Source organism: Pistacia vera, unplaced genomic scaffold (assembly GCF_008641045.1).
Source record: "Pistacia vera cultivar Batoury unplaced genomic scaffold, PisVer_v2 Contig23, whole genome shotgun sequence".
Classification (NCBI taxonomy): domain Eukaryota; kingdom Viridiplantae; phylum Streptophyta; class Magnoliopsida; order Sapindales; family Anacardiaceae; genus Pistacia; species Pistacia vera.
Genome location: NW_022196035.1, coordinates 444705 through 516793, shown reverse-complemented (window position 1 = coordinate 516793; position 72089 = coordinate 444705). Strand labels below are relative to the sequence as shown.

The 72089-nt window shown below is 35.9% G+C and overlaps 2 pseudogenes; one reads left to right on the top strand and one right to left on the bottom strand.

Moving 5' to 3' along the window:
* The first annotated feature begins 29602 nt into the window (after nucleotides 1-29602).
* On the top strand, nucleotides 29603-35573 carry LOC116131122 (annotated as a pseudogene).
* Nucleotides 35574-38217: 2644 nt separating this feature from the next.
* Nucleotides 38218-41283, bottom strand: LOC116131164 (annotated as a pseudogene).
* Between the last annotated feature and the right edge of the window lie 30806 nt (nucleotides 41284-72089).

The window sequence follows — 72089 nt, the reverse complement described above, 5'->3', positions numbered from 1 at the left end:
CTTGGCTCGGCTCGAGTACTACTCGTTAACGACTCGCCTCATCTGGAATCGAGCAGGCTCAGCTCAACTCGTTAGGCTCGCGAACCAAGCCAGGCTCGAATTATTAGTGGTGTTTTAGGGGTTTTATTAAGTATAGGGGATTAAACTAAAATTTTTAAAACAAAAAGTTTGCAAAAATGACAAAGAACACCCCCGATGTTAAAATCCCTAAAAATAGGCGACTAAAATCCTTTCCCCTAAAACCAAACCAAATCAAACCATTTTAGGCAAGTTGTCGATGTCAGATTTGGTGGAGAGTGTAGTGAAACAAGGAGAAAGAATGAAAGAAATAAAGAGAAAATAGGAGAAAGAAGGAAAGAAAGAGAAAATAGGAAAAACAGGCATCTTTAGAGAGAGAGAGTAAAGAAGAGAAAGCAAAGAATAATAATTAACAAAAGAGAAGAGGAAGAGAATTTAGAGTTGGTGGAGACTGGAGAGAGCAAGGGAAACAGGGAGAAAGAAAGAAAGAAAGAAAGAAAGGGCAAAAAAAAAATGTAAGCCATTGGAGTCTGGAGAAAGAGAAAAAAAGAGAAAGCAAATCAATAATAAATTAGCGGGGAAAAGAAGTGAAAGAGAAACAGTAATAAATGAGAGAGAGAGAAAAGAAAGAGTAATAAATGAGAGAGAGAAAATCTGCACCGAATTTTTAAAAAAAAAAATTGCATACTTTTTACTGGCTCGCGAACCAGGCTCGAAATTTTTTTCTCTCTTTACGAGTCAAGCCGAGTCAGAAAATTAAAGGCTCTACTTGACTCAGACTCGGCTCGAATTCTTCTTCCTTTTCATGAGTCAAGCTCATTAAACCAAAAACTTGGCTCGGCTCGGCTCATTAACAACCCAGTCCCTATCTTGTGGGATCTAGGTGCTCTTGAGGAACTCAGGATTCCGAGAGGAGGGTAATTATTTAGAAAACATTTTACCAAATTCATTTTTATAAAATATAAATAAAGTATGTTACAAACTAGAATGCTCATAAATAAAGTTCTGAAAGCGGAAATACATAAATCCAAGTTCAAAGATTGTATCAGAGTGAATGCACTAGAGCTTTATAAAACATGCAGATGAACACACCTCAGTGGATCAACCTAAAGCGTAGATTAAGCTCCGCACGAACCTTGTATACAATCCTTTTTTTACCCCCCGGGGGGGGTGGGGGGTGGTTATGTTATATTTAAAACAGTTAGTTGGCGAGAGATTTAAAACAGTGAGTTGAGGAGCCCAGTGAGCAAATAATACATTTATATGCAAAAATAATATTTTTGTTTTAAACATGTTACAATATTTTTTGTCATTAAACAAGGAACAAAAATGAAAGATATTAAAGGAAAATCTCTATGGTATAGAGCTATTTATTGGAATTAGCAACATGTATATTGAGCTATATATAATATTAATGTCATATATTATGAGATTAATTAGTATTACTATTATTTAGAATCCAGGAAACAAATTTGGGTTCAGTTGTACATGTTAAATTGTATGAAGTTTCTGTTCGTTTAGCTTTGCTCTAAATAGTATACATTCCAATGTGTTTCTGTTCGTTTAGCTTTGCTCTAAATAGTATACATTCCAATGTGATGCATATGACGTGAAAAAGAACCTAGCCTAATCTTGTTAATGTCAAAATACATTGAATATAACCTTAACAGGTATGCTAGTCCAAACTCATAATGTTTAACTCGAAGAATAGGAAATTTTATCTTTTCTGCGGTTGTGGTCTAATTACCTAACGTTTTAATCATGTATCTATTGACCTGGAAATTTACCATTAATTTCTTCAGTTTCATTTGTAACAACTGCTGTAAACTAGTACAATGCATGCATAATAAAATAGAAATGGCCCCAAACTTTTCTTTTTATTATAAGTATAAGTCTTTTATACAGAAGAGCATCATTTACAAAAAGCCATTTAAAAGACAAAAACAGGGGAAACAGTGTAGCTATTGCCCTCCTTGCCAACGCCCCTCCAACTGCATCATCACCTAGATCCTGCATCCACAAAGGAAATAACGGGGTGAGCACAAAATAATCTCAGTAAGTAAACTCTCTATCTGTTTATCCCGTATGTATTTCTCTTAATTCTTTCCTCACACTTTCTGTTGTTTCCTACTAAACGTCATGGCCTCATCTTACCGGAGGTACGGCTGGATGGCATTCACACAGCACCATCTCACTCTTCATGACTGTCGGGTGGAGTTCACACAGCACCAACCCGTTTTATGTGACTACCGAGTGGGGATCACGAAGCACCTACTCGTTTTCGTAACTATCAGGTGGAGACCACAAAGCATCTACCCGTTCCTCATGACTTTCGGGTGACGATCACAACCATTAACCCATTCCTAATCACTGTCGGGTGATGATCACAAAGCATCACCCCTTTCTAATAATAGCGGTGATGATCACAAAGCATCAACCCCTTTCTAATAAATATCGGGTGATGATCACAAAGCATCAACCCCTTTTTAATAACTAACCAGGTGATGATCACAAAGCATCCACCCGTTTCTAATAACTATCGGTGATGATCACAAGCATCCACCCGTTTCTAATAACTATCGGTGATGATCACAAAGCATCAACCAATTTCTAATAACTATTCGGGTGATGATCACGAAGCATCGACCCTTTCTCATAACTGTCGGTGATGATCACAAAGCATCAACCCATTTCTAATATCTTCTCATTCACTCTACTCTAGCACTTCTCATTCTTTCTACCCTATAGTAGTTGCTCCACAAAGTTCTCTACTCATAGAGCAAGTGCATACACAAGTTTCCTACTCTTTCTTAGGTCACTTCTCAATGCACAATTAATGCCTATGGATGGTTCATCTCCACTAATGCACTTGTAAAATGCCAACATGCAATGTTGCAAGAATTAAGGTTCACTACTCATACTTAAACCTCTATTAGGCATTTCATCAAACAACTCAAGTGCATAAAAAACTATACTATACCAATAAGTTTATGTTTTCTCTAACCATCCAAATGGGAGAAACTCCCTCACATAGCCATAATTCCTGCCAAAGAAAGAAACTTCCAAAAAGGATTTCTCAATACCTTCAATTCCATCTCAAACTACCTTTCCAACCCACATCTCACTTCTTATACTTGAAATGTATGAACAATCACAAAGCACTAACAATCTCCATTTAAGACTTAATAACATGGCATATAACATGTATATAACATACATACAAATTGCTATCAAAAACCCTAATCAAGAAAATCTCAAATCTCAACTGGGTTGGATTTACTTACCTTGTTATGGAGATTTCACTAGCTCTTCTTTCTCTTGGTTTGCTTGACTTTTCCTCTACTCTTTAACAAATGAACAAAAACCCTCAATAATCAAATATACAAAAACTCACAAAGCTTCACAACCAAAGCAAGATCCTTACCTTAGGATGCCTTAGATTGATTTTCTACCCCAAATCACTCCAAAAGCCCTTTAAAACTCCTTAACAAAAGAAGAGAAATTGAGAGAAAGTAAGAGAGGAGAGTGGCGATGGAGAAGAGGAATAAAGGGTTTGCAATGACTTAATTCCTTTTAATGAAATTTATGCACAAGCATCCCCATTTTGCCCTTACTCTTCCTTAGGAATTCCATCTATATCCTTTGATTCATTACAACCACACCCCCAATCAACATATTCTCCATGAAAATTCCTTACATTTACTCCCCACTTTTTCTGCTAATTAGGGGTAGAATGGTCAAATTGCCCTTAAGAAAATATCTAAACTTAACAAACATTTTGGTTGCACGTCGCCGCAGCGAGGAAGCTTCTGTCGCTGCGGTAAACTGTCCAGCCTTCCCGTGGCTTCAACGCCTTTTCGCCATGGCGAAGATTCTTCTTCCCCCGGCGAAGCCTGGACAACTAACTTCTTCTGTTTCAACCAATTTCAGGGCAAGTATTCAACAGACCACTCAATCAAAGGTCAACCAAACATAATACTAATAAACCAACTCAAATAAGAGCAAAAGAAGAAACGTTAGCTACGTACCTCAATGGGACGTTACAAGAGTAATGTTGTAGAGTGATGCAGTTCCTTTTTCATATGCAGATTTAATTTCAGTTGGCTGAGTTCAGTTATTATGTTGAGAAGTGTTATACAAATATTGTTATGCAAAGTAATGTAGTTCACTATCTAGATATAGAGCTTCAATTTTGGTTTTGCTTCTTCGTTGTTTGATTTTGCTTGCAGCTCTAATTTCATTGGTTTAGGAGTAAAGCTCAGATTCATAATTCAATTGCATCAGCCCAGATCAAGTATCTGGCATTAATACAGCCTAGTAACTCAACTAAGTCTTCAGCAATCTTGATAAAAGCTTAGTTGAATCAATGTTTTTGATCCAATAGACAAGTTGGTTGAGAGTAGTCCAGTCTACAAGGCATGTTTGGCCACAAATATAAAAAAGAACTTTATAGCTAAGCAACTGCAGTTTAGTTTAAAAGGGAGTGTTGGTAAGAGGCTAAAAGCAATAATTAAAAGTTGAGGAATCAATCTGTAATTTCTCCTATTCTCTTGCAAAGAACGTGTCGTTTTTGTATACTCAATAACTCTTATCTTAGCGTACTCAGTCTCTCCAGCTTTGTATATAAATCTCCAATCGTGTAATCTCACTCTCTTAAGTTCATACAAATTCTTTCCAAAGTAATCTAGAATTTGGTTTTGTTTCAATTCCTTCACATTTCCAATGCAATAGCGAAGAAAAAAAAATTAACCCCTATAAAGGACCTGGTATTAGCTATCTATTATTGTTGCAAAAATTTTCTTATTATATGTTTTATTAGTTCTCCTACATAAGATAATCTATCGTGCATGGTTAAAACATGAGATTTTCTGCTAGACATCTTTTTCTATATTTAATATTCAGTGTATTTTTTTTTTTTTTTTTTTTTGTTTATTAAATTTGTTGTCAACAAGATTAGGTTAGGTTTTTCTTCGATCATTGTCATTTCATGCTGAATTCCATATCTTTTTTCATATAAAGCCTTGTTGCTCTTTATTTACCATTAATTAATGTTTATGCCAAAGAATTTTTCCTTTAATATCTTTTTTTTTTCTGTTGAATGACAAAAGTAATTTGTAACATGTTTAAAATGAAACATGATATATCTTTTCCATGCCTAACACCACTCTAAAATGAAGATGCATTTTTTTTATGAATCCTCTAATCTAAACATCAAATTCTATTCTCAAGACTTTGTTTGCTTGCAAACGATTTGGAGTGTTTTCATAATGACTCATCCCGGTCAGTGGTTTATGTCACTCCCCCTCCTGGGCATCCCATTAGGGTTGTTCAAAGAGGCGAGCCGCTTTAGAGTAGGTGCCCTAGAGCCAATCAATTATTGTAGAATTGACTCTTTGTATAATGTTCATTGATCATAAAAGATATTTTATTCTAATCGCGTAAATCATTATTGTATGATTGATATTGTCCTTAGAATGGTAGAACCGTAACGAGGGTATCTAGTGTTTCAAACTTGATAGTGAGAACCTTATGAGCACACATGGTGGTCATTCTAGAAACGTCTGTAGCCCTAGTATTATTCTGAAGTAAGGCACAGATAATAGGGTAAGACTATCATAGGTTGAACGACCATGTCGAAAGGCAGTGACTGATCTCACTTGTCAATGTTGTTTGGTGACAACCTGGTGTAACACATGGGTGCTTGCTATAGGCATTTCACTGGACTGACACACCAAGGATTCCATATGGATGGTAACCCAATGTCTATAAACAAATCCTTTAACGAATGGTGGTGCATGGATCCTTAACTTAGTCACCAGAGCGCCTTATGCACCGATTGGTGTAGTTTGATACTAGCCACACACAGTTCTATTCAAGCTATCAATACAGACAGTGTGATTAGCTGCATCAAGAGTGTATCAAGACTATGGTGGATCGACAGAGGATTCATCACTTTCGAGTACGGAGGAAGTTATCTCATGGCGCAATTCAGTAAATGACGATGACACTAAAATTGTGGACAGTGGGATTGATGTGTTGTTCGATCCATTTATAATTCAAGTCATTGGTCTAGTAACTGAATACATAATATCGGAGTAACTGAGGTGACACTATTTCTATGCCTCGGTCTCGTAGAGATATAGATGATGAAAGGATTGGATTATATGGTAACCATTCGTTAACAAATAGCTGCTTCACTGAATCTAAATCTATCATGGCCATGATGTCTTGCTAGGGGCCAATCTTGGTCTGTGTGTAGTGAGACGATTAATTGGTGTTAATCGCGATACTACACACTACCAGTATGATAAGCAGCCTATGGGTCACACACATATAGAATAATTTAAGAGCCAATTTATAAGAGGCATTTTCATCTTTTAGGCAAAAGGGTATTTTGATAATTTCACAATGCAATTAAATTTGTTAGGTCGTAGCCTTTATTTAATTTATTAATAAATTAAATAAGTGAAATTTATTTAAATATGTGCTTGCATATATTTAAATGAATTATTGTTATTGTTAAACTATATATATATATATAGATATATATATATATATATATGTATATATATATATATAATAATTAAAATATCCTAAATGGGACTGTTTGGACATATGTGCTGATTCACCAAATACAAGTCCTAAAAATTCTCCTGCTATTTCACATACCAGTTCACAAACGTAGCCCTTCCCAACTACCATTCATACTTTTTTCCCTTCCTTACAACCAACACCAAATACAAGTTCCATCCAATCATCGTGTCCCCTTGAAATAGATCTCATTGGTTACCCCCTAGTTGCCTTAGCTACAACTTTCCTCAAGTCATCAAAATTGTCATCTCACCATCCCATGAAACAGCACTTGCCTCCTTGTGCACTTGCTGTTGATTTAACACCTTCACAGTTCTCCAAACCATCCAATTTCAGCTTACCTTCCACATTAGCCACCAACACAAATAACCAACTTCATTCCACCAAACCCACAACTACCAACATTCACCCAATGACAACCAGATCCAAAGCTGTTGCTTCTACAACCACCGCTGCTTTAACTATTTCCAAACCTATCTATCTTGAACCTAATTCAGTCTCTGAAGCCTTTACAAATGTTGAATGGAAGAGTGCAATGCAAGATGAATTCAATGCTCTCATGAAGAATGGTACTTGGACTCTTGTTCCAAAGGAAGCTGATAGGAATGTGGTGGGTAACAAATCGGTTTTTAGAACAAAGTTTCAAGTTGATGGAACTCTCCAAAAATATAAGGCCAGGCCGGTTGCAAAGGGTTTTCAACAAACCCTAGGGTTAGACTATTTTGAGACATTTAGCCCCGTTATTAAGCCTTGTACAATCAGAATTATTTTCACCCTAGTTGTCACCTATGGATGGGATATACAGCAAATAGATGTTAATAATGCCTTTTTGAATGGCACTTTGATTGAAACAGTTTATATGAGGCAGCCTGAAGGATTTGAAAGTGTTGAATATGCTTCTCATGTTTGTAAACTCAATAAGACACTCTATATGGACTTGAGCAAGCACCATGAGCTTGGTTTGATAAACTCAAACAAGCATTAATTGATAAAGGATTATGTAATTCAGTTTCAGATTCAAGTCTCTTTATTCTCAAAGATTATTGTCAAGTGCTTTATGTACTTAACTATGTAATATATTACTCACTAGTTCAAGCAATTCTGCTATACTTCAGCTAGTTCAAGACTTGAACAACCAATTTTCCTTGAAAACCTTGGGGTCTATCACATATTTTCTTGGTTTAGAAGCCACCCAAACCAATGAAGGCATTCATATAAAGCAGACAAAGTACATATCAGATCTACTTGCCAAAACCAAACTGCAAGATGCACATTCTTGTCCTACCCCTATGACTACTGGCACCAAACTCTTTACTGCAGAGAATGAGTTGTTTCAGGATCCTACTCTCTATCAAAGCACCATTGGAGCTCTCTAATACTTGACATTAACTAGGCCAGATATCAGCTTTACTATGAACAAATTGAGCCAGTTTCTTCAAGCTCCAACTGAGCATCAGTGGCAAGCATGTAAGCGGGTGTTACGATATATCAAAGGGACTCAATTTCATGGTCTTCACTTCAAGCTAGCAGCCTCTTTGTGTGTTGAAAGCTATGCTGATGTAGATTAGGGTAGTAATCCAAACGATAGGAGATCCACAAATGGCTATTGCATCTATCTAGGTCCCAACTTGATTCAATGGAGTTCTAGAAAACAAAAGGTGATTGCCCTTTCATCAACCAAGGATGAATATAGAGCATTAGCTCAAACAGCCACTGAATTGGCCTGGTTGGACAATTGTTCTCTGAATTGGGTATGGAATTAAGCTCTTCTCTTATCATTTGGGGTGATAATATTAGTGCTTAAGCATTAGCAGCTAATCTAGTTTTTCATGCGTGCACTAAGCATATTGAGATTGACACACACTACATAAGGGATCAAGTGTTAGCCAAAAAACTTACTATATAATATGTCCCCTCCAAGCTGCAAATTGTGAATATACTAACCAAGGCTCTCTCTATTTCTCAATTTCCAAAAACTAACTGTTACTGAAGTTAAGGCCCCTTGACATAACCTTTTGTCCTGTCATGTTGCAGTTGTCATTCCTTCCAGAATTTGTGTATTTTTTTCATGATGCAGCTATTATTCCTTCCAGAATTTGTGTATTTTTTTTAGAAGAATTGATATCTTTCAGTGAAGGAGTGTTGTAGAGGAGTATTATGCAGAGTAATGTTATGCAGAAATGATGATTTTGTTTTGTCATGTTTGTCATGAAAGAGTTCTACAGAGAAGTGTTTATGCAGAGTAGTGTTCTGAAATATTATGTGGAGAAGTGTTTATAAAGAGTAGTGTTGTGAATTATTATGCAGAGTAGTGTTCTGTAGAGTGATGTTAATCACTACTATTAAAATGTAGATTTAAGTTGCTATTTTTAGAGTGATGCAGTGCACTATTCAGATTCTTTTTCAGTTCATTAAGTTCAGTTGGTATGCAGAGGAATGCTTTACAGAGTAATGTTATGTAGAGTGATGCAGTTCCTTTTTCATATGCAGATTTAATTTCAGTTGGCTGAGTTCAGTTATTATGTTGAGAAGTGTTATACAAAATAGTGTTATGCAAAGTAATGTAGTTCACTATCTAGATATAGAGCTTCAATTTTGGTTTTGCTTCTTCAGTTGTTTGATTTTGCTTGCANAATTTTAGGAACGCAAAGGATATTTTTAAGCTACAAACACTTAGAATGTAAAAAGCTTGGTAAGAAAGAGTGACCAATATGAGAAATAGCAAGAGAGTCACCATTCCCAACCTAAAGTTTCTCTGCTCCATCAAAAACTTTGCTGATACTCAACTGATTTAAGTCAGAAGCAACGTGATATGTTGCACCTGAGTCCATATACCATACGGGGTCAACTGGAGAGTAGGCAGTTGCAAGAGCAGTTGGGTGATAGGGATATGTGTTGACACAATTTCCAGGGACACCATGATCGGAACCAAGTGAAGCAAAGTGTGCTTGACTATTGACTGATGGTTGCTAACTAGGTACACTGAAACTTGGTGACTAACTGAAATTATTAGCCTGAGATTCAGACTGAGAATTGTAAGCCTGCTGCAGAGCACCATAATACTGTTGGTTTGCATTTCCTGGACGAGGATTACCAAATAATTGTTGTTCACCCTGAGAGAACTGTTGTATGGCAGGATGATAGTTAGAACTAGTCTGCTGAGTTAATTGACCATGCAAGTTGTTGGTAGGGAGCTGAGATGGTTGATCAGAGCGATAGGGATTCTGATAGCTTTGAGAAGAGTTCATATTTGTCTACAAATTACCATTATAGGTTGAATTGAATCTGTGGTAACATTGGATTGCTGAATGCCCTGCTTTATTACAGACCTGGCAAATTAACCTATTTCTTCCATTGTTTCTTCCTCTTCCTCTTCCATAAGCCACTTGACTAGGATATCTGGGACCAAAATTAGTAGCTCCATGGTAAACAAATGGTTGTTGCGTAGCTGGAACAAAAGACTGTGCAAAAGGGACAGTATAGTTTTGAGGACAGTGAGGACTACTCAACGAGTTTAGTGAAGGCTCAATTCCAAGGAAGTTATCAGATACTGGTTTAGGATTACTATGATTAACTTGAGCAACTGAATTAGTACCACCAAAACCACCAGAGTTACTGATCAAAGAGCCAAAACCACCAGAATTATTGGTTAGAGCCACATTTGCAGAACTGTTGTACAGATCAATGGAGTTAAATTTTTCTAGACGTATTTCATACTTTTGGAGCAGGAATTGGGCTTCTTGTAAGGTAATAGAGTCAACTTTAGACTCAAGTCTAGAGGTGAGATTAACCACCACAGCATCGTACTCAGGCCCTAAACCATCTAAAACAAATTGTATCAAGTCTTCATCTGATATAACTAAGCCACTAGCAGCCAAGCTTTCTACAATCCCCTTCATTTTCTTCACATAATCTCCTATAGTAAGATTCCCTTTTTGTGTTGTTTGAATTAAGTTTTTGAGATGTAAGGCTCTTGCCTTTGAATCAGTAATGAATTCACTCTCTAGAACTAACCAAATTTCAGTAGAAAACCTACATTTAGAGACATAACTGAACATGTCTTCTGAAATGGACGCCAACAATCAACTCACTAAGCATTTATCAGTTTTCTTCCACTGAACATATGCTAGATTAATTCTTTCATTAATTGACTCATCACTGTTATGTTACTTATATATATATATATATATATATATATATATATATATATATATATTATATAATATATATATCTATATATATATATATAATTGATAATATAATATAATAATTAAATATCTAAATGGGACTGTTTGGACATATGGGCTGATTGGATTGGTGCCAAGCCTATTCCATGATAAATAGCGCTAGTGTGCACTATATAAGTGCAACACTTTGTGAATTAATCATTCAATTCATTTCATTCACAAAATTAAACCCCCTGCCCCTTTTTCTCTCCCATGCAGATTGTTTTTGTGCTTGAAAAATTTAGCTTGATTTTGCTCTTGGTTCTTAAGGCTAAAGAGGATCTAGCAAATCCCTCTTTAGTTCCTTGGGGTATCTTCGTGGGACTACGGTGGTTCGATCCTACCCTTGGATCGATGCAAACCCATTCAGATAGTTGGAGGAGCCTCTAAACGTGCGTATGGTATCTTACTTTAAATTGATTTTCCTGCAGATTTGTATTTAATTTACAGAATTGTTAAATTTGTGCCCTGATTTGGTTCTAAGGAACGACTCTGTTTGTATATGATTTTTGTTTTCCGCTGCCATGACCTTGATCGTTTCCTAATAGCGCTCGCGAGCCAACTTGCTCGGCTCGAGTACTACTCGTTAACGACTCGCCTCATCTGGAATCGAGCAGGCTCGCTCAACTCTTAGGCTCGCGAACCAAGCCGGCTCGAATTATTAGTGTGTTTTAGGGGTTTTTATTAAGTATAGGGGATTAACTAAAATTTTTAAAACAAAAAGTTTGCAAATAACAAAAACACCCCCGATGTTAAAATCCCTAAAATGGCGACTAAAATCCTTTCCCCTAAAACCAACCAAATCAAACCATTTAGCAATTTGTCATGTCAGATTTGGTGGAGATGTAGTGAAACAAGGAGAAAGAATGAAAGAAATAAAGAGAAAATAGGAGAAAGAAGAAAGAAGAGAAAATAGGAAACAGGCATCTTTAAGAGAGAGAGTAAGAAGAGAAAGCAAAGAATAATAATTAACAAAAGAGAAGAGGAGAGAATTTAGAGTTGTTGGAGACTGGAGAAGCAAGGGAAACAGGGAGAAAGAAAGAAAGAAAGAAAGAAGGGCAAAAAAAAAATGTAAGCCATTGGAGTCTGGAGAAAGAAAAAAAGAGAAAGCAAAATCAATAATAATTAGCGGGAAAAGAAGTGAAGAGAACAGTAATAAATGAGAGAGAGAGAAAAGAAGAAGTAAAATGGAGAGAGAAATCTGCACCGAATTTTAAAAAAAAAATTGCTACTTTTTACTGGCTCGCGAACCAGCTCGAAATTTTTTCTCTCTTTACGAGTCAAGCCGAGTCAGAAAATTAAGGCTCTACTTGACTCAGACTCCGGCTCGAATTCTTCTTCCTTTTCATGAGTCAAGCTCATTAAACCAAAAACTGGCTCTTCGGCTCATTAACAACCCATCCTATCTTGTGGGATCTAGGTGCTCTTGAGGAACTCAGATTCCGAGAGGAGGGTAATTATTTAGAAAACATTTTACCAAATTCATTTTTATAAAATATAAAAGTATGTTACAAACTAGAATGCTCATAATAAGTTCTGAAAGCGGAAAACATAAACCAAGTTCAAAGATGTATCAGAGTGAATGCACTAGCTTTAATAAACATGCAGATGAACACACACTCATTGATCAACCTAAAGCGTAGATAAGCTCCGCACGAACCTTGTATACCACTTTTTTTACCCCCCGGGGGGGTGGGGGTGGTTTGTTATATTTAACAGTTGTTGGCGAGAGATTTAAACAGTGAGTTGAGGAGCCCAGTGGCAAATAATACATTTATATGCAAAAATAATATTTTGTTTTAAACATTGTTACAATATTTTTTGTCATTAACCGGAACAAAATGAAAGATATTAAGGAAAATCTCTATGGTATAAGCTATTATTGGATATAGCAACATGTATATTGAGCTATATATAATATTATGTCATATATTATGGATTATTGTATTACTATTATTTAGAATCCAGGAAACAAATTTGGGTTCAGTTGTACATGTTAAATTGTATGAAGTTTTCTGTTCGTTTAGCTTTGCTCTATAGTATACATTCCAATGTGATGCACATACGTGAAAAAGAACCTACCCTAATCTTGTCAATGTCAAAATACATTGATATAACCTTAATAGGTATGCTAGTCCAAACTCATAATGTTTAACTCGCGAATAGGAAATTTTATCTTTTCTGCGTTGTGGTCTAATTACCTAACTTTTAATCATGTACTATTTGACCTGGAAATTTACCATTAATTTCTTCAGTTTCATTACTCCTCCCTTTTTAAAATTTACAATTCTATAAACATGTTGTCCTAGTCACAATTCTGGAGACGATATTGTTTTGAAGTTCTAATCGAATTCCTTAACGGTTTAATAAATACAAACAAAATAATGTTTCAAGAAGAAATGGTTTGTGTCCGCTGGATGTTTCTTAGACATTAATAGCGGCCTACCTGTGAAAAAATTCAGAGAGAGCAAATTCAAAGCAAAATGATGAAAAGAGTAACTGCTTTCACGTGTATTGTATTGAAAACCTAGTTCATCTTTACAAGAAGTTCTCAATTTATACTTACTCAAAATACACGAGCTGAACTTAGTGAACGATAAACGATTTCAGTTTTAGATTCAAAACTACGTCGTTTGTAAAGAGCCGTCTACACCCCTAGCTTTTAACTTTGACATTAACCCACTTATCTAATCTTTGCATGGTCAACATTCCCCCTCAAAGTGGACTGCACTGATCTGATCTTTGCATAGTCAACATTCCCCCTCAAAGTGGACTGCTGTGTGTCTTCTGAATGTGCATCTCCAATTTTCGTTGGTATTTTGCTTTGCATTCTAACAGTTTAGCCAAGCAACTCAGCAGCAACCTTCAGCAGATTCACCAATTTTCGTGGTCTTTACTTGCATTCTAACAGTTTAAGCAAGTACTCAGCAGCAACCTCTCAGCAATTCACCAATATTTACAACATTTATTATTCATCAATACCAACATATTCCCACGACACATAAGTCCCATATTTTTCAAGCAACCCACAGCAAACAGCATATCCACACCACAATCACCCCACTTCTCCATTTCCTTTGGAATACACCAGTGCATTTGCTCCAAACATACACCATTACACCATCAACCAACATTTCTCCGATAACATCACTACACCATCATCACTTTCTCCAATAATCACTACCCCATCATCATCACCATTTTCTCCAGAATACAACCATTACACCATCACTCTACATGTTCTCCAGAATTCTCCAGAATGCACCAACCAACCGTTCAACATCAATCACATTTTCTCCATTGACCAAACATAAATGAAAGAAAGAACTAAAACTAGACATACGCAGCTATGTTATACTTCACAATGTCACACAACTCCCCAATACCACATATATCTGACTAATCAACAGAACGCTTCAGCATCAACAAAGCTTATCAACGAATCTTCAGCAATAATATGCATTAATCAACATAAAACTTCAGCATCAACAGTGCACAAATCAACATAAACTTCAGCATCAAAGAAAAATAGAGAAAGATATCATCAGACTATGTGTTCTTTACCCACTCACTGTGCTGTAGAGACAACATTGGTTTCTTCGTATTCAAGAAAATTTGGCTGTAGGCAATCAGCAATCTGAAGTTTAGATGGAACATATGAATCACCATTTTCTTTGGCCAAAACTTGTTCTCTTATATAAGGGCGTCATTTCTATGTGTTTGTGCGAGCATGAAACACGGGATTAGCAGCCATGCTCCCGCACCTCACATTATCACACCATAACAGGGTATTAGAAGACCAACGCCTAACTCAGAAACATACTTTGTAGCCAGCCACCTCTGTACTATGTGGCTAGAGCCCTATATTCTGCTTCAGTCGAAGAAAGTGCCACTACCTTTGTTTCGAGAACTCCATTGGATTAGATTAGGACCCAAGTAATACAATAACCACTTTGTGTGATCGTCTACTTTAGCTGCTTCCCAATCGGCATCGGCATACTTCAATTTGTAGGAACTGCTGGTTTGACTGAAGACATAAATCTAAGGTGCCTTCGATATACCGAAGCACTCTTTTGCACGCTTGCCTTGAAGCCTGTAGGAGTTTGTAAATATGACATCAGTTTGTTAACGTAAAACAATCCAGGTCGTGTTAAGTAGATTTGCAAGCTCCAATAGTACTTCTATATAGACTAGGGGATCAAATGGTGGTTATCATTAGGAATAACTTGGACTAATCCATAGGTTAGAACAAGCATTGCCTTCTAGCATCTTGGTCTGAAAGAAGATCAATGCTATATTTGATTGCTTGAGATGAATACCACTTGCTGATCTGTTTGCTTCAAACCTAGAAAATACTCAAAGAAACCCATGTTTTAAAGCAAACGAACGTTGAGATCCTGAACTAATTGGAGACAATTCCACCATCAAAACCGGTGATAAGGATGTCATCAACAACACACACATAAATCAAACCAGATTGTGATGAGAGTGAACAGCTGGAATTGGAAATAGAATGATGAAGCTTTGTCCAGGAGGCAGTTTTAGCTTATCAAACCATGCCCCTCGGTCTTGTTTAAGCCTATACAAAGCTTTATTTACTTACACACAAAAAAGGGATGTTTCAATATCTTCAAACCAGCAGGTTGAAGCATATAACTGTCTCATTCACTCACCATTAAAAAATGCATTATTGACATCAATTTGTTGAATGTCCCCTCCATTGGTCACAGCTAATGTGATAAGAGTCTAATGGTTGAAGGCTTGACAAACCGGACTAAATGTTTCAAAGTAATCCAAGCCACGGGGTTTGCTGAAATCCCTTGGCACCACCTAGCCTTATATTTCTGTAGAGGAACAATCCGCATTGAACTTGGTTCGAAATACCCCTTGTTGCCAACTATTTCATATCAAGTAAGGAAGGAACAAGGGACCAAGTATTGTTCTTACCTAATACTTCAACTCACTTTCATAGAACTTTTCCACTTAGGAGCTGCAAGAGCTTCGTGACAGTTGTGGTGTTCGGCACTACCAAACTGTTACTTACTGTGAACAGTAATTTAGGAGGTCCGAGCAATAGTCAACCCAAGACGCAGTGTTCCTAATGTTGCCATTAGTAGGTACTATAGATGGAATATCAACTACTGTCCCCACAAGGTAGATGGACTGTCAACGTTTTCACACCATTTGGGAAGGAAACTTCTGTCTGTAGTGGTACCAAAGGTAAAATAGTAAGCTATTTGGTACTTGTCACCATGGTGAACATAACAGTAGAATGGCCCCTAGAGGTTGAGATATCATGGTTTAAATAGAGACTGAGTATCTGCAGGATAAGATCTGATGAGGCTCTTGCTAATGACTCATGTTGAGAGGAGAATGTAGTAGTCTGTGGTAGTGGTGAGGATGAGGGAATTTGAGATCAACTTCTAAATTTACAGTTGGTGGAATAAAGGGGAGGTAGGACTGGTAAAGAAGATACATCTGAGATTTAGTTGGTGAATGATGGGACGAGCTGTTTGTTGAGATTCAATAATGGCAAAGGTGAAATGATTCTGATGCACAAATAGGTTAAACGGGTCTTGGTGATGCAGCAGTAGGTTCTGGGGTATATGGTGTGTTTGAGATAATATTGGACTGAAATATGCTTACCAAACTGCGTGATGTTAGAGAAAGCCCTATGGGAGCATTAAATATTGCAGATGGGTCAATACCATTCAAGGAGGAATTATGAGAAATCACAGCACAGGGAAGGGTGCCAAATGCTATCTGAGGGAGTAGTGTGTGAGGGTTTGACCAGAAGAAACATGAGAGAAAATAAAAAGAAAAAAATCATACAATTGCAAAAAGGAAATTCAATCATTAAATTGACACTAGGGGTTACAATATTTTCCCTCAGATCTGAGGCATTATATCCTTTATGTACTAAGCTATAACAACAAAACACACTTAGAAGAATGAAAATGTAACTTGTGTGAACTAAATCCCGAAGATATGGAAAACAAGCACAACCAAACACCTTTAGACTCTCATACACAGGATGTTTATGAAATAATTTATGATATGGTGAATCATAGTTAAGAACACTAGTGGGCATTCTTTTATGAGAACGCAAGATTCAAAAGCTAACCACCAAGATCTAAGAGGATAGATGCATGTGCTAGCAAGGTAAGGCCAGTTCAACAACGTGTCTTGCTTTCTTTCACTCCTACCATTTTGTTGATACATAGCACAAGAATGTCTAAAGGATTACCCAGTTTTCATAAGATAGAGATAAGAGCCTTAAACTCACCACCTTGATCAGACTGCAGCATTTGAGCTTGTAACCAATGTCTCTCTCAGCAAGGGATGAAATTTAACAAAATGTATTTCTTCAGCCTGTTCTTAAAGGAAACAGCCAGGTAAACCGACTATAATCTCTAAGAACTGAACATATATCGAATCCTTCTATAGAAGGAAAAGGGCAGGACCCCACACATCAGTATGACTAATTCAAGGGGGGTTAGTAGCATGGGAATGTGATGCAGAAAATGAATGTAGATGTGTTTTTCCTAACTACATGCATCAAAATGACACAGTTAAGAACTATCAGTTTTAGCACCATCATACCTAATTGAAGTTGATTTGATATAGGACAATATTTGTAAGAATGATGCGTGAGGATGGCCTAAACGCTTATGCCAAAGCATGTGATCAACATTGTTTCTAACCCAGCAGACAAGGCAATCTGAAGAATATGAACACAATTTTCAGATATGAAGTTGACACATCAGAAAAACAGGTGCAATAACATTGCAGTAGTGTTCATGCCAGTATCAAAACACTATTAAGATCAACAACAGTATTTGACACATCAGATTCACAGAGTCACCATAACACTTGAAGTAGTATTCTTGAAACATCACAGCACTTATTAAGGCCACAGTAGTAGAATTTTGGGCCAAACTATTAGAAAAACCTGCTGCATATTGTAACCATCATTACATTTTGGAACTAACGTAGACTGGTCTTTACTATTACAGAGGAAGTATTTGAAACGGATATAGGGAACATGGTGAGAACAGACTGAGCCCTTGGTAAACTCTTTGAGTATTGGCCAAACAAGTTTCAGGTATACAACTAGTTGAGTACATCAGCTTTGTACTATTACTTGAAAGACAATCAGGCTGTGTAGTAGCAATAAAGTGACATGGGCTATGTGAAAGCAGACTGGGCAATGGATGTTGAGTTGGTATAACCCTCCTTAAGGCCCCTTGCATAAATTGCCCTTGGGACTTGTCCTAACCCACAGCAGTTAGAATCAAATTCCACAATCACATATTATCTTTATGTGAATTTAGAGATTGATAAATTTTTTGTAGTTAGGAACGACACTATCTTTTTTCATATAAAGCCTTGTTGCTCTTTATTTACCATTAATTAATGTTTATGCCAAAGAATTTTTCCTTTAATATCTTTTTTTTTTCTTGTTGAATGACAAAAGTAATTTGTAACATGTTTAAAATGAAAACATGATATATCTTTTCCATGCCTAACACCACTCTAAAAATGAAGATGGCATTTTTTTTATGAATCCTCTAATCTAAACATCAAATTCTATTCTCAAGACTTTGTTTGCTTGCAAACGATTTGGAGTGTTGATCATAATGACTCATCAACCGGTCAGTGGTTTATATGTTGCTCCCCCTTCCTGGGCGTCCCTATTAGGGTTGTTCAACGAGGCGAGCCGCTGTTAGAGTAGGTGCCCTAGAGCCAATCAATTATTGTAGAATTGACTCTTTGTAATAATGTTCATTGGTCAATAAAAGACATTTTATTCTATATCGCGTAAATCATTATTGTATGTATTGATATATGTCCTTAGAATGGTAGAACCGTGACGAGGGTATCAAGTGTTTTAAATCTTGATAGTGAGAACCTTATGAGCACACATGGTGGTCATTCTAGAAACGTCTGTAGCCCTAGTATTATTCTGAAGTAAGGGCACAGATAATATGGTAAGACTATCATAGTGTTGAACGACCATGTCGAAAGGCAGTGACTGATCTCACTTGTCAATGTTGTTTGGTGACAACCTGGTGTAACACATGGGTGCTTGCTATAGGCAAGTTCACTGGACTGACACACCAGAGGATTCCATATGGATGGTAACCCCAATGTCTATAGAACAAATCCTTTAACGAATGGTGGTGCATGTGATCCTTAGACTTGAGATCACCAGAGCGCCTTATGCACCGATTGGTGTAGTTTGATACTAGCCCAACACAGTTCTATTCAGAGCTATCAATACAGACAGTAGTGATTAGCTGCATCAAAGAGTGTATCAAGACTATGGTGGATCGACAGAGGATTCATCACTTTCGAGTACGGAGGAAGTTATCTCATGGCGCAATTCAGTAAATGACGATGACACTAAAATTGTGGCCACAGTGGGATTGAGTTGTTGTTCGATCCAATTTATAATTCAAGTCATTGGTCTAGTAACTGAATACATAATATCGAGAGTAACTGAGGTTGACACTATTTCTATGCCTCGGTCTCGTAGAGATAATAGATGATGAAAGGATTGGATTATATGGTAACCATTCGTTAACAAATAGCTGCTTCACTGAATCTAAATCTATCAAGTGGCCATGATGTCTTGCTAGGGGCCAATCTTGGTCTGTGTGTAGTGAGACGATTAATTGGTGTTAATCGCGATACTACACACTACCAGTATGATAAGCAGCCTATGGGTCACACACATATAGAAGATAATTTAAGAGCCAATTTATAAGAAGGGCATTTTCATCTTTTTAGGCAAAAGGGTATTTTGATAATTTCACAATGCAATTAAATTTGTTGAGGTCGTAGCCTTTATTTAATTTATTAATAAAATTAAATAAGTGAAATTATATTTAAATATGTGNAACTCAATTATAAGTAAAACATTATTAAATTTAAATTAGTATCATTACGGGAAGAATTGTCTTCTCCGACACATAACAGCGTTAGTAAAAAGAAACCACGCCTCGGTTAACATTTTCCAAAGCAAAAGCTTGCGCTAGAATATGAAATATATACAGATATCAAGAAATGAATAATATGATAAATGAGATGATTGATTTTTGAAATTTAATTTAAAATTATTTATGATAATAAGTTGCATAAATTAGTGGTATAGATAATTAAGGGAAAAAACTAACAAAGAAGAGTATGAACTAATTAATATTATACCTTGATATCTATTTCTTGCCTAACAACTACTTAATTAATTTAACAAATTTCAAACTCAAGATTTTTCTGCTGCTCACTTATCTAATTTTGATAATGATATTTCCTTTATTACTATTACATGTTCTGTGAACACTATAAATAATTGTTGTTTTTAATTACATAAATAATAAATTTATAACATTAATATTAATTTCCAAGGGCATCTTATAATGAGAATTCATAAATGCTTTTTTTTTTTTAATACAGCTACTTAATTTTCTTATATAATTTATAATTCATAAATGCATGTCTTTTCCCTTAATTATCTATAGTACTAATTTATGCATAAAAGTTTAATGGTATGCATAAAATATTTTTGGCGGGTATTTTCCCACAATTTCCCCTTAATTTCAAATTAATTTAGACTTTTATGTTTCCTTTCATGGTATATATGTTATGTGTATAAATATATTGTGGAATTGAGAGATTGAAAAATATTGTGATCTCGCAACATTATTGTGGCGTAAGCAGATTGCAAGAATTAGGTGATTATAATGTCCCAACGCCATTGTGGTGTAGGAAAATTTCAATGTCCTAGTGCCATTGTGTCGTTGGCAGTTGCATAAATTTTTTAGGTAGGGATCAATGGTGAGTATTTAATAGCTCATTTCACAAACCTTATAATCAAAAGCCAATGACCAGACACTTACCTTTCATCCGCACCTAAAAAAATTCTGAACTTTAAGGAAAGGTGCCCCATTTTAATTTGTCAACCAAATCTGGTTGTATGTCATAAAGTGGCATTTATAAATTTGGTAATCGGTAAAATATTAATCTTTCTACAACTTATCATAATCAAATCAATGAATGATAATTTCCCTAAAACTAAATTTTGTAGCTGACATTACCTTAACTACTCATGAATACCAGTAATATTCCGAAAATGACAATCACTTAAATTCGTATTAATATTTTTTTTTCAAACTTATTATTATCACTCATTAATATGATGAAACAAGTTAGGTGTATTGGTTTTAATGTATATACAAATCAGAACAGTGCATGTGGGAGATTATGAAGAATAACAAACAATTGGGAAATCCTATCCACATTGGGTGTGTTTGATTGAGGATTATATATAATTGCTGAGATTATGTCATCTTATATTACTTGATTATTATGTTTAGTTGTTAAGTAATATAAGATTTCAGTAATCTTCTAATACCAATAGGACCTGTTTGGATCGGGTTGACATTATATAACGGGGGTAATATATTTTAAATTGGGTAGTTAACCATGTTTGGTTGTTTTGTAAAAAAACATTTCTGGAAAAAAAATGTCAAACAGTACCAAATTAGGGGTAAATCACCGAAATAATATTACCTGGGGGAAGGGTGGTATTAAATATTACTTCGGTAATCCAAATTTCTGTCCAATTTTGCCCCAAAACAATGGATAATGTGGACAAAAATATCTTTGACTTTGTTAATAATTACAAAACATCCAATTTGCACAAGAGGATGGATTTGTCCTCAGTTTTTTAATTTTTCAGACAACACAAAATTGCCCTACTTATTATCAATGTTTTCATAAATGCCACGAAATATTGGTGTGCCCATATTATCCTCACATATTTGCATATTGTGACCAATATGCCCTTTTATTTCACTAAAACTACAACATAAAAAGAAAAAAATTCTCAGCCCTAATACACATTTTTACTGAGACTCTGCAATAATCCTCCATCGTCGCTGCTAGTCTTCTTCTTCTTGATCTCATTCGCGATTGCATCACTTCGATCACCATTTTCCGATAGTCAAATGCCCTGTTTCCATTGTATTTTTCATTTTGGGTTTGTTTTGCGTTCGTTAGTCTAAGATCTCGCTCTTGCCTCTGCTGTTGGTCGGCCATCTTCACTGCAGTGCCTCGAGTCTTCATCTCTGTATGTTTGATCCGGACAACACTCCATTCACCATTTTCTATAAGTCCCTCGCCCTCTTTCCATTGTATTTTTCATTTTCTATTTTGTTTGCATTCTCTAGTCTAACTTCTCCCTCTTCCCTCTGCCGTTGGTTGACCAGCTCTATCGCAGCAACCTCAGGTCTTCGTCTGCATCTGTTTGCTCCTGACAATGACTTAACAATAAAATTATTGGCTAAAATATAAGAAAAATAATTTTGCTTATTGATCATTTCTTATATTAACCAAATACATTAATTATTTATATCTAGTAATCATCTAAAGGACATTTAGTAAAATGTAATCAAGACATCTGCTCTTACAGTCAACCAAACAGATTCATTAGTAATACAAGTAATCATCCTAAGGGCATTCTAGTAAAAGGGTATTTCAGGACATCTGTTTTTATTATCAACCAAACATATTAATTATTAATACATCCCAATTGAACCAAGTACAATAATAATTTAAACCCGGTAATCTACAATGTAATCTTTCTTTCCGGTAATCTTATTACTAAAATAAAAAAACATTATATGATCTAAACGTCTCTATAGTAGTTACTGTTGGTAATATAGGAGGTAATTTGATTACTTTAATTTTCTTAGATATTGTAAGATTACTTAGTAATCTTATTTTTGTTACAATTTTACCCTTCACTATATAAATTTTTGGACAATAATGCACTTATTTTGAAATTAATTTACATGAACTCTACCATTACAATTTTACTCCTAAATAATTAAAGTACTAGACAATAATGCCCTGTTTCTAAAACAATTTACAAGCCACCCAAGATGATTGCTGTAGCCGACCACCACCAACACCACCGACGGCCACTGTCGGCCAACATCACCAAAATGGCACACAACTAGCCGGATTTGGCCGACCGTGCTTGCTATGGCCTTTTTCGGCCGTATCAATGGTTATAAATGACAAATGGCCATGGATCTGGGATTTTTTAGGTTGGGCAGCTGCCGATATTAAGCCTGATATGGTCTGATTCCAACATCATTGTTGACCGCAACGACCACCATCTTACTCCTCTCATTTTCCTCTTCAAATCCCATCAAACCCCATCATCGGAGCTACCCCCAATCATCGGGAAGCCCATTATTTTTTCACTATTTCCCTTTTTCTCGATGCTTCCCTGGTCACTTTTTCCACCAGAAATCACCCCCACTTGCATCGATCGACTCCCCTTCACCTCCTCTTCAAAACCCCTCAAAGAACATCTCTGTTGCACTTCCTGATTGACTGCCAACAGTGGTTTAGGCGGTTCGGCTGTGGCTTGGGTGGGTGGGGATGTTTTTGTTAAAAATTAAACTTTTATATGGCTAGAGTGTTTTAGCAAAATCTCAACTATAGGGGGTTAAAAGAAATTATTTAAAAATAATAATAATAATAATAGTATTATATTAATATTTTAAAATGAGGGCAATTTGGTAATCTCTATAAAATACCCACCAATTTATTCCTCCTAACCAAACATATCAATATAACATACCCACCAATTAATTCTAACTAACCAAACACATTTTTCTAAACATTCCCAGTAATCTTCAAGATAATCTATCTTTCCATTAACATAACATTCCCAGTAATACAACATTATCTGAACCAAACGCACCCTTTATGCATAAATATATTTGCAATATTTTTTCATAAATTTGCTCACTCCTTATTGTCAAAAAAGAACAATATCTTCTCATTCTTTAGAATAAGTATCATTTTTCCCCCTCAAGGGTTCCATCCTTGAGGGCAAGATTGGGGTTAAAAAATGTTTTGGACAATGACCACCTTTTGATCTTTTTTTTTTTTTTTTTTTAAGTATTAATTTTTTATCAATAAATTTATTACATATTAATTACAAGACTTAGAGTTGTGACAATAATTATCTATAATTAGATTGATTGTTAAAAACAAAAGTTAAAAAGATAATGATCAACTAAACCAAATATTAAAATTTCCGTTGGTGGTTATTTAGAATAGATTCTATGCTATTTTGCATTTTTGGAAAATATGATAGGATTCTGAAAGTTTTTTTGTACATTTTAAGTATTTTTGAAAATATTTAGATTATTTTTAACCCCTCGATTTGTTAATTAAACTAAACACCCCCAATAAAAGTTTAATAATTAAAAACACCCCCACCACCCACTTATTGTGCAGTCATCCACTACTATCGAAAGGTGGCCAAGAATCTCCGAATATATACCATCTGGATTTGCCAATCGTGCGTCGATCTGACCTTTTCCGGCTAGATGCCCTTGGATCTGGCCCGAAAAGACTAGATCTACGGTCATAGATTTGGCCGTTGACGGCCAGATCTGGTCGTCGTCAATGGCTAGATGTGGGCAGATCTGGCAGTCAACGGCCAGATCTTGGTCATAGATCACATTTTCGACCAGATCCACATGATCTAACTGGAAAAGGCCAAATTGACGCACAGTCGGCTAGCTCCAGCCGATCGTGCACAATTATGACAGATTCCAACCACCTTTCGTGGTGGTGGCAGAATATGGCAATATGTGGGTGGGTGGGGGTGTTTTTGTCAATTTATAAACTTTATTGTTGGGCATGTTTAGTTAAATATACAAACCTAAGAAGTAAAAATAATCTAAATATTTAAAGTTAAATAGAATTGGATTGGATTTTGAAACTATTAAAACAAATGCATTTTGATTTTTTAGGATAGATAGTGAAATAGGATAGGATAGAAAAGTGTGCCAAACGGACCTTAAACTTTTGGCTTAGATGGAACTTGATCTTTTACCAAATATATAATAATTCTGATCTAAAACATAGAATCAATTTGTAAAAAAATAATTAATCTATAATCAAAATTACAAATATATTTGTTCAGATTTAAAAAAAAAAATATGAAGTTTTAGGGTCCTAATTTAATTTATTACAATAATGATTATCAACCTATTCCTTTACGCTCTTTTCTTGTCACAATCATATTGATTTGAGCGCAGAATACCACGGCTAGCACCACACCAGTGTCCCCAGTCTTCGCGTTCACTTTGTTTCTCTGTCTATATGTCTACAAGGTTGTTAGTGACTCTTCCCCATATAGGGCCATCCTCACGACATCCAGGTGATTTTACCATCTATAAACGTATGATAAATATGAATTTATAACTATTGAAATTTTCTTCAATACATTACAATTGTCCTTGACTTTAGATGTTTGAAATCGATCATTGTAAGGGCATAGCTAGGAAATTTCTTAGAGTGGGCAGATTTTTTCTTTCAACCAAATAAATAAATAAATAATATATCAAGGAGAAACTTTTGTGAATGTTATAAAGAGAATTATAATAAAAACAATAGAACTATACACAAAAATCAATATGAAGAATTTTATTGATATTTAATACAAAATCAACAAATTGTATATAATTTACCAAGATAATTTAAAGATACAATAATTCAAACTAATTGAATACATAATAGAAGGCAAATGCATGTAAGTTGTAATTAAATTATGTAAATAAACAAAATTGCATAATCTTGTACTGTGATATTGAAATTTAAAAAAACCAATTGAGGTGAAATAAAATTGTGAATGCCTTTTTATATTTCAGTTATCTAAGTATAAAATTGAAGTTGATTTTGTATTCACTAGTATATAAACTCCTGAAAATCATTGTAAAGGGGAAATATTGAGAGAGAAAAATCTTATTGTAAGGCTAAACACTTAAATAAAATATCGTGGCGTAGGCTTGATTTAACTTGTAAAACCATTTTAAAAATCTTCATTCATTCTTGTGTTCTTTAGCTTAATTAATTTCTTATTGATTTTAATTAATCATGCGCACATTCTATCCAATTCTTTCAAGGTCAATTGGATATCGCGAGTTGTTGTGAATTTTCGTAACAACAATGTGAATTTATTGTCTTGTCCTTGAATGAATTGGTTCAACTTGCAACAAAGTCATCATCTTATCCCTCCCCAGTTGCCTTTGACCAATGTTCTAAAAACTAGACCGGACCGACTGGTCGGACCGGTGACCGAGGCCTTTTTTGGTGATTTAGATTATAGGGGTGTTTTTACTGAATTTCAAACTTGTAGGGACTAATAAAATTTTAGGGGTGTTTTTGCTTAAATTCAAACATGCAGGAACTAACTAGGGATGTTTTTTGCCGGATTTCAAATCACCCTGATTCTGATCGATTCCAGTGCCAAACACCCCACCTGACACCACCATCAGTATTAACTTCATCTCTACAACAAAACCCCCATCATCCCCAGGTATGATTGGTCGCTAATCGTCGTCGCCGTCACTGTCTCCTTCGCGAAAATCGATAGCTTTCTCCTTGATTCCAGCTAATGCCAGCGCCAAACACCCACTTGACACCACCATCGACATCAACTTCATCTCCATATCAAACCCCCATCACCCCAAACTCCAATTGGCCGCCGATCGTTGTCTCCTTCGCCATTTGATTCGTGATTTCTTGCCCAAATCTCACAGGTGTGTTTAATATATTTTAAATCTTAGGGACTTATAGAATTTTGTAGGGTTATTTTTGTTAAATTTCAAACTTATTGGACCACCCATAGGTCGGCAAAAACTGAGACCAGCCCGTTGACTAGGTCAAGGGGCGGTCTGGATTTGATGGAAAGTTAGAGAAGTATTCTAAAATATAAAGGAATGTTAAAATGTTTTCCCACATGTATGCGTTGGTGTCTTGGCATGGATGATCAATCTATTGATGTGGGGCTAGTGACCCCATTCAAATTTTTTTCAATAAATTTTTTTTGGTCACTCTCTATTTGTATTATTGTTTCTATACTGATCTCACTTATTTAATTTTTTTCTTATTTTATATTATATTATTTTGAATTTGTTCTTTCACAATTATTTATTTTCCTATTTTATATTATTTTGAATTTGTCCCTCTAAAGTCAATTTCTAAGTCCGTCCCTTTGTCTTGGTGATATTTAATTTCTGAAAACCTCATGAGAGGTCAAGGATAAAATATCTAGTTGCATACACTTAGCAACTAATTAACAAATATACAGCTACCATCCATGGCCACAGCAACACCCGTAATAAATTTGATTAAACAGACCCTTGCCATTGGGGAGTGAATGATTGGTTCGGGCTCTGTACACTTAATTTCTTTTCAATCACATTTATTAACTAATGATGATATTAAAGTATTAAACATAAAAAATATTTTTATTAATTTTTAAATATGGAGAATTTTTATTCAAGATCAATAAACACTTTAAATTTAACAAAAATACTCTTTATTTATAAGATAGAAAGAATTAAAAAATAAAATTTATAAAAAATTATAGTTTATTAATTAAAATTAAGATAAAGAGTAAAATTTAACTCTCTAAATATAGATAATCAAACTCACTCTTTAATTTATATTTAAGGAATAAAAAGTCTATTAAACTTTTCTTTTTATGAATAAACTCTTTATGATAAAGAATTTGAATCACATAATATAAACAGTCCTTTCAAAAAAACTCTGATATAAGGAATATACTTGAAAATGTATATTGAATCATTGTTCATAACTAAATTTGTCAGATTTATAGCTTGACCTATAAATAAATACAGGGGGATATAAATTTGAGTAATGTTAACTTTACTCACTCCCTTACTCACTTCTCTTACTCACCTTTGTTAAAATGACATATGGTACATGTAGATAAGTAAGAGAAGTAAGTAAGAGGGTGAATAAGATTAGCATTTTTCTATAAATTTTGTCTGCCACTACTGTTGCCCCACCACTCTCTCTCTCTTCACTATAAATATGATACTCTTGTATCTAGTATGGTATAAGTATCATATGTCATTTTAAAAAATGTGAGTAAGAGTAGTGGGTNTTATTTATTTTTTAACACAATCATTTAAAGCAATAGAACAAGAGTAATGGTAAGATGGATGGAGGCGGAGGGAGGGCATAGACCCACTTTAAGAGGCGGCTTTTGTTATTAATGAAGATGAATTGAGCATATTGTTCATGTGATGAATAATAATGGGTGTGAGCTTTAGACAGTTGTGAAAGAACCAGACATTAATGGGTGTGAGCTTTAGACAGTTGTGAAAGAACCAGACATTCACAATTACACATACTGCTCTCGTCTCTATCTACTACTAGTCGGTAGGCACTATTATCAATGATTCCATATCTCACAAAATATCCTTCTTTTCTAACTCACATTGTATGTAAAACACTAAAGAATGTCAGTTCCTCATTCCAGGCCCACGTCGAGAAAGTGAGCAAGAATCCTAAGTTTGTCTTTTAAGTGGCACTTCTTCTCTTCTTGTATAATATTTTATCAGTCTTAGCACTTTATGAACATCACATAATGTTCCCTGTTTCATTCATTGATCTAAGAATGATTTTCATCTTATTATATAAAAAAATAATAAGATGAAACTTAGTAATTGGTGCAGTCAACAGCAGATATGACATTAATCCGATACTCTTAACGTTTTATTTTTTCTGTTTTTTTTTTAAATTACAGGTCTAGTAAGAGTTTTAGTGACTATTCGGAAGAGTTTATTTTTCTTTGCTTAGTTTTATTATATTTTTGTCTTATATAAAATTCATACATTTATATGAAAACAGGAAAAACTAATTGAACTAGAATTAAATTAGGAATGTAATTGTGGCAATTATGAGTATAAGAAATTAGTGTTGGTAAACTCGTTGAATTAATTTGAATCGTGTAAATAATGGTGAATGTTTAACACAATGAATTTCTGTGTGAAAGAAAAATGTCACCATTCTTCAACGCCCCCATTAAAAACTATGTATTAAAATTTTTTTTGGTCACTCTCTATTTGTATTATTGTTTCTATACGTGATCTCATTTATTTAATTTTTTTCTTATTTTGAATTTGCTCTTTCACAATTATTTCTTTTCCTATTTTATATTATTTTGAACTTGTCCCTCTAAAGTCAATTTCTTAGGTCCGTCCTTTGTCTTGGTGATGTTTAATTTCTCAAAACCTCATGAGAGGTCAAGGATAAAATATGTAGTTGCATACACTTATCAACTAATTAATATATATTCCATGGCCACAACAACACCCGTAATAAATTTGATTACACAGACACTGCCATTGGGAGTGAATGATTGGGTCGAGCTCTGTACCCTTAATTTCTTTTCAATGACATTTATTAAACAATATTTTTTAATAAATAAAAAATATCTTTATTAATTTTTAAATATTAAAAATAAATTTTTTATTCAAATTTAATAAACTCTTTAAATTTAAGAAAAATACTATTTATTTATAAAAAAGAGAGAGAATTAATAAATAAAATTTTTAAAAATTTATAGTTTATTAATTAAAATTTGGATAAATAGTAAAATTTGACTATCTAAATATAAATAATCAAACTCACTCTTTAATTTATATTTAAAGAATAAAAAATTTATTAAACTTTTATTTTTATGAATAACTCTTTATGATAAAAAAATTTGAACCACATAATATAAACAGTAATTTAAAAAAACTCTAATATACTTGAAACTGTATATTGAATAATTGTTCACAACTAAATTTGTCAGATTTCTAGCTTGACCTGTAAATAAATACAGGGGGATATAAATTTCGACTGCCACTACTGTTGCCCCACCACTCTCTCTCTCTCTTCACTATAAATATGATACTCTTGTGCCTAGAATTTTGCTTTTCTCATACCAATTAACTCTGCCCTCAAAATTATCAACTTCATCATTCTCTTCCATTCAAAAAGGTATAAGAATTCTACTTCATTCGCTACTTGTTTTATTTAATTCCTTTTCGATATATAATAGTTATTTATATATTTTTATCATGAAAGAAACTATGTTTCAATCATTTAATTTGAACCCCTTTATTAATGGTACTGTAACAATATCATTAAACCTACACCGGTGCCAGATTTTTCTGGCGTCAGTGTAGACCGTTTTTCTTGTGGTGTTCATGAGGTATGCATGACCTACCAATATATTGATATTATATCCTTTCTATGTGATTTATTTATATATATATAATTTCTTCTTATTTGCTTGCTTACATGTAATTTTTAACAACTGGGATTAACAAAATAGCATGCTGTCAGTGATTCATTATTGAGCAATCTTTCTCTTTCCTTTGCTACTTTCTGTAAACAAGGTTTTGATCCACCCTCTTCTTGGTCTGTTCAGAGCAGGCCTTTCAACGAACTTATTATCGTACAAGTGTTCATTTCAAAGTGAAAAATATCATCGCATTGTTTTTCATGCGTGTGTTGAGTGTTTACTTTTTACTCAGAACTTGTTTTCTTCCTCCAATCAACTGTATTTTATTAAATCATTCATACTTATCCTAAGTCCAATAAAATATATATCATGGAAAACAAAAAAATTGTTGTTAATTTTCTGAGCGGATGCAGTAAGCTACATAGATATCTCAAAAGAAGAACACTTTTTGATGATATCTGCTAAGTGCTATACATTACTTGTTTTTTAATTAACGTTTGGCCATTTTAATAATTGATTTCCTTGATATATAGATTAGAGAGATGTGGAAGCTGAAAATAGCTGAAGATGGACCATGGCTGAGCACATTAAATAATCACATTGGAAGGCAACATTGGGAGTTCGATCGAGATAGTGGAACCCCAGAAGAAGTTGGCCAAGTGGAAAAAGTTCGCCAAGAATTTAAGAAGAATCGGTTTCGAGTTAAACAAAGTGCAGATATGTTGATGAGAATGCAGGTGTGTCCATCTGTTTCATGAGTTATGATTATTAATTAGTAAACAACCTTGTAATAATAGGAAATAGGAGGTTGGAAAATTAGAATTCTGGCCGGTCGCCATTGTCTTTAATTACAAATACAAGAATCTGAATTGGGTTATCCCAAGTCAAACAGATGGTGACTCTTAAATCTTTGAATTTTTGTTTTGCCTGCCTTTTTAGTAAGTGGCCTACATATCTTCCAGAAATATTTACTGTTGAGCCATTTGCCCATGACATTTGGAAACCAATCGTTTCATGTGTTTATGTTATCGGTGAATAGATCTTAAAAACAATTATGGTCCTCAGCCTTTAGATTTTCATTAGGTTAGTCATGTCATACAACCTACATGCAAATTATGTGATATTTATTATAATTATATTTTATTTAATATTGATTTTTAGTTGTAAACCCTTTCAATTTTTTGTGGATACATTAATTGTATATGTTATAATATTCTTTGGATGATAAAATAAATTCTTTAAAGATCTTTTGTATAGAAGCAAATTATTGAAAGAAAAGAAGAAGAAGAATAGCGGTTACGACAGGAGAGTGAAAAGACATACTTAATTAAAAAAATATAAACAACATAATTAATAAAGAGATAAAATTGAAAAAATATTATATAAAAAAGAAAATTGATGAAAGCTGCTCAAATTATTTGTTCATCTTTCAAAATTATATATTTTAAAACAATTATGATATGATATGATATTGTGATTGATTTAATTTGTGGCTTATGAAATGTAACAGCTTACAAAGGAAAATCCTCGTCGGGAAATTCCCGAAAGAGTGGAAGTTAAAGAAGGAGAAGAGATAACAGAAGAAGCAGTGACTACTACACTAAGAAGAGCCATAAGTTTTTACTCTTCCATTCAAGCTCATGATGGCCATTGGCCTGCTGAATCTGCTGGCCCTCTCTTCTTTATTCAGCCTTTGGTAACAACTGTTTATTTATGAAATTACTAGTAAAATAGTAATGACTATTCTATTCCAACTAATGATGTGATGAGCAGGTGATAGCTTTGTATGTTACTGGAGGACTTAATGCTGTATTATCATCAGAACACCAGAAGGAAATTAAACGCTACCTCTATAATCATCAGGTGTTTATAAATACAGTAATCTAACCCTTTTTAATATTTTGAAAATCATTTATTTGATTGATTATATGTTGGCAGAATGAGGATGGAGGTTGGGGATTACACATAGAGGGTGAGAGCACAATGTTTGGTTCAGCACTGAGCTACATAGCCTTGAGATTGCTTGGAGAGGGAACTGAAGATGGAGAGGACATGGCTATAGCACGAGGCCGCCAATGGATCCTTGATCACGGCGGTCTCTTGGCCATTCCATCTTGGGGAAAGTTTTGGGTTTCGGTACTTGGAATCTATGAGTGGTCCGGCTGCAATCCTATGCCCCCAGAGTTCTGGCTTCTACCTAAGATCTTCCCTATCCATCCAGGTACATATATCATATCGCTAGTAATGAGTTAGAGATTTTATATCTGTAAAAGTTTGGATCCTTCTAACTGAATAAATAGGCTTTTGTGTTGTGAAACTCAAACATATCCAAAGCGAATGTAAGTTTTATATTAGTTTAAAAAATTTCTAGTTGAGTGGCATAATTCAAAATCAGGTATGTTCCAAAGCAAAAAATCTACTTGATAAAAATTTTAATTTAGGTGGAATTTCAAAATTAGGTATCAGTCCAAAGCGAAAAAAAAAAAAAAAAAACTGATTAATCGTCGATGTAAAGATTTTATCCATTTAAATTTAGGAGATAGAATTCAAACTGGGTATCAATCAAAGTGAGAATATCCACTTGATATGAAGTTTAAGAAATTAACTGAAAATTAAATGCAGGAAAAATGTTAGCTATTGCCGGTTGGTTTACATGCCAATGCATATCTAATGGAAGAGGTTTGTCGGGGCAATCACCCATTGATTCGATCACTCAACAAGAGCTTTACAATGACCATATCACTCTCTTACTGGAATAAATCCCGAAACACAGTTGCAAGGGTTAGTATTACTTTGGATTCCTTATGCAATTAACTAACTATATGTATTATATTATATTGTGATGGATCATCAGGAGGATCTCTACTATCCACATCCTTTAATTCAAGATTTAACAGGGGTTTCTATACCATGTTCTAACCTTTCTTCAAGACACGTTGGCCCTTTTCTATGAGGAACAAAAGGCACTCAAAGTGCAATTCACCATGTACATTACGAAGATGAGAATAGCCAATCCCTCTGCATTGAATGTGTTGAAAAGGTATTTGAATTTAAACTATTTATATCTCGTAATTTTTAAAGAATTTAAAAAACGTATTCATTAGAGAATGTCTAATTAGATAATATAATCATAATTATTGTACTGCGTGCAGGTGCTATGCCTTTTGCATGTTGGGCCGAAGATTCCAAACAGAAGCATACAAACCCATCTAGCTAGACTGCCTGATTACTATTGGATTGCTGAAGATGGCTTGAAATTTCAGGTTCAAATTAGATAATTACATTCGTGTGATCGTGTCTAGACTCCAGATCCTACCTCTTATACAGGGATTGACATTGACCCTGATTCTGATTAAGTAATTAACATACGTAAGCCACAAATGAATATGATTTTTATGTAAAAATTAATTTTTTTCAATAAAGTTAGGTTACTGTCACCTTGAGACATCTTGTTCCTGTGTAAAGATTGGTATTAAATTTAGGTTTAATTGGTTTTATAACAGGGGGGTATTTGAAAGGTTAATATCTTGACTCTAGTAGGATAAGTCACATTTATCAAAATAATAAATACAATTAATGCATGCCCTATGATTTGAATAACATAATGCAGGTTTCGGTTGTCAACTGTGGGATGCAGCTTTTGCCATCCAAGCAATATCTCAATTATCTAGTTGGAAGAATATAGGCAAACACTTCGTAAGGCACACGAATTTTGAAAGCTTCACAGGTATTAAATCTTAGAATTTGAACCTTAATTCTCACTATCTAATGACTACGAAATCGTCGTGTATAAATAAAGGTACGACAAACCCTTCTGGCGATTTCTCTTCATGACGGCACATCTCTAAAGGTGCATGGACATTTTCGACACAACCATGGTTGGCAAGTCTCCGACTGTACTTCGAAGGATTAAAGGCTGCACTCTTATGTCACAAATGCCATCACATCTTGTTGGTCAAAAACGGAAACGATCGCTTATATGATGCTGTTAATGTTATTCTTTCCTTCAGGTAATCAAGAATTCTACTTATCATCCTTTCATGCGTGTTTTCTCTAGAAAGCTTATAAACATACAGAAATTCTTAACTGCCGACTTCAAATCCGAACATACACTATTTTAGTTTTTTTCTATCAGAAAATCTGCTAAAGATAAATTTCACAACCTCCTATAACCCTCGCATGCACAAGTTTAAGTTCATATATTTCTTAGTAGAATATGTTTTTCCTCTAGTCTTGGTAGATTTATTGCCACACTTACTATTATGTTTGCCTAATGTCTAATACAGAGTAGAAATGGTGGTTTCCCAGCTTGGGATCCTCAAAGAGCATTCCAATGGTTGGAGGTAAATTGACAACTTATTAACTAACTTGTCCCTTTTGTAAACATGTTTCACTCATAGCTTATAAACCGTGACTAGTTACTAGTAAGGGAAGTATTCACCTCAACATTTCTAATTACTTTGTATCTTTCTCTTGCAGAAGTTCAATCCTACAGAGTTCTTGAAGACACTCTAATCGAAACAGAGTAATGATTATTCGGCAACTAAGTTAACAGTATTGTAAATATCGTATGTAAATACTAATGATGATTTTGCAACAACTAATCCTTTAGGTATGTAGAATGCACTTCACTGCAATTCAAGTTTGGCACTCTTCAGAAAGTTACATCCCGAGCACGAGGAAGGAAATAGATAGTTGTATCTCAAAAGCAATTCGTTACATTGAAGACACACAAAAGCCTGATGGTTCATGGTAGGTTTTCTAGAATTCAATTATCCCTTCGAAATCGATACTCGATTAACAGAGTTTACATTTTGTGGTTTAAACTAAACTAGGTATGGTTGTTGGGGATTTGCTACACCTACGGGACATGGTTTGCATTAGAGGGACTGGCAGCCTGTGGTGAAAACTACAACACAGTCTCTGCATTGCGTAAAGCTTGTGAATTTTTATTATCAAAGCAGTTACCTTGTGGTGGATGGGAGAGAGTTATCTTTCGAGCCAAAATAAGGTAACAATAAAAATTTGTTCAGTAACTTCAACTAAAGCTAACTTTGTGTTGTAAGTTAACACTACTTCTCCCCACATATAGGTTTATACGAATTTAGAAGGTAACCGGCAAACTTAGTACAAACAGCATGTGGCTTGTTTTGTCTTTAATGTATGCAGGACAGGTCCGTATTATACTAATCTTACTCTAACATCAAGTAACGATACTGATCTGATGTTGTTTTTCACAATACGATAATTGACTGGGACATGTTTGTTTAATTTAGGCTGAAGTGATCCTACCACCATTCATCGCGGATCAGGGTTCTGATCAATTCACAGATGGAAATGGTGACTTCCCTCACAGGAAATACAGGAGTTTTTATGAGGAACTGTACACTAAATTACTCATCATATCGAAACATCTTCTCTATATGGGCTCTGGAGATATCGACGTCGTGTTTATATTGCCTAATTATCTAAACTAAAAGCATGAGATGAAACTAACAGTCACAACAATTACACTCAGTGCAAGAATGAATGAATATAAGGTCATCGTTTGGTTCGGGGTTACAGTGACATTACTAGGGTAATGTCATCTTATATTACTTGATTACACGTTTGGTTGTCAAGTAATAAGATATAGTAATCTTCAAATACCAATAGTGGTTACTATGGTAAATAAGAGGTAATCTGATTACCTCCATTTTCTTAGGTTTTTCGAGATTACCAGGGTTATCTTTTTTTGTTACAATTTTATCCCTTATTAATAAAAATTTTGGACAATAATACCCCTACTTTAAAAAAAATTTACATTAATATCCTATTTCAATTTTACCCTTGTTTAATTAAAATTTGGACAATAATGCCCTAATTTAAAGAATTACAGACCACCACTGCCACCAACCACACCACCCCACACGGCCACCCAGCCACCACCATCGCCGCCTGCCGCCACCGAACAACCGCCGAAAATCACCCGGAAGCCCACCAAAAACACTGGAAATCTTGGGAGGCTCCGGGAGGCTTCGATATGGCCGTTTTGGCATATTGATGGCCGAAAACGGCCATATCGGGCCAGATCCCTCGATCTGGCGGAAATGGCCAGAATAGATCTGGCCATTTCCGGCCAGATCTGGCCTATATGGCCTTTTCGGCCATCAATATGGCCAAAAAACGGCCATATCGAAGCCTCCCGGAGCCTCCCACAGAATTTCCAGTGTTTTGGGGGCTCCGGCGATTTTCCGGCGGTGTTGTTCGCGGTGGCGGCAGGCGGCGTGGCAGGAGGTGGGGGTGATTTCGTCATGAATTAAAGGTTTTTTATAAGCGGGGGTGTTTTAGCTAAATCTGAAATATGGGGGTTTAAAAAATTATTCAAAAATTAATAATAAAAATAATATTATATTAATATTTAAAGAGGGTCAATTTAGTAATTTAAATAACATACCCACCAATTATTCCACATAACCAACATATTAATATAACATACCCACCAACTAACCAAACATATTTTCTTAAAGATTCCAGTAATCTTCAAGGTAATCTATCTTTCCAGTAATCCAATATTCCCAGTAATCTAACATTCCTGAACCAAACGCCCCCATATAGTAAACCACAATATATCAGTTGTCAGAATATGTAAATATCAGAGAAAAATGTAAAAGTCTCCCCTATCAACTGTGCAAAATCTCTTCAGAAATGTCAATGTGAATTACTGTATATGTAACATGTATGATTGTACTTGTTATATATACTCATTAAGATTTACATGGTGTTTAACTTTGTGTGAGTTAATACGACATCTGCCAATGCAATTTGCACAAATAACGAAGCAAAGATTATTAAAACTCACGTAAAATAGTTGAATAACAACTTTAGTACTGACTAACTTTTGGCCAGCAAACTTATCGAATCCATTGTTAACTCTTTTACATCAACCGAATGGTCTAATTTTCAAAACTACAGAATTGGCTCACTACTATGTGAATGATGTGATTTTTTGGATTTAGGTTGAAGATTGGTTTGATCTTGTGGGATTATGAGGATGTTAATATAGAACAAACTTTATGGGGAAACTAACTAGTTTTCACACCAATAATTAATTCATTGTAGGTCCTAGTCATTTCATTTTTAATGTTTCTAATTAACTTTCATGAATAAAATATACCTTAGGGAAATTTAAAAAAAATAATAATAAAACATTAATTATTTGCCCCATTTTTTATTGCTTTCAGTTAGACATTTTATTTTAAGTTTTCCTACTTTACCTTTGCCTTTTCATCACTAAATAACACAAAATCCTTCTCTTCAACAGAGGTTTAGAATTCTTTTATTTGAAATTGAAAATTGAATAATAATGTTCTTTCAGCATTAAACCAAAAAAAAAAAAAAAAAAAAATAGTGGTGCTAATTCAATTGGGTTCAGAAGTAAAATTTCCTAAAATGATAAATAACTTGAGCATGTGTTTGACTACACTCAAGTGCTCGACTAACATACCCAGCTCAACTAGGGTGGATATAATAATGAAAATTATAGGGACTTCTGGATATTGAATATATCCACCAGTAAAATTGCAGTGGATTTTGGCGTACAGTACACAAAAAGATGTCAAGATCAATATCATCAATTTTTTATAAGCCTAAAAGATATCATACAAGTCGCTAAAAGATGTACACTGGTTGATAAATTAGTATATCAAATCATTTTGATTGATGTTTGCTTCATATAGGCCATGGTTCAAGTAAGATGTTGTATTTACCATGAAATATGTACACTACTTCAATCAGGGCCAATACAAAACCCAACTACCTGTTATGCTATATGGAGAACACGATTTGGAAGATACAAAAAGGGGAACTGAGATGCTCCACAGATTGAGCAAATTGGTTGACTCCAAAAAACTTGGGTTGTCAATTTCTCATGTTTTTTACGTTCAACGTGTGATTACAATGCATAATTTAGCATACTTAAAACCCTAGACAAAATCTCAGGTGCTCTACCTATCTGGGCGCTAAAAGCTAGAGTCTCTGATGAACAGATTCCATGAGGTCATGAGATTGGAATTAAGGAAAAGAATCTAGGAGAGTTGCTAACTTCATAGGTCAGCAAAAAAAACACTTAAGAATTGTCAAAGACAATAAAAAAACCACAAAGCCATAGTATAACCAAATTGTATCACATTCTAGTTTTTGTTCATAATGGAAAATCAAACACAATAATGCGGAAAATTTTCATTAGCATAAGAGCTCCATACCCTACATTACAGTCATGGACATAATCGTTGTGCGAGACCTGGATTCTTGCTGTAAGAGCTCTGTCAAGTTGTTTTCCACCTCTGCCTTCTGCTTCTCTAATATTCCCTTGAGGCCTGCTCAAGGAAAAGATATCATCTTATTCCAATCCTTACCTTTTTACAGTCAAAAGAAAAAGAATAGAAAGGAATCCATATCCCCTACTTGATCGGCAGAAAAATAATGAGGAAAAGATATACAATCCCTCAAAGCTCATAATACTTGACCCTTCAATATGTGAAATGAATAGGAACAGAAATATAATTGTTTTTCTTCCTTTCTTTCTTATTATTCCAAAAAATGTATGTGACAACAATTTTAATTTCATCTTCCTTAGAAATAATGAATTTCCTTCCCTTGACAAAGCAAGGAGTTACGAAGGTGAGACACTTTCTGCAACAAACTTCCAATTTCCAATGAGTCATTTCACTCATACCATAGTCCAAAAGCATGATTCTAAAAGAATTTACTAGATTATCACATGAGCATGAGAAAGCGTAAAAAACATAAACAAAACTTGATAGAGGCTAGGTCAATCGATACCATTTACGACTTTAATTCTGGCTGATTGTCATGGCAATAAATAACTGTCCATGCCAATAGCAAGTTCAACATTTTAGAAATTGCAAAATGAACTTTTTCATAGCCTCAATCGAAAGATGAATACCACCTGCCAATATATATGCAGTTTCACATTTCCATCCATGAACAATTGAGGTTCTAGACTGAGATTTCAAGTTAGTTAGTTGTGGTAGCTTATATTATCCTTCTTTCCCTCAGTGATAAAGCGATATAAAAGAGCTGATTGCTTACACACAGAGAAAAATATGGTTTTGTCCAAAGTCCAAATTTGTTATAACAATTTAACCAAAGATATCCTAGAGTCTACCAAAAATAATTCAGCCATCCTGGTTTTCCATAAAAATGTTAAGAAATTGACATATTAACTCATCCGTGCTTAGGTTAGAAAGGTGATCCCATACTATGTCATACACTAAATACAATTAACAATGAAGTTGGATATGTTAATATTAGTAATAGAATATAAAAAGTTGAAAATTGTGAGAAGCAGTAATATAGAAAACTAAGATTGATATGGTTAAAATGACCAGTTAAAGTACTGATGGAAAGCATTTGCTAGGATGTCTAATTTTCATAATGCAATAAATGAAAATTTATAGCAAGAATAAGCAGTTGAGAGGACATATACCTGTAATGCTGCAATTGCAGTTTCACATATCCTTAAATTTCTTCTCTTGTTCATTCATTAAACTGATTGGGCTCCAAAACACGACCATGAGATGGAGTGTTAGACAGTGAGAGTGATAATGAGAGAGACAAACAAAATAGTTAGTCAAATTTAATAATCGACATTCCAGAAGTCTAAAAATGAAATTAGTGAGAGCCACTAGGTTTTCCAGTACTTACGTTCTCCCTGCAAAATGATAAGGAGAAGAGGGTTAACCATGTAATCTGTTCTCACAGAAATTAATATGCTAAAAAGAAAGTGGACAACAGCTACTCATTTAAGATCCAAAGCTAAAGCAGTCTTATTACCAAACCACCAAACAGAAACTGGTTAATTTCTTAGATTAAAGAATTGATCTGAGTAAAGCATGCTGAAATAAAAAGGCTCTAAATTGATAACTATGGATTTGTATGTATTTGTATCATCAGGCAATTGGCGCAGCTCCTCCAAGGTTAAGTAAGCACGCTTCTTCTCCCCTTCTTTATTTCATCTGGTTCTGCACCTGAAAGCAACAAGATCACTCACTTCAGTTTAAGAGTCAAAACTATCTTCTATCACTAAATAAATGCATCATGGCAAAACTATCTTAAAACTATCTTCAATGGAATCTTCAATTGATAGAAATACATCCAGTGACGTAAAACAGTAATTAGAAGACAAAGAGAGGTGATGTAATGTTTACTAAAGCACCACCCTAAACACCAAAAGACAACAAGACAATCAAGGGCAGCAAACATATGATCCAACTGAAATGGCATCAACATTACAAATGTCCAGAAGATTTTCTTGAAAGAGTACAAGAATTAGGATCTTCACAGGGCCGCATGGGCAACTCCAAATGGAGCTTCAACATATGAGGTGCAAGTAAATAATCAAAAAGTTAAATTTTCACATTATAACCACAAAGTAAAATAAGTCAAAACCTGACATCAATCATTATATTTCACTAATTTTTTATGACAAAAGAAATCCTATTCAGAGGAACTTATTCGAAAATAAAGAATTCATACCTTAAAGCTATAACATCAGCGCTTAATGAACGAACAATTACACCAACATTGATCTAGTGTCATATTTTTACATGTGAAGAGGAACTGATACTAAAAAATCCTTCCCCTTTCAGAAGCAGCCTTCAATTCACCTCTTTGCCAAACGTTTGGAAGAGTGCATAGCTAAAAAATTCCATTCATTCTACATCTCTATCCCCTCCATTTTCCTTCCAAACAATCATAAGAGAAGGAAATATAATTTTCCTTCCCCCTACTCCCTAGGCCTTCCTCCAATATTTTCTTGAGAAAAAAGGAATAAAAACAATCTTGCTTTGGCTTCAAATCTTCTTCCTTAAAACTAAAACTTAATTATTTTCTACTTTCAAAGCATGCCAAGAGTAAACACCAGCTAAATCACAAAACAAGCCAAGTGAAAATGCGTGAAGCGAGGGAAAACTCATATCAGAACCATAAAAGTAATCAATTGCGAAGAAAAGTAAAAGAGACTGACCTGCTTCAATTTGCCAGTAGTTTCAATCATGCGACCTTTAATCTCCAGAAATGCCTGTTTTTTTAATCAAATGATTTCAGATCAATAAAGAAATTTGTAATTTAACAAATATGAATCAATGATAATCTATGGCTGTTCTTACGGTTCTGTTGGCTTCGTCAGACATTGTAGAAGATACTCCAGTGCCGATCTGTTGATTCTTTTGAACTTCAAAGCCCTATTATTCAGGAATTTTTTTAAATAGCTCTTTCGGCCTTGGTTTAAGTAGGAAGGGCAGCCCACCCTAGACCTGGAGAGGGACCGGTCTGGACCCGATTGGGACCGGTCTGGACCCGATTGGGACCAGTCCCCCAGGAGAAATTTCAGGTCCTGGGCCCATCTGACCGGTCCGATCCTATGGTCTAGAAAATTATTTTTCACCTCCAAATTTTTTTATATTTAGGAGCAAAAAAAATTATGTAACGGGGTTTATGTAAATTTTAGGGGCATGAAAAATTTATTTCCACCTTGGGAGATTAGTAAATTTTTAATTAATTTTAAAAAATAATAAAATAATTAATGGTTAATTATAATTAATAATTATTTATAAATATGGGGATTTAAATTTAAACTTTAAAGAATAATTTAATTAATTAATTTTAACATAAATGTAATATTCACACTTAACAAATAAACAATTAAACAAATTTTTTTTATTAAATTATTTATTGTCAACAATATTTATATCGTTCAAATCTGTGATCCTGAAGAGTTCAAGTAGTTCGAGATCTTCAAAGTATTGTTGTAGTCTTCTCTCTACATGAGTCCAATCTCATAAACAAGTTATCACTTCAATCGTCTCATTGGTTAAAGGGCATCTTTTGTCTTCAACAATCCGACCACTCGTTGAGAATGCTGAATCGGATGCAATTGTAGAAACTGGCATAAATAAAATATCACGTGTCATTTGGGCTATAATTGGGAATCGACTTTGATGTTGTTTCCACCATTGAAGCACATTTATCTCATGTTTCTCCTTCTTCGGCATGTAGGATATGTCCATTTGTAGGTAGTGATTCAGCTCATTTGGTCCATGTATATACACGCTGAAGTTGCTACTTCCGCCGCCATATTTCATATACGTCCACATGCTTGATTCTTGATAGTTGTCTTCATTAGGGTCATGTTGGTCGTCTCTACTGGACGTTTCAGTTCCATTGTATCTGCTCTGATATAAAGAAAAAATGTTTCCAATTTTTCCTTAAAGTTAATCAAATAATACGTATAATCATGTCTTAAATGCTGGCCTATCTCAATAACTATATAATTAACTACATGTAATTTAAATCTAGGATCTACAATAAGGCCATGAAATATCTAACCAATATTTTTCGGTTTTTTTTTCCATCTTTGAAACAATTTCCATTAAGACGTCATTATATCTATATTTAGCAAATGTTTTAGAAATTTGAAGTAAAATACCTAATGTTAAATTAGTAGTATGATAATAAATACTACTTAATGTATTAGTAGAATAAAAAAGTTTGTAAACTGTCCAATCATCATAGTTGACAACTTCCTACGGATTCTTCCTATTGACAAAATCTGTAATTTATCTTGCAGTTGGCAAAACTTTTTCTAACATCAAGGAGGTATAGTTCCAACGGATAACGGATAGGCTACCTTTAATGTTTCTGACTTAACTCTTTTTGATGATGCAGATTCGAGGACGAATCCATTTCAAGAGAGAAGGTATGATGAGGACATGACTGAGTAGCCTGTTGTCATAAAGCCGACACAAGATCCTCTTCACGTTTCAGTGGGCTCAATTATGAGGAGTCGAGCTTAAAAGATGCAACGTGCCTCGTCAAGTGTAATTGAAAAACTTAAAGCCAATGAAGTAATGCATGAAGCCAAGTATGCCTTAGAGGGATCCAAAAAGATTGTTAGCAAGATTAAAGACCAAGTCCAAGTTTGAGGAATTAAAAACCGATTCTTGCTAGCCCTAATTGGGTCCAAGTTGGCGTCCAAGTCTTTGTTCATGGGGCTTAATAATTGTTATTTTATATGGGTTTTTTAAGACTTAGTTTGGTATAATGGGCTGGAGCTATTTATTCACTAAAGTGCAAGTCTTTTATTATTTTTATTAGTTGGGTTTGAGTTAGTTATTAGGGTTAAGACCTATTAATAGGTTGTTAGCCTTATTTTAGGCTAATTAGTTTATTATATATAGTTGTAAGCTGTTTTGGCCGCACACTTTTTAGGTGGAATAATTAAATATTTCAATTTTTTTTCAAGATTACATCTTAATCTCTAGAACCCATCAAGAATCACTAATTCTTGTGACATTTTTCCACGAAACTTATCAATTTAAATCAAGATTGTGGCATTTCAGATTATCTATACTAACGTTTTGACGATAGATTCATTTTAGGTTGCGGTTCTTCGAATTCTAATTGTTCCTAGATCTTTATGTTCTTGATCGACGAGTTTCTTTGCAAATCGGAGTTCGCGTCACCCCTAAGGTTTCAAACAATATTGTAAGTCCCTTTAGGTACGAGAAATTCTTTTAACCTCCTTTCAAAATTCAGATTTGCAAAATCATTACTTAAATTGAATTTGAACATGACATCAAATGGTCAAAATTAACATAATCAAGGGAGATAAGTGATGAGTTCAGGAAATTTGACTATTTGAGTGGTGCTTGTGGATGATTTCTAATAGTTTTGGGGTCTTATATATTTCTTTAAACTTTAAGGATGACCCGTAATGAAAAACAAATTTGGTCTATCTGCCCTGTTTCCGTTACTTTTTGCACAAATCAATTAAATTAACCGATTGGGATTAGAGCAAAAGTAAATGCCTCTTGAGACGTTAAACTGAGTTTATTTCATTGGAGCCTATGAGAAACTAAAAAAGACCGTTTATGAACACATGCATTAATGGATGACCTTTTGAAAGTTTTATTGGTGCAGTGATGAGTTATTAATCTATTAAGTTTTTTGCACTATACATTCAGTGTATCAAACGTACAACCCTATACTGAGGCGTTGTAATCAGGGGTGTTTAAAAGCGGTTAATCGAACAGGTTAATCTCTTTTCTGAACCGAACCGGTTTTTCGGTTTAGGAAAATTCTCAAACCAAAACCGAACTGGTTTGGAGGGAAAACCTTAACCGAAAAACCGGTTAACCACTTTTTTTAAAAAAAAAAAAAAAAAAAAAGCTATTAACCGATTTTGAACAAGTTTTCCTTTTTTTCTATGAAACTTTTTTTTTTTTAATTTTTTCCTAAATTAAATTGTAAATATAAACAATATATATCCTAATAAAAATTAAACATTCATACATATACATTGACCACTACTAACAATACATTAAAAATTGATATAAATAAAAATCTTAAATGAAACTATTTTTTTATTTAATATATCATATATATATATAACTAGTTCAAAAAACCAGTTTCGGTTAACCTTTTTTATTTTTTCCCGAACCGAAAATCTGGTTTTTTGAATTTTGTGAACCGTAACCGAACCGTATTTTCAGTTCGATTATCGATTTAGTTTTTGCATTTTTTTGAACACCCCTAGTTGTAATCGTTTAGTGAAATATAGAGAGAAAAATAGAAAGAAATTCAATACTCTGTATATTATTTTGTCTCTTTACTTATTCTTCCTACTTTATCTCTCTGTTCTATTACTTTAGTTTTATAACAAAATTATCAAATACCTCCTATCTAAGGGCTTTTTTTATAAGATATTATAAATGACATAATTTTTTTTTTGGGGGGGGGGGGGGGGGGGGGGGGGGGGGGTGTGATGGGGGTGGTGTTAAAAAGGTGTTAAAAAACATTAATCAACTGCCCATATCGTAAACGCTTATAACTAGGGGTGGATAGGTACTCGTGGAAACCGGAACCGGCCGGTTCCTAGGACTTGGGATCGGACCTGGAACTGGCCGATTCCAGTTCCTAAAAGCCTAGAAACGAAACCTGAAACACAGGTTCCAATTTGATTTCGGGTACCTAGGAGAATTATTATTACTCCAACTATTCACAAAAATGACAAATACATCCCTAAAAAATTACAAGTACACCTCAAAAGTTTATTAAAGTTACAATTCAGTCTGGTTCCTACTTGAGTATCGCGTCTGGGTCCTGGTTCCCGATTTAGTTCCAGTTCCTATATGTGGTGGAACTAAAACTGGGATCGCACAATATCGGTTCTAATTTTTTAGAACTGAAACCGACCTTGTGTTGGAACCCAGGTACTTGTCGGTTCCGATTCTACCCTATTTTTTGCCACCCGTACTTATAACCAACAATTTTAAAAATTACAAAATACCCTTATCTCTAACCTCCACACACTTAAGTAGATACACCCCATTTTTCCCTCCATTCATTTTCCACACATTACACCATAAACGCCATTATGTTACACCATAAAAAGCAAAGCAGTGAGATCATCAATTTGAAATAAGTATTAACTTCTAGTGTTTCTCTCTACTTCGTAGTTGCAAAATGAATTAGTTTATTATGTGGTGTCAAAATTGAAATTGTGTTTATGGTAGTTTGGTACTGTATTCTTGTTAGATATTTGTAACTTATATGATATAGTCTTTTTGTTGTTAACTTTAATATATAATCAATGGTTCTTCCAGCTCTACGGATTCTAGTGCAGGGGTGATATATATTGGCTAGTCTAAGGAACTTGGGGCCCTTTTGGAACACAATTTTCCTACCTTATTCCCTATCCTATCCAAAATACACATTTATTTCCTTATTCTCAATATATTATCTATTTATTCAATTCTTTTAACTCTTTAGGTTTGTTAATTAACAAACAACAAAAAAAAAAAAAAAAATTAGAAATTGACAAAAACACCCCACTAACCAACATTTGCTAGATTCTAGCTACCGCCGTCGAAAGTTGGCTAAAATCTGGTATAATTGCGCACTATCAACTGGATCTGGCCGAAAGTGTACCGATCTAGCCCTTTCTTGCTAGATCAACCATGGATCTGGTCGAAAAAAGCCAGATCTACGGTCAAAGATCTGGTCATTGATGGCCAGATCTTTGGCCGTAACCAGTCGTCAACGACGGATATGACGACCAAATGCGATCAGATCTAGTCGTAGATCTGACCTTTTCCGTGGATTTGGTTGGAAAATGTTATATCGATGCACGATCAGCCAGATCCAGTCGGTTGTGTGTTGATACGACGACTCCGACCACCCTCTGGTGGTGGTGGCGACTGTTGGTATTTAATGGGTAGGTGGGGATATTTTTGTTAATTTTTAATATTTTATTATAAAAATGTTTTGTAAATAGATAAACCTAAGGGAGTATTTTTTTTTTTTTAATTTTTAAATCCTAAATCATAATAATCATTCAAATTTTAAAAAAAAAAATATTATTCTAAAAAGTTAAGAAGCAAGCGCACCTTGGAGATTAGAAGCTAAAACTGTAGACAGTTTTCTTAAAGGTAGCATTTGGTTCAGGGTGATATAAGATTAATCCTGTAATCTTTGTTTAATTTTCAAGATTCCCTCATTTGGTTGTTAAGTAATAAAATATTACATAATCTTTTATTGCAAATAGTGTTTACTATTGGTAATATTGGGGGTAATCATATTACCTTCCCAATGGGTGTTAATATAAGATCACCGAGGTAATATTAATTTTGACCCTATTTTGCCATTAATATTTTATCATTTCGGACATATTTGCCCTCATATGTCTACCAAATAACAATTACCCAAACCCCCTACATTTGAGAATTTAGCTAACACACCCCAGCCACAAAAAAGTTTAAAAGTTGACAAAATACCCCTAACCATCCAAGACCACTGCCGGCCGCTAGCCACCACCACTGGCCACTGGTGAAAGTCGTCATATCGGCACAAGACTGGCAGGATCTTGCCCGTCATGTGTCGATAAGGATGTTTCCGGCCATGGATTTGTGAACCATGGCCTGAAACGACAAGATCTGGCTGTTTCACAACCAAAGATGTGGTCGTGAAACGTCATAGATCTGGCTGTGAAAAGGCTAGATCTTTGGCCGTGAAATGGTCGTCGTTTCACGGCTAAAGATCTGGTCTTTGGCTGTGAAATGGCCATATTAACGGCCAGATCTAGCTGTGAAACGGCCATATTCACAGCCAGATCTGATTATCTTCGTTGATGACTTTTTTACATTTCCTTGCTTTTTTAATAGATAGGAATTTAACCCTTTACCCTCTTCATTACATAGTCCTTGCTAACCATGCACTTGTCCCTGCAAAAGGTTCAGCTAGGGGCTAGTGAAGGGCTGGTCGAGTTAAGAGAAGAGAACGTGCAGCTTAAACGGGACTTAGAAGCTGCACAAGTAGAGAAAAACCTATCCATTGTTCAGACGAACTAATATCTATCTAAGAAGAACGATGCGCTTCACAGAGTAGAGTTCCAGAAGGCTGAGCTGGAGAAGAGAGGTGAGGAGGTTAAAAAGCTCTAAAGGACAGTGGCCAGACTTACCAAAGAGGCTGGCGAGAAAGATCTGGGGCTACGAACGAACTCCGAGCGAGCCTTGCGAGCAGAGCAAGAAAGAGCGCAGTTGTGGGAAGCCACCAAAAAGCAGAGGTGGGCACTGGAGGCCGAACTTTAATTCACCCAAGGTTGCGTCGCTTTGCTGAACGAAGAGATACAGCGACAAGAGTTGGAGATTGAGAGGAGGGCTGCCGACTGGTCTATCCAGTTCATCTATGCCTTTCGCTCGAAGAATCCTACCATAGATCTCACTGATCTCCCAGAGGATTACTCGAAGATCCTTACTTCCATGGCGCGGGCTGAGGACTAAGAGGCAGGTTAGGGGCTTGATTCGGAAGATGAGCATCCGAAGGAGTATGTCCCGGAGGAACCTACGGCTGACTAGGAGATTGATGACCAACCTGGGGATACCGAGGTCACACCTCTGGGGCTTGGGGATGAAGGCCAGTGATTGCTTCTGCTTTTTACTGCTGTTTCTGTGCTCACAAATATGTACTTATTTTTATTTTATAATGAATAAAGAGATCGTTTCCCTTGATCATTTGTGAGTACTTATAATTTTTTGTACCCCACAAATGTTACACATGTGGAAACGAGATCGCTTTTTAACTGTTTACAATAATATTCGCACAAATAATATCTATGCGAACATAACTATATACATGTGAGAAAAGGTATTACAAAAGAGCTTATGCTATTTACAAGGCTTAAAAAAGTAAAGTCTTTACAAAAGAATTAAAAATGAGTTCGGAATTACTGATAATAGGGGCGAAGATGTTCAGCATTCCAAGCTCGCGGTACTTCGGAACCATTCAACCTTTTAAGGTGATAAGTCCCCGGTCTTATCACTTTCGCAATGCGGTACGGGCCTTCCCAATTCGGTCCCAATACTCCTACACTTGGTTCTCTCGTACCGAGAAGAACTTCTTTCAGAAGAGATCGTCGACCTGGAAGTCTCTTCTTCTAACCTTAGAGTCGAAGAACTTTTTCACGCATTGTTGGTAAGCTGTTATCCTTACCTGACCCTTGCTGCAACTTCAACTAAATCTAGACCTGCGTGCATAAGTATCTCATTGTCAGCTTCATTGAACAGGCCTCTCCGAAGTGAACAGTTCCTACCTGCATAGGTATCATTGATTTGCAGCCATATGCTAGCGAGAAAGGTGTTTCTGAGGTAGAGGTTCTTAGAGTTTTCCTGTATGTCCACAGAACTTCGGGGAGATTGTCGGCCCAATTACCCTTAGCGGCGCTAAGTTTGGCTTTCAGAGTGTGCTTGATGATCTTGTCGACAGCTTTAACTTACCCATTTGCTTGCGGTCTTGCGACTGAGGCAAACTTTTTGTGGATCCCCAGCTCATCGCAAAACTGCTTGAATTACTTGTTATTGAATTGCTTTCTCAGAGATGAAGGTATGAGGAATTCCATAGTGGCACACAATATTTTTGAAGACGAAGTACTTGAGCTTTTTGGTGGTGATTGTGGCCAAAGGCTCGACTTCGACCCACTTGGTGAAGTAATCTACCGCAACCACTGCATACTTGACTCCTCCCCTAACAACTGGCATGGGTTAAATAAGAGCGATTCCCCATATGGAGAACGGCCAGAGGCTGGTCATGGTTATTCGTTGGTGAGAAAGAGCTCGCGGTATATTCGCGAACCACTGGCACTTGTCACACTTTTTCACAAAGTTGAAGGTGTCCTCTTAGAGTAGGGGCTAGTTATACCCTTAACGAATAACTTTGTTGGCGAGAGATCGTGCGGTCGTGTATTACCACAGATCCCTTCATGTATCTCCCTTATGATGTAGTATGTTTCCTCATCAGTTACACATCGAAGGAGAGGGGTGTTAAACCTTCACTTTTATAATTGATCTCTTATAAGTGTGTAAACCAGCTCTAGTTCGCATGGTTCTTACCTCGATTTTATCGTTAGGCAAGGTCCCATCCCAGTGATACTGAAGATTGGGGTCATCCAAGAAACTGACTCGATCACATTCATGGCTTGTTCGGGTGACTTGATACTAGGGATCTCTATGAACCGAACAGGAATACTCTCTGGCGCATCTGAGACCAGTGATGAGGCTATCTTTGCTAAGGCATCCGCAACAGAATTACTATCTCTAGGGATCTGCGTGATCACAAAGTGCTTAAATGGCTCAAGCAGGGCCTTAGCTTTCTTTAGACAATCGATCATGTTTTCTTCTTTGGCATGATATTCTCCCACGATTTAGTTGGCAACGAACATAGAGTCGTTGTGGATGCTGATCACGGTTGATCCCATTTCTCTTGCCAATCGAAGACCAGTGAGCAGAGCTTCATACTTACCCTCGTTGTTGGTCGCCTTGAACCCAAATCGAAGAATGCCATGAATACGAGTCTCTTCAGGACTAAGGAGGAGAAGGTCTACCCCAACCCTTTTCTTGTTCAAAGATTCATCGACGTAAGGCTTCAGGTCGATAGAATTTGGACAGTTTCCTGGGTGACTTCGCTGGCCTATTGCTCGGATTCCTTAATCGGTTTATATGAGAATTCCAAAATGAAATTGGCAATAGCTTGCCCTTTGATGGTTTCCTTCGATCTGTACTGCAGATCGAACTGACTTAGTTCCATGGCCCACTTGAGCAACTTACCCGAAGTCTCTGGTTTCTAAAAGACTTGCTTGAGCAGATAATTGGTCAATATACGGATCGTGTAGGCATGGAAGTAAGGTGGCAACTTTTTGGAGGTGATAAGCAGGGCATAGGCTAATTACTCCATTTCTAGATACCGCATTTCGGCATCTAGCAAACACCTGCTCGCGTAATATACAAGCCATTAGACCCTGTCCTCCTTCCAGATTAAAGCTGCACTAACTACATACTGAGAGACTGATAGATACAGAAGGAGAATTTCTTGCAGGAAAGGCTTAGATAAAAGAGGTGACTTTCCAAGGTGCTCTTTAATGCTCTTAAATGACTGTTCGCACTCAATAGTCCATTCAAATTTCTTGTTGGCCCTGAGTATATTAAAGAATGGAAAGCAGTGATCTGTTGCCTTTGATATGAAGCAATTGAGTGCTGCTATTCACCCATTGAGACTTTGAACTTGTTTCGGTTGGTCAGGATTTTCATATCGAGGAGAGCTTGGATTTTTTTGGGGTTGATCTCTATTCCCTTCTCATTAACCATGTACCCAGGAATTTTCTTGAGGAAACTTTGAACGAACATTTGAGAGGATTGAGCTTCATTCTGTACCCCCGAAGTATGCCAAACATCTTAACAAGATGTGTTAGGTGATCTAAAGTGACATATGCATTGACCAGCATGTCATTAACATAGACTTCCATAAATTTTCCGATCTGCAAGGAAAACATCTGGTTAACCAGTCGTTCGTAAGTTGCCCTAATGATCTTTAGGCCGAATGGCATAACCTTGTAACAATACAACCGCTGATCTATAACAAAGGAGGTATGCTCTTCGTCTGACATGTACATCAGAATCTGATTGTATCCCTAGTAGGTGTCCATAAAACTCAGCAGCTCGTGCCTGGAGGTGGCATCAACGAGTTGGTCAATCCTTGGTAAGGGAAAGCTATCTTTCAGACAGGTTTTGTTAAGGTCGGTGAAGTCAATGCAGGTCCGCCATTTGCCATTGGGTTTCTTCACCAAAATTTGGTTGGCAACCCAACTCGGGTAGAGTGCCTCTCGCATGGATCCATTTAGGAAGAGATTATCTACCTCAACTTTCAAGGCAACATATTGCTTCGGATCCATTGCTCTCCTCCTCTAGCAGACTAGTCTGACCTCACAATCAACATTCAAGGCATGGAAAATGATATTCAGGCTGATCCCAGCCATGTCGACATGCGTCCATACGAACACATTAATATTTTCCCTGAGGAAGTTGGTCAGGTCATTGGCGAGCTGCGGGTTGAGATTACTTCCAATTCTCAACACTCACCTTAGCTTGCTCCAATCGACTGACACTTCAGATAAGTCCTCAATTGGCCCACTGGAAAGGCATTCTTGGATACGAGGATCCATGTTATCCTCGGCTGGGCCAGGTTGTGGTTTGATCCGACTGATCGCCATTGCCTATTCGGGGATGCCAAGTGGAGTGCTTTTCCCTTGTACACCATCTACACTGCCCTTACATAGCAGTCATGAGATGCGCGTTGAGATCCACTTACTTCCCCTATCCCCATCGAGGTGGGGAACTTCATCTTTAGATGATTGATCAAAGTGACTGCTTTGAAGTTTCTCAATAGAGGTCGCCCCAAGATGCCATTGAAAGCGGACGGGCAATCCACTACTAAGAACTCAGTGATTTTGGACATCTCGTTAGTGTCGCCCAATGTGACCGGGAGCGAGATTGTCCCCTTGGGGATCAGGTGATCCCCAGTGAAACCATATAGAGGGATGGAGGTAGGCTTCAGATCGGGCTCATCCAGTTTCATTCTTTAGAAAGCTCGTTGGAACAGGATGTTCATGCTGCTTTCGTTGTCTACCAGCAATCTGTGAACTTTGCATCACCCTATCTCGGGCATGATGACGAGAGCATCGTTGTGAGGATGATGCAACTTTACTGCGTCTTTCTTGTAGAAGGTGATTTCCTCCTCTTTGCGAACCTTCGATGGTCGCAGCATCGTGTTCATTATACTAATGGGGTCGTGATGGGCTGCGCGAGCATACCTTTCATGGGCACCTCGCAAATTCTCCGCGAGATGCGGTCCCCTAAAAATGATCCCTATGTTATAGAGACCTTTATGACCATGACGCTTCTTGCCTGGTTCCTCTTAATTTTTCTCCTGTACGGGAGTAGAGTCATCAACATACTCTTTGAAGTGCCCTTGCTTGATGAGATCCTCAATTGCTTGTTTGAAGGCTTAGCACTCATCGGTGTGATGCCCATTATCCCGATGATAGTGATAGTACTTTTTATTGTTCCTGGCTGAAGGGGGATTTTTCATGGGCTCGAGCTCTTTGAGCAGACCGGCCTCTTCTAACTTGTCAAGAATAGCCGAGACTAATGTATTTAGAAGGGTATAAGGAACTTGGGCATAGGATTTCCTGGGCTCACATATCAGCTTTTTCCCTTTTTGCTGATCGTTATTAGCACATCTATGATCAGCCCTCCTATTCTCCCCCCGATTCGGCACATTGCCTGAAAGACTAGGGTTATGGTGATTGAGCGCCGCCACGGAGTTTTCAATACTGAGGTACTTTTCCATAAGGTTGTAGAAGTGGGTGAGGGAAACATCGTCCTTAGATTGTAGCTCTTTCCACAAATCAGTCTGTGGGCGAACTTTTGCGATAATGAGAGTCTGAACGGACTCTTCAGGAGTGTGAGCTACTTTATGGAGTTCTATGTGGAACCTGTCAATATAAGATTGGAGGGGTTCATCCCTCTCTTGCCTTATGTTGCTAAGGTAGCTTAGAGACATTGAGAACTTCCTGTTCGCCTGGAAGTGTCTCAGATATATCAAGCTCATCTGAGGCCACTAGCTGACTAATCCTGCTGGTAACAACCTGAATCATCAGTTGGCATGGGAAGTAAGAGTTACTACCAAGCAACGGCATTTTGCCAAGTTAGAGACTTAGTGGAGTTCTATGAGGTTATCAAACTTGTACAGATAATCCTGCGGATCAGAATACCCATCGAATACTCGCATGTCGAATATTCTGAATATTGACAGGAGAGAGGCAGCTAATACTGCCAGAGAAAGGGAGACATCTCTACGACCTACCCTTACTCATTCTGTTGGGCCTATAACTGATCTAGAGCTCGCTGTAGCTCTTCAATCTGAGGCAGCGAAGCCACCTTGGGATCACTTTTCGCAACGTGGGTTCGACCCTCACGGTTGCGATTAAGGAAAGATCGTAGGTCGGATTCCTCCTCACTCGACCGGCTGTTCTGGCTAATCTCGACACACGCTAGCTGGAGTCATGTGATGGCATTGAATGGTTCAGGAAACCTTCCTAACCTCCACAATAGTACAAACCGACTCGTGGATAGTGGGAACCTCCCGCACGATGACAATCAAAGTCGTCATTTTGGCGACAATAGGAATCTCCCCTCCTTGCACTTTTGTGGGAGTGCTCGTGCGACGTGGCAAGGGACTGTCACACCCAGCCTTTTCCCAGCATGCCCGACAGGCCTAGGCCCAGACCCGAGTGTGAATTAGCATGATGGTACTCACCATGCTTCCCAATTGACTATAGCCCCTTGGTCTTGGGTTCAGGTGGTAGGGGAGGCGAAGAAATCCCTTAAGCCTTTTGAATGTCACGGCCCCATCTGACCGGAGACACGGCCTGGAAGTGTCTCAGATATATCAAGCTCATCTGAGGCCACTAGCTGACTAATCCTGCTGGTAACAACCTGAACCATCAGTTGGCATGGGAAGTAAGAGTTACTACCAAGCAACGGCATTTTGCCAAGTTAGAGACTTAGTGGAGTTCTATGAGGTCATCAAACTTGTACAGATAATCCTGCGGATCAGAATACAATCGTATACTCGCATGTCAACATTCTGAATATTGACAGGAGAGAGGCAGCTAATATCGCGGAGAAAGGGAGCGTCTCTACGACCTACCCTTACTCATTCTGTTGAGCCTTTAACTGATCTAGAGCTCGCTGTAGCTCTTCAATCTGAGGCAGCGAAGCCACCTTGGGATCACTTTTTCGCAATGGGTTCACCTCACGGTTGCGATTAAGGAAAGATCGTAGGTCGGATTCCTCCTCACTGAGTGGTGTTCTGGCTAATCTCGACACACGCTAGCTGGAGTCATGTGATGGCATGAATGGTTCAGGGAACCTCCTAACCTCCACAATAGTACAAACCGACTCGTGGATAGTGGGAACCTCGCACGATGACAATCAAAGTCTCATTTTGGCGACAATAGGAATCTCCCCTCCTGCACTTTTGTGGGAGTGCTCGTGGCGACGTGGCAAGGGACTGTCACACCCAGCCTTTGCCAGCTTGCCCGGAGGCCTAGGCCCAGACCCGAGTGTGAATTAGCATGATGGTACTCACCAGCTTCCCAATTGACTATAGCCCTTGGTCTTGGTTGGGTGGGGGGGGAGGGAAGAAAACTTAAGCCTTTTGAATGTCACGGCCCCGTCGACCGGAGGCACAGCCGGAGGGCAGGCTCTGAATGACACTGTCACCTCCATTACCCGTGACTTTACTTGGTATTGTCCCCTTCCCCCCCCCCCCCCCCTTTCCCCTTAAGGGATTTCTTCGCCTCCCACCACTGAACCCAAGGCAAGGGGCTATAATCAATTGGGAAGCATGGTGAGTACCATCAGGCTAGACTATAGCCCCTTGGTCTTGGGTTCGAGTGGTGGGGGAGGCAAAAAATCCCTTGGGGGGGGGGGGGGGGGGGGGAAGGGGACAATACCAAGTAGAAGTCACGGGTAGTGGAGGTGACAGTGTCATTCAGAGCCTGCCCTCCGACCGTGCCTCCGGTCAGACGGGGCCGTGACAGGGACGGCTCGGACTATGACATGTCATCGAGTCTCAATGCCATAAGTATTCTACTTAGGGCACGATCGGTATTTGCTGGTCCCTCAAAGCCTTTGGGTTCATTGTGCACCATCCCTTTCTTTGACGCGCTACAGTGCATACGGTATGGGCTTTTGCCCTTTTCCATGCTTTTACGTGACCTGCAGGCTTTTTAGCGGTGGCACCACCTCATTTGATTCGGGTGGTACGACCCAACCCAACCTTTAGCTGACCATTTAGAGAGTATTGTTGAACCTCTCCAAGCAACTCATGATGGCTGGATCGAGCCGTGAGCTTGAAGGAATATCCTCCATGATATTTTTGTGAGATTGAGGGCACCTCGGGGAAGTGTCCTCTTGTACTTGGGGGATCTCTTCATTACCATAATTGGTTCGCTCCGATTCGAAACCGTGGGCCATTTGCTATAGTGGGACCAATTAGTCAGATGCTGGATTTTGACATCAATTATTGACACGTGGGAAATGTTGAGCAGACTCAGAAGTCACACATGATTATAGGAGTATTCGGTTGAATAAAGGGTGAAGAACAATGTTTAAAGTGGTTCGGATGGTCCAAAGGCGAATCCTACGTCCACTGATATTGTATTAATGGTTGAAGTTAGGTCGCGTTTAGCGAGCTAAGTTATATCTTACAGAATACGAGAGAGAGAGAGAGAGAGAGAGAGAGAGAGAGAGAGAATATGCTATTTCAGAGTAAAATTAGCTAATCCCACAAACAGGGGAGGAGCTCTCTATTTATAGTGGCATGAATTAAGGTAATGATCACTAAATCCGTAAGTGGGGTAAATGCCGTGCAAATCCTTCTCTACGTCTCATTGCTCACCTACCCAAGTGATTTCCTTGACTTGTGCAGGGATTGGACAAGTGGACCATTTCCAGCCTTTCGTCAACCTGACGCATACCCAATACACTAGCAGGAGCATGCTACTCATGTCACCACGCGACGTGGCTGCATCTGAGCGGTTGTAGAACTTTCTTAAGCTCTGACCGCCCATGTTGATAAGGCTTAGCGCCAGCTCTACCTTTCCAAGCATAACAGATACCATAACAAAATAAATAATTTTGTTTCAAAATGATGTGATTGATTTTGAAATTTAGTTATAATATGATAACTAAAAATCTTAAATTCATTAGTCGATTAGGGCTGCCAGATCTTTCATTTTCTTCTGTATGTCAAAATGGTGTGATTGATTTTGAAATAGAATCACTATTATATTATAAAATTGCTTGCAATTTTCCTTTCATTTGGGCCTACAAACAAACTTTGAAGGTCATTTCCATAGCTTGTGCTAGCCACTGTAATCCACTTCTGGATGTAGCCTATGAAATAGAGGTTTCAATTTGTTCAATTTAGGGATACTAAATAGTATTTTTGTTCAATTTAGGGACAAAATGAACACTAATTTTAATTTGTTCAATTTATGGGCACTAGATGACTTTGTTCAATTTAGAGACATTTGTTGTTAATTTTAACATAAAACAACAAAAAGAATTAAATATCCCTAGTTATCTATTTGGTTTTAATCTTTCAATTTTAAATTTAAACAATTAAAAATATAAAAAATATTTTGATTACTAAGTGTAAATATTAAAAATAATAAGAAAATAAGAAAAACAAAAAATAATAAAACAATTTAATTAGAAAAGAGAAAAACCAGTTTTAAAATTAAATAAAAAACTTTACATAAAAAAAAAAGGACAACCGTTTTTGTTTTAAAGTTTAAAAATTAAAAAGCAAATAAAAATATAAAATAAAAAAAAAAGAAAAAGAAAAGATGTTGGCTTTTCCTCATAGCAACGTAGATACTACGGGATAGGCATTGCCTTTTCCTTTTTATTTATTAGTTTTTTAGATATTTATTCTATTTTTTAGGTATCCTGGCTAGCTCGCTGGCCCTTGCTGGCTGCGCCGTTGGCCTGAGGGGAAGCCAACGACTTTTCATTTTTTTTAAATATTTATTTTATTTTTTAAATTGTTAGACATGTATAAACGTTTTATTAGATAAAATTATTTCAGTAAACTTTATATTGCTTTTATTTATTTTATAACTTATAAATGTACTTATTGCCCTCAATTCCTATTAAACGTAACTGCAATTAAAAGCAAGCATCCCTAAATTGAACAAAGTTAACAAAGTAATTACTTAATGTCTATAATGTTGATGCTTGATTTTGGCACCAACAACTTGCATATACAAAGTGCTGGATAGACTTAGAAATTACACATGATAGAAAAATATGAAATGAGAGAATAAAAGGGAAGCAATTTTTAAAGCGGTTCGGATGCTCAAAAGCGAATCCTACGTCAACTGCTATTGTATTAATAGATGGATACAGTTAGATCGCGTGTGGTGAGCTGAGTTACAATCTAGAGAGAATGTGTATAAGTTGTTTTAAACTAAGATCAGTCTATCCCGTTAATGAGGGCGGTGTCCTCTATTTATCGTGGGAGAGTTCAAGATAATAATTACGAGTCTGCAAGTGGATAGGTGTCATGCAAATCATTTCTTGCATCCTATTAGTATCTGCACGAGAAATATCCTCAAATTGCATATGGCTTGGGCAGGTGAATAACCCCTGGCCACTCTCAAGCCTGACATTCATCTACTACGTTGACAAGAACCATACCTCTCCCGTCACTGCACAATGTGGCAACACCAAGATGACACAAAACCTTCCTGAATCCTGATTAACTCTTGCTGATGAGAGTCTATGTCAATCCTAACTTTTTAGGTATAATAGAAGTCCTCCTGTTTTTAAGGTTTAAAATTGAACCTTCCTAATAGTTGCCACTTTCATTTCTCATTTATTTCTTCAATTTGAGTATGTTGTTGAATTACTTTCTAGGATTTGATTGACTTAACTACTAATACTATAAGTAATGCATGCATATATTATGAAATTTAGATGTATTCAAATAAATCTAAACTTAACTATAAAATCAAATGAGGTTTAGTTTAAAACAATTAATAATTGCAAACTTTGAAATTTATGTATTTAAAAAAAAAAAATGGGATCTAATAATATATTACCCAATAATATTATATGTTAAAGTCTCACACCGATTACGCACGTTTAACCCTACTGGTATATAAGAGATACTAATTCTCCCATTCAACAAGATCTTATTAGATAAAGAGTCAGATCCACGTCAAATTCTATCATTATATTTACAAACTATTTCAATAAACATATATGACAACCCACATAAAATCTTCTCTAATTTATTTAATTTATATTAGTTGTTGGGTTATTGTATTTATAAGTATTACCTAAGATTTTTTGCTTCGTTTCTTTTCTTATTTTGAAAATATTCTATTCCTATCCTTAAAAAAATGCATATTTATTTCTCTATTTTTAAAATCCTATCTAATAATATTCAACTATTTTAAACCCTCATAGGTTTGTTAATTTAACTAAACATCCCCAATAAAAAAGTTTTATAAATTGACAAAAACAACCCGACCCACCCATAGTTGCCAGATTCTAACCACCACTACTGGAATTTGGTGTCATTGCACAGGAGCGGCTAGAAAGTAACAACATAGTTAGCCCCAACAGTACATGCACGCACAACCTAATAATCTTGAGGATAACTATAAGCTTCAGGGTATTGGCTCTTGAAAAACATAGCATATTCCAATGCATTCTTGCAACGAGTCACATTCCTATCAGATCCTATGAGTCGTAGATTTGCCGGGCAAGCCGTGTTCAAATGAGATTAATGACTTAACAAACAATAGATGTGTAAAGGCACTATGTTTATTAAAGAAATAACAAGAAAATAAACTATCAATATGATTTTTTTGAACAAATAAAACAAAATATAGTTTAGCAATGAAATCTATATTTGTTCATTGGTTATTACATTTAACAAATTCTTGAACGAAAATAACTGGCACGTCCATAAGCTCCATGATTTTGACTGATTTCTATTTATATATAGTATATATTAAAGAGTTTGAGCATCTCCCTCATCCTCCTGGGTAAAAAGTAACAGCGTAGTTAGCCCCAGCAGTGCATGCACGCACAACTTGATCATCTTGAGGATAACTATAAGCTTCAAGGCACTGGCTCTTGAAAAACGTAGCATATTCCAATGCATTCTTGCAACCAATCACATTCCCATCGGATCCTACAAGTCGCAGATTTTTCGGGCAAGCTACGTTCACATTGTTTGAGCAAGTGGCTTGCGTACATCTAGTACCAGACCCACCTTGTGGGGCAATTGAAACAGGAAGGTTAAAGCCATCGACGAGATTAAGATTGTAGTAATCTTGTCCATCGTCTGCTAGGAATGTTATCTCGACTAGGGAAGCAGGTGTGGCTCCACTTTTACCATTGCATTGGACTTGCCCTGAGCTGCAGCCTGTAGTGGCACAAGTGAAGCTACCAGAACATTGGGTTCGGGCCCAAAAACGACTTGCCCATCGAGCAGGAATGTCGAGGGTCTTTGTTCCTCCGGAGCCTAACTCCCGTTTCTGTTAACTGAGGATGGTCAGAGTTTGCTAGAGTTGCGGGCCAAATGGTGTATGGACAATTGTTTTTGATGGAGACTGTTGCTAAGTGGGCTCCTGCATGTCCACCAATTAAAATGTGCGTCAACACATAAAATTACTTGCTATTTATATAAAGGGGAAGATTTGGAAGCACGAAATTTTTAAACAAATTATCAAAAAAAATGTGATTGAATCTGAATTATGTCATTTTAAAAGTACATTAAACATGTAAGTTGTCTTAAATCTAAAGCATTCAAAGTACGTAAATCTAAGGCCATAAAATTTTTATCATAATTTGTGTGAAAAATATGGTATTCCCGAGCCTTCCCCTTATATAAATTAATGAAAACAAAGAGAATGAAATATATATGCCTGAGACGAGGAAGGCCAAGGTAAGGCAAAATATAACTTGAGCAGACATGATGGCCATTGCTTTGGTTTCTCTACCTCTGTCTATGAAGTTAAGTGATGTATTACAAGAGGTAATATACAAACTGATATGATACTAAAAGTCTATCCTGTTGTGGAAATCTCAGGCTCAGCATCCACCCAAGTCTTTCCACGAATAAATAAGTCTCAGCAGCCACCCAAGTAATTGTCATGTGAATTCAGGTTTTTATCTTTTGAAAGGTCTTAGCGTGTCATTAGTCATTCAGTCAGTGTGATGAAAGTATGGTTCACATTGTTTTTGAGCAAAGGAATGTTAGTGGTACCTGAAAGCCAACAATCTCTTGGGTTTTGTTTGGTTCACAATTTAGAGTTTTTGGAAAAAGTTTTTTGAAAAAAGTTAAAAAAAAGTTGAATTGGGCGGGTATTACGATGTAGGATTTATAAATTAATAAAATACTCCCTATATTTGTTTATTTACCAAAAACCCCATATAATAAAACATTAAAAGTTAACAAAAACATCCCTAATCCACCCTCAAATACGGACAGCTGGCTACCACCGCTGGAAGGTGGCCGGATTCGTCGTATCGGCTCATGATCGGCTAGATCTTGTCGATCGTGCGCCGCTATGGCCTGTAGATCTAGCCGGCTCTGGCCGTCAACTGCCAGATCTGGCCGTATTTGCTCGTCAACGATGGCCAACAAACGGTTGTGGTTGATGGTCAACGACGACCGTTTGTTGGCCGTCGTTATTGACTGTTACGGCCAAATATCTGGTCGGAAAAGGCTAGATCGGCGCACTACTGGCTAGATTCAGTCGGTAGTGCGCCATCCTAACAGATTCCGATCGGAATCTGGTAAACGTCTCATACTGGGGTGTTTTTATAATTTTTAAAAAAATATTTAGGGGTATTTAATTAAATTATCAAATTTAAAGGGTTTAAAAAAAGTTGAATAATATTGAGAATAGTATTTCCAAAAATACTGATTTTTAGGTGTTTTACTGTTTAACTTTTTTGGGAATACTAAAAGTAGTATTCCCAATTGTGAACATTAAATTTTCTCTCTATAAATTTCTCTCATCTGTCACCCTCATCTCTGTAAGTAGAAGAAACCGATAACACGACAAATATGTCCTAGACTTAAAATATTCAAATTCAATTACAATTTTTTCTTTATTTTTATTTTTTTATTATTTTTCAAATTTAGACGTTTACAAGTTGTGTCATAAAAGTTGAGTTAGAAAATTAAAGGAAAGTCTGCAAGGCATGTGCATAACTACTGTGTTGATTCCATAGATTAAAATAAAAAGCAAAAGCAAGTGATGCAATTACCATATAAATTCAATATAGTTATTGATTGAAGTAATTTAAACTACTGATTGATTGATGATTTTTCAAGTAGGTGTAATTTAGTAGATCCCAAAGGTTCACTACTTACTAATAGTCTCCCATTAATTTGAGCAATTGAGCCTTTAGCTTCTATACTGCCCGAATCGAGAAAAGAGTTTTATTCTCAAGGACCACTTAAGGATACTATGACACATATAAAATATCCTAAAAAGTAAGAAACAAAGATAAATAATATATTTTTCACTTTATCAGACATACAACTCGCGTTGGGTTGCAAATGTCTGAAACGAGAGTGTATGCATAACCTGTTGTGTATACACACTCGAAACAAAATAAGTCAAGATACAAGTCTGGCAATCAATGTGCACATAGAACTGATGTACACAGACAACAGAGAAAACAAAGCAAATCATAAGATTGAAAATCAATGTGCACACATAACTATTGTCCACACATAACTCATAATTCATACGAATAGTTCACAGTTCTAATGGAAGACAGCTGTGTGGACCAAGCATCAATAATTCTAAGCTTTTTGACAATTAAACGAGAAAAAGAAGTGGATAACAGATTATAAGTAAAAAATAATATTATAGAAGATGTGTCAATGAAAAAATAAAGCCATATTAATTTGTATATATTAATTTATATAATTAGTTTACTATATATATAATACTACTCAAAAACAAATAATTCTAAACTTTATGGGTAATATGATAATAAAATAGTAACATTTATATTTCTAATATGGATCACATTATGATGATTAATAAGTAATAACATAAGAAAATACGATTATCAATAACATGAAATTTAATACTTTCAGGTAGTAGAAACATTTTTATCTTAGAATGATACTTTTGATGCTCTGATCATTTCAAATAAGAGTTTCATTAATTTCTTAAGAGGACAGTATGTGTGGCGCGGACTCCACAGCGTATAGATAATGCTCCAAAGGACACTGTCGGTCAGAAGACTGTAATTTTTATATGAGTAACAATACTCACAAATAAATTTTACAAAGATTTTCATACAAAGTGCCGTGGTAAAAAATAAAAGAGTGAATTTAATGATTTATTTTTTGTTTACTCTTTCATTCATATTTTTTATCTCCTTTATATGAATCTTTTAAATTCTTATAGTATCTTATTATTGTTTTTATATTATTCTTGATTTTTTGAAATCCTGACCTGGATTCTCATGTAATTCTGCAGTGATATTTGAGTTGTAGTGTGAAATTAACTATGTGATCCTGCAATTGCATAATGGACTCTTTTTTTCAACCTTGTGGACTCCACCTTGATGTTACATACTCTGACTAAATTTCAGCTTTGCAGATTCATTTGGTGAAATTTCTTAGAAAGAGATATGTTTGTACAGGTTGCATATTTTTAGTTTTACTTTTACTACTCATCAAAAGTTGTTACATGGCAAAAGATGGCCACCAATTACCATCCCAAAAAATTCACTGGGAAAAACTTGCGATTTAATGAGCAATTAAAAGGGCTTCAGAGAGGTATTTGTGTCCTTTCCTTGTCAAATCTTGCTTTGTTTTAGTTAAGTAGATTTGGAGGGTGTGCCTGTTCTAAACATTTGCCTTCGCATCTCAAGTTACTGTGGTATTCTTTAATTTATAAAATAAAAGGAGAAGAACAGAATGTTACGAATTATAAACTTTGCATAATTTTTTTTTATGTACAAAAACTAAGGTTTTGATTTTATCATTGGTTAAATGATGACTAATATTAAGCATACAATGATCAATAAAATGAAATAATTGAGTCTTTGTACTTATTGTAATTTCGGAACATGATTTCACAATATTTTTATTTTTTTGGATAATAATTTCATCTTATGATAAACAGAGACTCCAGTAGTCTACAATTAATAGAATTGTCGAAATTAAGTTGGTGCATAAATTAAAGGTCCGAAACACATAATTCATTACAATTCTATTAATTTTGATGGACACAACTAACCACCAAATTTTGATAATTTCAAAATATCATGCTATTTCTTCTCTCAATGAATAATACTTCAATGATTTTGAACAATAATGGGTAATTATATTGCAAGGTAAAAGTAATCACAATTCATTTAACTAATTTACTGATTAACAGTTAGAATATGATGTTTATTACTTGTCACAAATTAATATTTTTTTTGAATGGTAGAAGAACCTTTGAGAATAATTCCATCAGTCTGTAAAAAAAAAAAAAAAAAAAAGTTTGTAAATGTCATTTCAGAACGATTAATTGTTAGAATATGGTGAATAAAAGTATGGAAATTTTCTAGAAACAATACAACCAATTCCAGCTGGAAATTTGGATGGATTTGGCTGAAATGCTTGATAGTGCCACCTGAAGATATTTGAGGGTGACAATGAATTTTTTTTTTTTTTTTTTTTTTTTTTTTTGTTTGTGTGTGGTGTGTGGTTATTGGTATTCATAAAGTGTATAATTGAGGCATACAGGGGATAATGGTGGAGTAAGAAAAAAAACTAACTGATAAGCAGTATAGATAATTTTACATTAATTTAATCACGAGAAGATTAGTTAAATAAAATTCCTACTCATTATTATACCAGCATAATTAAAGATATGTACATTCAAACTTTGTATACTTGTAACATCACATATGAAACTAAGCATGAAAACTGGAAAAAAAAGGGTGTGAAAATCCTAATTTCTATGGATACCATAACAAAATACGTAATTTTGTTTCAAAATGGTGTAATGTTTTGAAATAGAATTAATATTACATTTAAGAATTTGGTTTGAATCAAGACCTTGGAGGAGAAAATAGATCAAGTTATTTGAAGATTTGTAAATTGAAAAAAAAGAACAAATTTTGCTTCAATTACTATACATTGAGTAAATGAGTGAATGAATACATGAGGGTTTACAACTACTTTTAAGTAACACGGCAGCTGAATGAAGTAAAGAGAAGGGGAAAGTGGGAAGAAAACTCGGGTTTTGTTAAGAAGACACAAAACGACTGTGTTTTGTTGTTACTTAGCTAAATATCAACTAAGTCTCATCTTCTGAATTTTGACACTTTAATCCACATGCCCACTCAATGAACCCCTAGTCCAAATTTCTGAATTCGACTCAAAAAAAACTTCAGCAGCAGCATTCATGTCTTCATCAGATTCATTCACTATTTCCATTCTTCATAAAATTCAGTCATAACCACAAAATTGCAAACTATAAAACTGCAAATAGCAGTTTTTCACCAGATTTCTTTTCAGCACACAGGTACACAGCAGGTCATTTCTTTATCATATTACATTCACCATTTCCATTCTTCATAAAATTCAATCATAAACACAAAACTGCAAACTGTAAAACTACAAATAGCAGTTTTTCACCAGATTACATTCATCAGTACTCACTGTTAATGCAGTCACCAAAGCTGTAAACTACAAGACTGCAAACACCACTGTACTACCAAAAAACTGCACCACTAATTTGCACCACAGAAACTGCACCACTATAATCTGCACACAGACAACTGCACCACTACAATCTGTACTACTACCAAAAACTGCACCACTACAATCTGCACCCACAGAAAACTGCACTACTACAATCTCACCACTACAATCTGCACTACTACAAGACAGAGCACATTCAGCAGTACTCCACTATACAAGACAGAGCACATTCAACAGTACTCCACTGAATGCAGTCCACAAAGATGTAAACTGTAAAACTGCAAATTGCAGAAGATACAAAACTTCCTAATATTTCACCACCATACACTTTACCAACTCACTATTTCACAACAAATATCACACAACCAAGTTGCATTTTACACAACAATCTCCAAAATCATAACTTCATAAAATTGTCGACAGTGCCACAATCACCTGCAGTTTCACAACAACCTCCGCATATACTAAAGTTGCATTTTACACAACAATCTCCAGAAATCATAAAACTTCATAAAACCGTCGACATATGCCACAATCAACGCAGTTTACACATAACCTCCAGCATATACTAATCACCATTTTCCAAATGAATCAACACACGCAACAACCTTTAGCTCACACAACAACTTTCAACTTAGTATTCCACACACACAACATAATCCAAAAACTACATGGCAGTCACCATTGAAGCAGAACACTTCTAATCATAAGAACACAGTTTATCAATAAACAAAAGCACCATACAGAGCATTGTAATTGCTGTCAAACTGAAGCAGAAATGAGCATTACAAATTGTCATCAAACAGGAGCAGAAAAGAACATAACTTTGACATTGCAGCTACCACCACATCTGAACACTTTAGTAACCTTTAATTGGAAAGTGCAGATCAACAACATTCAGTTTAGCCTTTAACTCAAGAAACTGAGCAATGGAGAGAGCTTTTGTTAAGACATCTGCAATTTGCAGCTTAGTAGGAACATATTGAGCAAGAAGCTGCTTGGCTAAAACTTGATCTCTTATGTAATGGGCATCTATTTCAATACGTTAAGTTCTAGCATGAAATACAGGATTAGATGCTAGGGCTCCTGCACTAAGATTGTCACACCATATGATAGGGGACTTTGGAAAACTTAAGCCTAATTCTGAGAAAAGGCCTTTTAACCAGGAAACTTCAGTTGTTGTACTGGCTAGAGCTCTATATTCAGCTTCGGTTGATGACAAAGCAACAACCCTTTGCTTTCTAGAACTCCATTGAATCAGATTTGGACCCAAGAAAATGCAAAATCCACTAGTTGACCTCCTATCATCAATGTTACTGCTCCAATTTGCATCAGCATAGCATTCAACACTCATTGATGCTGTTGGTCTAAATTGAATACCATGATTTGAAGTCCCTTTGAGATATCGAAGGACTCTTTTACAAGTTTTCCATTGAATTTCTGTGGGAGCTTGCAAATATTGACTAAGCTTGTCAACAACAAAGCTTATATCAGGTCTAGTGAGTGTAAGATACTGTAAGGCACCAACTGTGCTTCTATACAAAGTAGGATCTTGAAAGCATGCACTGTCTCCGAAAAACAGTTTGGTACCAACAGCAAGAGGTGTTGGACAAGGGTGTGCATCAGCCATTCTTATTTTAGCAAGTAAGTCAAGAATATATTTGGTTTGTTTCAGATGCAAACCTTGATCAGTTCGAGTGGCCTCTATTCCAAGAAAGTAGTGAACTGATCCTAAAACTTTTAAAGAGAATTGATCATCAAGATCTCTAACCAAAGTTTGAAAAAACTCCTTGTTACCTTCAGTAATCAGAATATCATCTACATAAATGAGAAGATAAGTCATTTGTCTTCCTTCTTGAAAAATAAACAGGCTAGAGTCTGCCACTGAGTTTCTAAATCCTTTATCAACCAAGGCAGCCTTTAATTTGTCAAACCATGCCCTAGGAGTTTGTTTGAGCTCATACAAATAATTCTCCAATTTACAAACATGTCCAGAAAATTCAGGATGCTCAAAAACCTCTGGTTGTTTCATAAACACTGTCTTATTTAGAGTACCATTCAGAAAAGTATTGTTTATGTCAATTTGCTGAATATCCTACCCATTAGTGATAGCCAAAGTAATAATTATGCAAATGGTGGATGGCTTAACTACTGGGCTAAAGGTCTCGAAGTAGTCAAGACCTGGAGTTTGCTGAAAACCCTTTGCCACCAGCCTAGCTTTGTACTTTTGAAGGGAGCCATCTAAGTTATATTTAATCCTAAAAACCCATTTATTTCCCACTATGTTCATATCATCAGTAGGGGGTACAAGAGACCAGGTTTTATTCTTGAGCAGAGCAGTAAATTCACTCTCCATTACAGCTTGCCATTCAACAGTACTTAATGCTTCTTTAACAGACCTTAGTTCAGCAACAACTAAAGAGATGGATGGGTTGACAAGTGAACTGGAGATAAGAATGGTTTTAGGCTGAGGAAGACAATTAGACTTGGTTCTAGTCACCATTGGATGAGTGTTTTGAGTGATTTTTGGAATATTAAGAGCAGTAGACTGCTATGATGGATCAGGAACANTTTTTTTTTTTTTTTTTTTGTGTGTGTGTTTAGTGGTATTCATAAAGTGTATAATTGAGGCATACAGGGGATAATGGTGGAGTAAGAAAAAAAACTAACAAATGATAAGCAGTATGATAATTTTACATTAATTTAATCAACGAGAAGATTAGTTAAATAAAATTTCCTACTCATTATTATACCAGCATTAATTAAAGATATGTAACATTCAAACTTTGTATACTTGTAACATCACATATGAAACTAAGCATGAAAACTGGAAAAAAAAAAAAAGGGTGTGAAAATCCTAATTTCTATGGATACCATAACAAAATACGTAATTTTGTTTCAAAATGGTGTAATTGATTTTGAAATAGAATTAATATTACATTTAAGATAATTTGGTTTGAATCAAGACCTTGGAGGAGAAAATAGATCAAGTTATGGTTGAGAGATTTGTAAATTGAAAGAAAAAGAGAAACAAATTTTGCTTCAATTACTATATTCAATTGAGTAAATGAGTGAATGAATTACAATGAGGGTTTACAACTACTTTTAAGTAACGACGGCAGCTGAATGAAGTAAAGAGAAAAAGGGGAAAGTGGAGAAGAAAACTCGTGTTTTGTTTAAGAGAGACACAAAACGACTGTGTTTTGTTGTTACTTAGCTAAATATCAACTAAGTCCTCATCTTCTGAATTTTGACACTTTAATCCACATGCCCACTCAAAATGAACTCCCTAGTCCAAATTTCTGAATTCTGACTCAAAAAATAAAACTTCAGCAGCAGCAGGTCATGTCTTCATCAGATTACATTCACTATTTCCATTCTTCATAAAATTCAGTCATAACCACAAAATTGCAAACTATAAAACTGCAAATAGCAGTTTTTCACCAGATTTCTTTTCAGCAGCAGCAGGTACAGCAGCAGGTCATGTCTTTATCATATTACATTCACCATTTCCATTCTTCATAAAATTCAATCATAAACCACAAAACTGCAAACTGTAAAACTACAAATAGCAGTTTTTCACCAGATTACATTCATCAGTACTCCACTGTTAATGCAGTCACCAAAGCTGTAAACTACAAGACTGCAAACACCACTGTACTACCAAAAAACTGCACCACTACAATTTGCACCACAGAAAACTGCACCACTATAATCTGCACAACAGACAACTGCACCACTACAATCTGTACTACTACCAGAAAACTGCACCACTACAATCTGCACCACAGAAAACTGCACTACTACAATCTGCACCACTACAATCTGCACTACTACAAGACAGAGCACATTCAGCAGTACTCCACTATACAAGACAGAGCACATTCAACAGTACTCCACTGTTAATGCAGTCCACAAAGATGTAAACTGTAAAACTGCAAATTGCAGAAGATACAAAACTTCCTAAATATTTCACCACCAATACACTTTACCAACTCACTATTTCACAAACAAATCATCACACAACCAAGTTGCATTTTACACAACAATCTCCAGAAATCATAAAACTTCATAAAATTGTCGACANAGGGAATTCTAACTCATTGAATTTGACATTAGGAGTTATGTAAACTTTACCTGTTGAACTTAAACATTTAAACCCTTTGTGTACTAAACTATAGCCTATGAAAACACATTTTTCAAAATGAAAACTAAACTTATGTTGATTATAATCTCTTAGATATGGATAACATGTGCATCCAAACACTTTTAAAGTTGAATAGAGAGGAAGGTTGTGAAACATAATTTGATAAGGTGAAATGAAATTAAGAACAGAAGAGGGCATCCTGTTAATCAAGAAAACTGTTGTATCAAAAGCATTCCACCAAAACTGTAAAGGCATAGAGGCATGTGCAAATAAGGTCAAAGCAGTTTCAACTACATGTCTATGTTTTCTCTCACTTTCTACCATTTTGTTGGTGAACATAAGCACAAGAGTGCCTAAACTGAATTCCAGCATTGGTGAGGTAAGACATCAGACCCTTATATTCACCCCCTTGATCCGATTGTAAACACTTAAGCTTCAAACTAAATTGCCTTTCAACTAAGTGATGAAACCTAATGAAAACGGACCTAACTTCACTCTTAGTTCTTAGAGGAAAGAGCCAAGTGAATCTACTATAATCATCAATAAATTGGACATAATATCGAAAACCTTCAAAAGAAACTTGAGGGGCAGGTCCCCAAACATCACTATGGACTAACTCTAAAGGTGAGGTGGCTCTTGAGTGAGAAGTGGGAAAATTGTTCCTATGCATCTTTCCTAATTGACAAGCATCACAAAATGTTGGTAGGGACGAATTAGCTTTAGGCAAAGTGATCATAATTTTCTTAAATACCTCATTATGAGGATGACCTAATCTTTTATGCCATGTTGAAGCAAAAGTGTCATTAGCAGTCCTAGTGGTTGTTATATGCACAGCAGGTTGTATCAAATAATTAGAGTACTTATCAAAGAACATAACACATATTATCAGGAATAGTTTCAGATATAAAATCAGTGTGTGTTTTGCCAATATCAGAACAACAATCAGAGGACACATCATGCATATTTGCAGTAGCATACTTAGTAATAGAATCGGATTTAGAATGCATATGCACAGAACTAGAAATACCAGTGGAAAGTAAATTCAACATAGTAGGCTCAGTGAAAAGTGAATCTGTTTTATTATTACTAGCCAAATCTTTACAACTATAAAAAACTAATTCAACAGGATGCTCATCACTGTTCTTATTACATGAAGGAAAAGTAGAATCATCAACTTTTTTGCAGAAGGAAAGTATGGACTAACTAGAATGTGTATTTTCTGCACACCTAGATTTAGAAGAAACACCATTATTCTCAATAGGAGTTCTAGTAAATGCTGATTTGCCTAAATGACACTATTTTATGAATGAACTATCAGAGGCTAATGAAGTGTTAGCAGATTTGGGTTGTAAAGGGAAGGTTAACAGGTTCAACTGATACAATCCAGCCTTAAGGTCTCCTTGCAGCAGTACCTGGTTGGTAGCATTGTCCTTAACCACACAACAAGTAGCAGAAAATTCAAACACAACATTATTATCCTTAGTAAATTGTGAAATGCTAAGTAAATTCTTGGTTATACGAGGAACACAAAGAACATTTTTCAAATATAAAGATTTGGATTGTAAAGAACTAGGCAATAGTGAAAAACCAACATGAGATATATTGAGGAACTCACCACTGCCAACCTAAAGTTGTTCAGGACCATCATAGTGTCTGCTTGCACTCAATTGATTTAAATCAGAGGTGACATGATCTGTTGCTCCAGAATCCATGTTCCAGGCTGGATCCTGAATTGGTGTTGATGAGATATGAGCAGGAAGGGCAGTATTGGGAAAAGATTGGGGAGCAACAAAATATGCTTGACTTGGTATAGTAGTGTTAGATGTTTGTTGACTGGGTAGTGTATAAGTTGAGTGTGAATGAGTAGTGTTTGGGAGGGGCTGTTGTTGTAGGGGAAGGTTTGGTACAGGCTGATTGTAATGTTGTAGGTGAAGGTTTGGTACAAGTTGACTGTGGTTCATTGTGGATTGTTGTTGTTGCTGTGTATGTTGATAACCACCAGTTTGATTAACTGGATTACCACCAGGTTTTTGACCTTCAAAGGGTGGGGGTATACCATTATACATGGAGTTGTACCTGTGATAACATTGCACAGCAGTGTGTCCCATTTTGTTACAGACTTGGCAGATAGGTTTTCCTTTAGGATTTCCTCTACCTCTACCTTGTCCATAAGGAATAAAACCAGGTGATCTATAGGCGGTAAAAAGGACTTCATATTGTCCAATGTTGGCTGAGGAATTATATTGCTCACTTATCAAAGGCACATTCAGGTGTTGGTAATTAACAGGAGGATTGGTGGTGTGTTGAACAGTAGGATTGGAGGTAAATACTGGTGATAAATTGAAGGCACCAGTAGGTTGGTTGGAAAGGATTGATGTCGGTGTTGATGTAGGTAAACATTGACAGCTGATGAATGGATTCCTGGATTGCTAATAGTAGCCATATTAACAGAACTGTTTAGAAACTCACTTGAATTAAATCTTTCAATCCTCATCTCATACTTTTGAAGCAAGTATTGAGGTTCTTGTAAAGTCACTGAATCAAACTTAGACTCTATTCTTGATGTGAGATTAACAATTACAGCATCAAATTCTGGACCTAGTCCATCTAGTATAAACTGTAACAAATCCTCATCAGAAATTACTTGGCCACTAGCTGACAAACTCTCGGCTATCCCTTTCATCTTTTTGACATAATCACTAATGCTCAGATGACCTTTTCTGAGTAGTTTGGAGTAAGGTTTTCAGCTGAAGAGCTCTAGACTTAGAATCATTAACGAACTCACTTTCTAGGTTAGCCAAATTGCTGTAGATGATTGAAGTTTGGAAATTAGGCAAACATACACTCAGATATTGACACTAATAGCCATGTGACTAAGAACTTATCAGTCCTTTTCCAAGAAATATAGGCAGGATTAATTTTTTCAATAACTTTTTCTTTTAACCTAACTTCTCCTGATTCATGCAATATGTTACTATCAGCAGTAATTAAACTCTCAGGACAGGATACAAGACCTGTGAGATGATCCTCAAGTTCATGAGCTCCCACAGCTGAGAGCACTTGCGATTTCTAGAAGCGATAGTTGTCGCGATAGTTGTCTCTGGTCAACTTTGGAGTAACAACCTGAAGACTTGTTGGAAAAGCTAAGCTAACTGAGCTTGAAGCGCTGTGAGTCATCCTTTCGAAGCTAGTTTCAGAGTGATTAGTGTCTGAGGTCTTTGCCATTGACGTTAGTCTTTGGCTCTAATACCATGAAAGA